Source organism: Mytilus trossulus, chromosome 5, assembly GCF_036588685.1.
Source record: "Mytilus trossulus isolate FHL-02 chromosome 5, PNRI_Mtr1.1.1.hap1, whole genome shotgun sequence".
Classification (NCBI taxonomy): Eukaryota; Metazoa; Mollusca; class Bivalvia; order Mytilida; family Mytilidae; genus Mytilus; species Mytilus trossulus.
In genome coordinates, this window is record NC_086377.1 from 30,071,022 (window position 1) to 30,131,969 (window position 60,948).

Here is a 60,948-nt window from a genome sequence, read left to right on the forward strand (position 1 = left end):
TATATTATAAATTTGCAAATATAAGCATACTATTATGTACACCACAAAGGTATATATAATTCAAATTGTTTGCATATACAAGTATTGCAATGAAATTATAACAAAGAAAATCTTACCTTATGAAAAGAGTAAACTATTCAGTCAGAATATAAAATATTTTTTCAGTTCTATTTTTCATAATAGAATAAAGAAGACAAAGATTTCAAAACAATATTTTTTCATTTATTTAGACATTTCATCATTTTGTTTCAGTGAAAGGACTTTATTCTTTGACTGTAAATATTATTATACATTCCAAAATAAGAATAATCTTTATTGTCATATAAACAAATAAAAAACATGTATGTGACAAAATTAAAAAAAAAAATATATATACAAAATATATATTAAAAAAAACTTGTATACATTTAAAACATTTTACTACCAAACAGCATTCATTGTAACATACACATAACTTTATATTTATATAGATATATATATTTATAATTTTAATCCCATAGGATTTTATTTTGTCCCATGGGATATTGAAAATCCCATGGGATAATAAAAATCCCATGGGATTTATTTTGTCCCATGGGACAACAAATATCCCATGGGACTACAATTATCCCATGGGACCAAAAAAAATCCCATGGGATTTAACCAAAATCCCATGGGATAATGGTCAATCCCATGGGATTTTGCCCTGTCCCATGGGATATTGAAAATCCCATGTTTTTATAATTCAAATTGCAAAATAAATATGAAAGAAACAGTAGAAAACCAATGAAATTATTGAATCCCATGTAATTCCGCACATTTTGGTTATATACATGATATTGTAGCTTTTGTTTGAGGCGGCGGCGGATTTGCAAATGAGTGTTTTGCAAATTAAAAGTGTCCAGTGTTTATACTTTGAAACACAATTACCTAACAACATCTTACCAAATATACTAGTATTAGCTTTGTTGGTGACCGAGGGAAAGCAAATCAAAATCAAAAGTCTGAGACATTTTTAATTTGAAAAAGAGGGACGAAAGATACCAAAGGGACAGTCAAACTCATAAATCTAAAACAAACTGACAACGCCATGGCTAGAAATGAAAAAGACAATCAGACAAACAATATTACGCATGAAACAACATAGAAAACCAAAGAATAAACAACACGAATCCCACCAAAAACTAGGGGTGATCTCAGGTGCTCCGGAAGGGTAAGCATTAGAGGGGCATTACAATTCCGTTAAGCTACTGGCACCTGATGTCCTTTTTTTTTGTTTTCAGTTGGAAAGGTTCACACGACTTTAGTTCACATAATAGTTTTATCCATTAGTTTGATGTGTTTGAGCTTTTGGTTTTGCCATTTGATTAATGAATTTCCTTTATAAATTTCAGCAGAGTTCATTTCTTTTGTTATTTTACATTTCCCACAAATTTGGTCCTATTCTTTTGAGAAAAAAATTTTGTGTTAAAAAAAGAAGTTTGAGATATGTCAAACATCAAAACAACGAGAATTCTAATTTTCACGGAATTTGATGTTTAAAGACTATGAAAAAATTGATTACGTCAAGGTCACATGAACAAACTATATATACATATATATATATAAACACCAATAACACAAAAAGGAACTATAAATGTAATTATTTATAAATGTTTCGGATAACAGATATCCTTCGTCAGTCAGATTCTGATGTTAAATGAATCATCTTTAAGTCTTCTTAGATTAAACTTTTACTAAATCTTGAAATTTATACAATAAAAAAGGCAAACCGAACATCAGTTAAGACGCTTGCACCATTCCAAAAATATGTTGAATATGAAATAGGTTATTAGACTAATTACATCAAAGAGTTCAAATAAATGTTTTAAATAAAAATAATAATGTGCGATATGAACTAGCACAATTCTAAAGCTTTAACAGTGTCGATAATTATGATGTTACAAGAAAGATTGCGTCAATAAGAATTCCAAATAAACAGCATTGAACGGTTATTTTCTAAATAAACAGCACTGAACGGTCTAAATTTCTAAATATTTCAGATTTGATAACTGTAGTGTAGTAACATTAGAGTCTGCGATGTTTAAAATAAACGGCCGTTTTAAAATAATAACAAATTTTGACTAAAGTAAAATAGTTGGACGTGGCTTGGTACTTATACATCCCTCAAAAAATTAAGCAATTTAGATTGTGATATTCAACAGATATATTTTATAGATGAGTAAGGTAAAGAAATAAAAACAGAGACTGTAATAATAAGTAATATAACCCAGATGTGAAGCACTGCATGGTGTCGAATTACATCTTTTCATTTATCCCATTTGGTGCCAAAGTTGTTAATTTTCTTATCCAAAATCTTTCCCGAGTAAGTCTATCCTCCCTAGACCAAGCAGAGTTGTGGTCAATGATAGTTATGGTCAGTCGATTGAGATCTGCCTTAGTGTGATATATATATATATATAAAACGAGTCTAAATTTATAACCACGGTTAAACCTATGATTGCGTTGGATAAAACCCGCATTGTTTATACGTGTGCAAGTAAAACAAATTTCGTTGTAGAAGGGTCTAAAAACGGCACAAACAACATTTTCCAAACGACCAAAAAAGTGAAAAAGTTTATTTAAACAAAAAGCATTTGACCAACAGGTCTAACAACTGATGTTCTTTAACCCTGCTGACTGCCATTGGCGATTGGCAAATAAAATTGATCACAAGATGTAACAAAATGGATCTTAATATAAATTTTATACTAAACAGAAAAAACAATTTAACTTGTGGCCACGATGTTATGCCACAAACATACGGTGTCAATACTTTTTAAGTGCACCAGATCCGGATTTCGACAATAAATGTCTCTTCAGTGATGTTAGGGATCGAAACGGTATTTGGAAGGCCATATACAAAGAACCCTCATATATAGATAAACACTTGAATTTTAAGAGTCAATATAGGATGAACGGATCATATAAACCGGAGGGAAAATATGATACAAGCCCAAACAAAAAAATATAAACGCGTCTAAATTGAAAACCACGTTCGAAACCTATGATTGCGTTGGATAAAAACCGCATTTTTTTACGTGTGCATGTAAAACTAATTTTGTTGTAGAAGGGTCTAAAAACAGCACAAACAACATTTTCCAAACGACCATAAAAGTGAAAAAGTATATTTAAACAAAAAGCATTTGACCAACAGGTCGAACAACTGATGTTCTTCAACCCTGCTGACTGCCATTGGCGATTGCCAAATAAAATTGATCACAAGATGTAACAAAATGTACTTAATATTAATTTAATACTAAACAGAAAAAACAATTTAACTTGTGGCCACGATGTTATGCCACAAACATACGGTGTCAATATTTTTTAAGTACACCAGATCCGGATTTCGACAATAAATGTCTCTTCAGTGATGTTAGTGATCGAAACGATATTTGGATGGCCATATACAAAGAACCTTCATTTTTAGATAAACACTTGAATTTTAAGAGACAATATAGGATGAATAGATCATATAACCCGGAGGGAAAATATGATACAAGCCCAAACAAAAAAATATAAACGAGTCTAAATTGAAAACCACGTTCAAACCTATGATTGCGTTGGATAAAAACCGCAATTTTTATACGTGTGCATGTACAACGTTGTAGAAGGCTCTAAAAACAGCACAAACAATATTTTCCAAAAGACCAAAAAAGTGAAAAAGTTTATTTAAACAAAACGCATTTGACCATATATATATACTATTGAAGTTATATTTTTATACAGCGGATGTGGTCGAGTGGTCTAGAGCGCTGGACATGAGGCTAAGCGATTGGTGCTGTAGTGTATCAAAGGTGTGAGTTCGTATCCCGCAGAGGGACGAACAAAAAATTGTTAGCAGAAAATCTAACTTTAACACTGTTTGGAGTAATTTTCAGACTTATATATATAGACTACCACTGTTCGTAAGTATGATTTAATTTTTGATATAACATCATCTGATTGACTGAAATTGGTGTTGTCTTATATATATATGCTGATAGACAACACCAATTTCAGTCAATCAGATGATGTTATATCAAAAATTAAATCATACTTACGAACAGTGGTAGTCTTTCGATAACGCATGTGTAACTTTCAAAAAGAAGTCACACAAACACATGACTTAGGTATGAAAAGTATGAAAAAAGAAAATGTGTAAAAGCTTCAACTTCCTCTAAACAATAATGTATACTAGTTCAACGAAATTACCGCCAGACTACCCCAAAATATACAATTGAACAAAAATTGTTAATAAGCAAAAGACTAACAAAGGCTCGAGGTTTATGATTGTTGACATATGAAAAATATGAGCAAGGAAAATCATGTTGCTTTACAATCGAAATTCTATATATTCGTAATATATAAATAAGGAAATAATGTTTGATTGCTAAGAATACAGCTATCCATCAGCTTTACAATGATTTAAAATATAACAAACTATATGTTTCACTTTTGTCGTCAACATCTGAAAACCCCATACTCAAAAGTTTCAATGCAATGAAAAATGTATAAGTTTTCTACGTGAAATAGCTACCTTTTGGTTTATACTATCATAGATATAAAGTTAGACATGGTAAATCTAAAAAATCCTCAACTTAGCAGTTAACAATTTGACTAGGGTAGTATAAAAGAGAGATGTGGTATGATTTTTAAGCAGACAACTCTGTATCAGAGACCAAAGGACATAGAAGTTAACAACTATAGTTCATAGTGTTGCCTTTAACAATGATCGAAACTCTTACCCCATAAATAAAGGCAACATTAGTATATTGATGTTCAATAATTAGTCAGCTAATAGAGACCTCACAATATCAAATGGAAAACAATTCAAACGAGAAAACATGTGTTTATGTAAAAAAAAACGAAAAGAACGAAAAACAGATATGGTTTACAGCAGAATACGACCACTTAAATTTGGGTTTCTGGCTTAGGACATGCCTTTACAGAATGCGGCTAGTTTAAAATAGTTTGCTAGCGCCAAACCCTTGTCATAAACATGGACGGTTGTCTAACAGTACAATAAAGGAACAAGTTTTACAACAATCAAAGTTTAAGATCACCCATGCATGTATTAAGTATACATTTCCTAATTGATGCGATATTCATAAGCTTGATGAAGACTTTGAAACATTTAACGGTATATAAGCGAAACATTAATAAGTCAGGGGGTTTTTTTCTGTATAAGTGCATCGTAAAGTAACTATAAGTTATCATGCTTTGACCCAACTAACATGGTTATTTAGACGGTGTCAAAAATTGTGGAACGGTGAGGGCGAATGCCCAAACCGTTCAACAATTTTCGACTCCTTCTAAATAATCATGCTAGTTGGGTCAAAGCATGATAACATTTTTGTGTGGTTATGCTAACCGTTCTAAGTATATAATTAATAAAACGTTTAATACACAAGTGTCCTAGATTTCACTACGCAATATTAACATGTTAACTCCGCCCACTGACCTCACTCTTAATGTGTATCGTGTAACCTGATGATCTATTGATTTTCCATGTAGTGCATAGTTCATGTGTTTTTATGCCAACTGAAGATGGAGTCTGGTAAAAGACGATTTGTTCATACTAGTGATGAAGAAATTGAACAAAAACGTTTGAAAATGAGTGCTGACAAAACAATAAAGCAGAATATAGCAGCAGCCACTATTTTCAGGGAGTATTTAAAAGTAAAGAAAATGGATCCTGGATTTGAACAGTATGACACCTTAAAACTAGATGAAGTGTTGGGTCATTTTTATATGGATGTGCATAAAGCTGACGGAAATCGTTATGAAACAAATCCACTGCAATGCTTGAGATACTCATTGAATAGATATTAGAAGGCTCCACCGTACAATAAAAAAATTGACATCGTGAATGATGAAAGTTTTAGCGCTTCCAGAGAAAATTTTAAAGCGGCAATGGCAGAACTTAAACGCATGGGATTAGGAGACGTCGAGCATTATCCGTCTATTGACGAAGCTGACAGAAGAAAAATGTATAATTCAATATATTTATCACCAAACACTCCATTTGGACTTCAAAATAATGTTCAGTTTGATATTCGCCTGTATTTTTGTAGACGGGGAATGGAAAATATGCCAGAAATGACAAAATCCACGTTTTCTGTAAAAAAAAAAAAAAGATCCGAAGATGGGGCTTAAATATGTGGTTAAAATTGTAGATGAGTTTACAAAAAACCATCGCAGCAGTGACAAAGAAAAAACTTCAGGGATAATGCCAGAAAATTCCGGTTCTGTATATTGCCCCGTGTCCTCCTTTGAAAAGTATGTAAATAAATTAAAATAAATAAATGGCAGAGACCAAAAGATCAGTTTTTGGAAGAGGAGCCTTCATGGTATTATAACATTCCTGTGGGCGAAAAAACGCTTGGCAATTTCATGTCATACCTGAGCAAGAAGTGCAACTTGACTGAAATTTACACTAACCATTCAATCCGTGCTACCGGGGCTACTGTTCTAGCTAAAAACTCATATTGCAATGTACAGATCATGGCCGTAACTGGACATAAGTCAGTAGCATCCCTTTCTATGTATCAGCGGGTTGATAATGATGATAAGATACGTATGGGACAGACGTTAACAGAAAGCATCACTGAACCTTCTAAAGCATTAGCTTTAACTGCTGGTGAAACATCATCAAATATTCGTGCTTTACCAAGCTCAGTGCCTCCTAAAACTTTAGCAATTGGCCCTTCTTCTACATTTCTTCCTCTAACGAATATTACAACAGCCAGCACCACACTTATGAGCACAGAACGTAGTTCCGTTACTTATAACGTTGGACAAAACACCCTGTATACACCTGCTAAGGAGCACAAAGCGCTGCCGTTGTCATTTAGTGGACCTTTGCCATGCAATACGTTTAAGCCAAAACATTTAAGTACAACCCAACAAGGAAACAGCACAGTCATTTAATGAATCATTGCAAGGTGTTAATCTAAATGAACTGTTTAACGATTTGACTGAAACTGCCGTAAACATAAATCGTACTACACTTTGTCCACAAGTTTTCAACAACTGTTCCGTTATTTTATTTGAATTTCGCTAGATTGATAAAGCCATTGATTGCGTCATGCATGTATAGATTTCAACCAGTGGAAAATTCCACAAGCGGACAGGCTAACAAGTCAACTGGCCTTATGTAGGGCAATACACGAAGGTTATCACAAGACAGCGTGTACCTTACTTTGTTCTTTTTATAGCACACATGATTTCAGGTCAATAGTTTAAGCACATTGGTTAAAGGTCAACATATTACAACGCGATTTCTGATTGTCTACAGGCACATGTTTTGTAAGAAGGTTTCTTCTATTGGCACAATTTGATTGGGTTGTGTACGGCGAACATGGTTATTTAGCAGATGGCAAGGAAGCCAGTAGAATTCAAGTTTACAACTGCATAACCACACAAAAGATATTATAGTTAAATATTCAGTGTTTGCTTCACATATAATACAAAATGGTCTTGAGATATATATCATGTGTGCTGAAGTTGTGTATCGTTTTATCTTCTTTATAGTTTTCCCTTAATTTGTGTTCGTATTGTTATCTTTCTTTCGATCGTATAACTTTTGGCGTGACTCGATATGAATGTGTTTCGCTATAACGTGGATATGGCTTTTAACTTAGGGTTTTCTTGTGCAGCTTGACAATGAAGTGCGATTTAGACAATTTTTGTTTTACAGTGTTGTTTCCATTTACCATTGTATTGATATTCTTCTTAGTTTGTACGTTATCGAGAAATTACAAACTACAATATGTAGTGTTGAATACAAAAAAAATGTACTAAAGTCTTTATAAATTTAAGGAAGTTCGCTTCACAGTTTCAGAATAACTAGCTATTCAAAACACTAGTTTATATTGATAGGGGATTAATAAAGGAACCAAAAGAGACAAAAACATATTTATGTCAATGTGTTTGTTTTAAAAGTATTAGCCATTGACATTTTGGCGGGAAAATATTCTCTCCTGACTTTTTGTAGCTTTATCATTGAAGTTCTCAAAAGAATTAAAAATAATTTTATTAGACTTTTACAGATGGCTTATCATTATAATTGTTAAGGATTTATAAAAAGAAAAATGTGGGTCAATGGGTATCTTTCATAGGGCAATCAAATGGATCAAACCAGAAGATTCCGAAAATCTGACAAATATCCCAAAACATTACAAACAAACTTCCCTGATACTAACTTCAAAAAATGTGTGACTTTTCAAATTTACTGAAACAACTTTTTAGTTAACGTCTTTATTTGAATGTTTTTTTGAATGTTTTAGTTCGCGATGTATGTTTACGCAAATTTTGCTCTTTGGTTTCAATAATTGTCACACTATCACTGTACACTGGTGTCTTTTTCGGGGGGGGGGGGGGGGGGGTGCTTATCAAGTTATGTCAATATAACGTGAATGGAACAACATGTATACATAACTGTCATAATAATGTAAGGTTTAGGTAGCTATAAAACCGGGTTCAACCTTCCTTCAAAATAGTTTGTACAATTCAACTATATGACAGTTTATTTTTACTTCGGTCTTTTCACTGACAACGCTTAATATAGTCAAATTCGGGAAATTTCCTTATTGAATTTATCTTGAGATTTCGGTATTTTTTATATAATATTTAATGTTTTATCTGATAAAATTAAACATTTAACGAAATTTCAAATGTTTCGTGCAAAACTTATTAGTCAATACTAATTGTGGCCACATAACTCCGCATGCTTACTCTTGTCGTCATAAAGAAAGACCATGAAGTTCTGAAGGAATACACTTTAATCTATTATCAATGATTATGGATAGAAATATTTTGCGAGATATACAAATATAAGAAGCATTATAAAATACAATTGTATTTATTATGCTTAGTACTATTTATAAAAAAACTTAATATTGCATTTGTAATTGATCTGTTAATAAGGGTTCATGCAGGGCACATGACGCCAGACTTGCAGAAGTGATGTCATCAGACCAGCAAGAATTTTTGCGTCAAACGGCACGCTTGTATGGACCTTCAACAGGTATTCCATAGCATAACTGTACAAATATATATATGGCATAAAATGGAATTTTGTAAAAGTAACATTTCAAAGAGCGACGTCCTGGTCTTGTTGTTAAATCATCTCGTGTTTCCATCTCTTAATATATATGTCAATTCTTTTATCTTCGGCAGCAGTGTTATGTGCGTTCATGTATGCAACAAAGTTGTCGGGGCCATATAGTTGTACCCTTGTCCCACATTCCTTCATTCTGTCATTCCGGCATTCCGTCATTCCGCTAAAAGCATTACACGCAATTGTTTTTCTAAATTGATGAAAATCAGAATTACACGGATTTTTTTCTACACGACTTCAGATATTGGTTTATATATGTATGTAAGTTAACCTTTATGAGTTACGGATAATGTTTTAGTTTCAGAAATTACGTGCTTTAAGTAGTTTAAAATTAAGTTAATATTGTGTTCCGCTTGCAAATATTTCACCGAACATTACAGGCTTTGGACTTTTCTGAATTGTAAAACATCACATTGTTTTGTTGAAACTGGAGATTTCAACTTTTAGAGATGATTAAGACGTGCCGTTTTGACACATCAAGTTGTATACTATATTTTGTTCATGATTTCAAACGTTATCCTGTTAATTTTATTCTTTTATAAAGTTATGTTTTGTTTTTTCGTATGTTTCGGTTTTCTCAAGCTCTTTTCGACTTATGTTTACAGTGGTGTTTCTATGTTGTTTTATTAAACTATTATCCAAGTGAGTTAGAGGGTTAAGCAGCTGCACACAAACATGCATAATGTCGCCACATTCTATGCGAAACTGCTCCTTTGACCTGTTATTCAGTGGATTTTGTTTATTGCTGTACACCATGTTTGTTTTTCATTTACTGTTTGAGCACAAATACGAATGTCTGTTTTCGCGTTTGTATTGTTTAACATTTTACATTGTCGGTGTCATTAATTAATAGTTTGCTATGCAGTTTGGGCTATGCTCATTGTTACATTAAAGGAAGATTCAATTACCTATACTAGTAGTTGCTAAATGTCAGGGAAAGAACATGTTGTTTGATTGTCAATGAGACAACTACCAACTAAAGAATATAGAAGAAAGATGTAAATAACCAAGGCCTTCAATAACATGAATGATGAGGTAAACCAAACACATATAGTCGCTGAGAAAAGAGAACACAAGCCGTTTGCTTAAGGATGTCTGGTTTTCATGTTTTGGATTTTTTGTCAGATTTTTATAATCCTCTGGTTTTATCCATTTGAATGCTTTGAAAATTTTTCCCATGAACCCCCATTTTTCTTTTTATAAATCTTTTACATGTATAATTATAAGTCATTTGTACAAGTCTTATAAAATTTTATTTTATTTTTAATAGTATTTGAGAACTTTAACTGGTCAATGATAAAGCTATGAAAAATCAAGAGAGAACATTTTCCCGCCAAAATACCAATGGCTAATATCTCGAAAACAAGCACATGGACCCCTACATTTTTTTTGCTATTTTGATTCCTCACTTTATTCCCCATGAATACATGCTAGTTTTATGAAAAGTTATTTATTCTGAAACTGAACAGCGAACATCCTTAAAGCTGAAAATATTTAGCACAAAAAATTAATGACAGACTACAACCACTATAACGCGTGCAATAACTTGAGATATTTTCACAAACAATGTGGCGTTGTCATAAAAAAAAATGAAAACTTTGTATATTAAAAATGACAATTTGTGAATGTAAAGAGTTTGTTAGCTCTTATTATATAGATCCGAGATACAGTATTACAACATTAAAACGACAAAAAGAGTAGAAAAGCATTTTTCATATTTTGGCCACGAGCATCACTGAAGAGACATGTTTTGTCGAAATGCGCAGCTGGTGCAAGAAAATTAGTACCAAATATGCCATAATCGGGAGAAAAAAATATGATCTTTTAAAGTGCCAAAACATTAGTAGTCCTTGGATCATAAAAATTTGAAAGCAATATATACCATTTAATGATAGTTGTCAAATTGGCACTCATACCACATCTTCTTAGATCTATAGTAAACAGAGGAAACGATACAAGGCGATTGCTCAAATGATTAAATATTTAAAGAGTGTTATTTTCTAATCAAAATCATTGATTTCAAGCAAATTCGCGAAACTTTTTAAAGCAAGATCTTTATTTTTCAATAGCTCTTTTGGTATGATATTGACCGAGTGTTATTTTCTAATCTTAACCATTGATTTCAAGCATATGCGCGAAACATTTTTTAACCAGATATTTCATTTCTCGTTTTTGCGTTTTTGTTTTTTTGCTTTTTCAATTTCTCGATTTCCCGATTTCTCAATTCCTCGAGTTCGTTTTCTCGATTTCTCGACTTCGTGTTTGTCAAGTAAAAGGAGAACACGAAAACGCGTAAACACGAAATGGCCGCATCCGGCCACCATACTATGCAGACATTTGAATGATTAATTCTTCTCTTCAAAATTATGTGCTGACTTTTGTTATGGTTTTCTGCAAAATTAATTTGACCTCTATATTAAATAACTCGGTATTTTCTTACTATCGCTTTCTGTTATTGACTAGTATATTTTATATAGTATTTTAGTAATACATGTTACAATGTGGTAACACAGCGTATTCATTAAATTAAATCGAATGAAATACATTTCATTAGATTTTTGGCTTGGTGGTAGGGATGATGTAGAAGAGGGGAAATGGCAGTGGTCATTCACAAAAACTTATTTTTCATACACCGATTGGGCGCAAAATGAACCAAGTGACGGAGTTGGCGGAAACTGCCTTCAAATGTGGAGTTCACATAGCTGGCAATGGGATGATATAGGTTGCTTAGCAGAAATAAGATTTGTTTGTGAATCTAAGTAAGTATTTCACACTTTGTCATGTATTTCACACTTTGTCATGTTAGATTCGAAAGCATTTCCTATAAGGCATTTACCAGTTTTAATCATTTGTTATACAGGATCGATGAAACTACATGTAATGCAGACTATTGATTTTAAACTCGATCTGTCTTTTAATTCGTCTTATAGTATTTAAAAACCTTTATTATATGAATTTGACAGGTTGACGGTATCGCCATCATATTTATACATGATTGACCAACTGTAAAGGGGCCTGTTTATTATATACTACACTATCATGTTCAATTTACAAAAAATTACCAAATTAATAAAAATTGTAAAAAATTGACTATAAAGAGCAATAACCCGTCGTGTTGAATTATTTGTAGAGCTTATATTGCTGAACATTATTGCTGATTACAGTTTATCTTTATCTACCATAGTATTCAAGATAACCAAAAATGGCAAAATTTCCCTAAAAATTACCTATTTGGGGCAGCAACCAAACAAACAGTTGTCCAATTCATCATTATAGGGTAGATATATATTGACTAGATAAACAATATAATCCCTTGTAAGATTTCCTCTAAATGTTTGGTTTCAGAGTTATAAGCCAAAATCTACATTTTGCCCCTATGTTCTATTTTTAGCCAAGGTGGCCATCTTGGTTGGTTTGGCAGGTCACCGCACACATTTTTAAAAACTAGACACCCCATGGATGATTGTGGCCAAGTATGGTTAAATTAAGCCCAGTAGTTTCAGAAGAGAAGATTTTTGTAAAAGATAACAAATTTTACAAAACAAATGGTAAAAAAATTACTATAGATGACAAAAACTCTGTAAGCAGTCAACTTACCATGTTGGTCATTATGACTTATTTGTAGATCCCACATTGCTGAACCTTATTGCTGTTTACAGTTTATCTCTATCTATAATAATATTCAAGATAATAACCGAACACAGCAATATTTCCTTAAAATTACCAATTTCAAAGGCAGCAACCCAACAACCGGTTGTCATATGCATCTAAAAATATCAGGAGAGATAGATTTTGACTTGAAACGGCCAGAATTCATCAAATTATCAGCATTATCGCTATGATAACTTTAAAGTATTCCATCATAATGTATGCTGTGATCAATCAGTTAAAAATATGGTGGAATTAAATTCTATAACATTAGGTTATTATAATACAGTTTTGTTTTGATTATTTCAATGTAAACACTAAGAAATATTTTTTGGTGTGTTTATTTTTCAGAATTCCAGAAACTGTTGTTGGATAAAACAGATTGGTTATTTCATAACGTATTAAATCAATCTAAAGATTTAGCTTTTGTAGTTCTGTAAGTTACATGTTTATCGCCTTATGAGATTTACATCATTACAGATTTTTGTATAGTTATTGAATTGCAAACCCATCAATTGACACCTGTGTAATAACAAATGGGCAGTGAAAATTAAATCACAAAAATTGTTTTTGACACTTTACTCGGCCTATAAAATAACACGACACAAAAGAGACACAGTTGTGAAATAATCGATCCTGGAAATTGCATATTAAATAGTTATCAAAGGTACCATGATTATAATTTAGTACGCCAGATGCGCGTTTCGTCTTCAAAAGACTCATTAGTGACGCTCATATATTTTAAAAGCCAAACAAGTACAAAGTTGAAGAGCTTATTATAAGTTATGTTGTGGTTTTTCTTGGGCAAATTGTTTTTCCCTAATCACCAGAAAGATATTCCAAAAATAAAAACCCTTCAATTAGCAATTATACAATGATATAAAAGTCAGTGAATTTGACACAGTTAAGCATGCATTTTTACACAGTCAACATAAAAAACATCAACAAAAGTAGACACAGTCGGTCGTAATTCTGAAAAATGATATGGTTCTTAAGTATACCTTACATGGACGAGTACATACCTTTCTTCGACAGGTATTTTTCAATTAAGTTTCACTAGAGATTACAGTAGTTCAGCTTGTACTTGACTGCTCCATTGGCTTACATGCAAAACAGTTGATCTTTGAATTTTTCAAAAATAAAATGCTACATAGGTATCTGCATTATATGTAGTAAATTGAAATTGTGATTGAATCGAACTAGAGGCTCTAAAGAGCCTGTGTCGCTCACTTTGGTCTATGTGAATATTAAAAAGAGGAAGCAGATAGATTCATGATAAATGTGTTTTGGTGATGGTGATGTGTTTGTACATCTTACTTTACTGAACATTCTTGCTGCTTACAATTATCTCTATCTTGACTATAAAGGGCAATAACTCCTTAGGGGGTCAATTGACTATTTCGGTCAGGTTGACTTATTTCTAAATCTTACTTTGCTGTACATTATTGGTGTTTACAGTTTATCTTTATTTATAATAATATTCAAGATAATAACCAAAAACGGCAAAATTTCTTTAAAATTACAAATTCAGGGGCAGCAATCCAACAAAGGGTTGTCTGATTCATCTGATAATTTCAGGGCAGATAGATCTTGACCTGATAAACAAATTTTGCCCGATCAGATTTGCTCTAAATGCTTTGGTTTTTGAGTTATAAGCCAAAAACTACATTTTACCCTTATGTTCTACTTTTAGCCGTAGCGGCCATCTTGGTTGAATGGCCGGGTCACCGGACACATTTTTTGAAACTAAATACCCCAAAGATGATTGTGGCCAAGTTTGGATTAATTCGGCCAAGTAGTTTTATAGGAGAAGATTTTTGTAAAAGATTACTAAGATTTACGAAAAATGGTTAAAAATTGACTGTATAGGGCAATTACTCCTAAAGGGATCAACTGACCATTTCAGTCATGTTGACTTATTTGTAAATCTTACTTTGCTGAACATTATTGCTGTTTACGGTTTATCTCTATCTACAATAATATTCAAGATAATAACCAAAAACAGTAAAATTACCTTAAAATTACCAATTATGGGGCAGCAACCCAACAACAGGTTGTTTGATTCACTTGAAAATGTCATGGCTGATAGATCTTGACCTGATCAACAATTTTACTTATTGTCAGATTTGCTTTATATGCTTTGGTTTTTGAGTTATAAGCCAAAAACTGCAATTTACCCATATGTTCTAATTTTAGCCATGGCGGCCATCTTGGTTGGATGGTCGGGTCACCGGACACATTTTTTAAACTAGATACTCCAAAGATGATTGTGGCCAAGTTTAGATTAATTTGGCCCGGTAGTTTCAGGGGAGAAGATTTTTGTAAAAGATAACGGAGATTTACGAAAAATGGTTAAAAATTGACTATAAAGGGCAATAACTCCTAAAGGGGTCAACTGACCATTTTAGTCAAGTTGACTTATTTCTAAATCTTACTTTGCTGAACATTATTGCTGTTTACAGTTTATCTCCATCTATAATAATATTCTAGATCATAACCAAAAACAGAAAAATTTCCTTAAAATTACCAATTTAGGGGCAGCAACCCAACAACGGGTTGTCCAATTCATCTGAAAATTTTAGGGCAGATAGATTTTGACCTGGTACACAAATTTTGCCCGATCAGATTTGCTCTAAATGCTTTGGTTTTTGAGTTTTAAGCCAAAAACTGCATTTTACCCCTATATTCTACTTTTAGCCGTAGCGGCCATTTTGGTTGAATGGCCGGGTCACCGGACACATTTTTTGAAACTAGATACCCCAAAGATGATTGTGGCCAAGTTTGGATTAATTCGGCCAAGTAGTTTTAGAGGAGAAGATTTTTGTAAAAGATTACTAAGATTTACGAAAAATTGTTAAAAATTGACTGTATAGGGCAATAACTCCCAAAGGGATCAATTGACCATTTCAGCCATGTTGACTTATTTGTAAATCTTACTTTGCTTAATATTATTGCTGTTTACGGTTTATCTCTATCTACAATAATATTCAAGATAATAACCAAAAACAGTAAAATTTCCTTAAAATTACCAATTTAGGGGCAGCAACCCAACAACAGGTTGTTTGATTCACTTGAAAATTTCATGGCTGATAGATCTTGACCTGATAAACAATTTTACTTATTGTCAGATTTGCTTTAAATGCTTTGGTTTTTGAGTTATAAGCCAAAAACTGCAATTTACCTATGTGTTCTACTTTTAGCCATGGCGGCCATCTTGGTTGGATGGTCGGGTCACCGGACACATTTTTTAAACTAGATACCCCAAAGATGATTGTGGCCAAGTTTAGATTAATTTGGCCCGGTAGTTTCAGGGGAGAAGATTTTTGTAAAGGATTACGGAGATTTACGAAAAATGGTTAAACATTGACTATAAAGGGCAATAACTCCTAAAAGTGTCAACTGACCATTTTAGTCAAGTTGACTTATTTCTAAATCTTACTTTGCTGAACATTATTGCTGTTTACAGTTTATCTCCATCTATAATAATATTCTAGATAATAACCGAAAACAGAAAAATTTCCTTAAAATTACCAATTTAGGGGCGGCAACCCAACAACGGGTTGTCCAATTCATCTGAAAATTTCAGGGCAGGTAGATCTTGACCTGTTTACAAACGATATCCCATGTCAGATTTGCTCTAAATGCTTTGGTTTTTGAGTTATAAGCCAAAAACTGCATGTTACCCCTATGTTCTATTTTTAGCCATGGCGGACATCATGGTCGGTTGGCGGGGTCAACGGACACATTTTTTTAAATTAGATACATTAATGATGATTGTAGCCAAGTTTGGTTTCATTTGGCCCTGTAGTTTCAGAGGCGAAGATTTTTGCAAAAGTTAACGACGACGACGACGGACGACGACGACGGACGACGGACGCCAAGTGATGACAAAAGCTCACTTGGCCTTTTAAGGCAGGTGAGCTAAAAAAAATATAAAGTTAAGTAACCCTGAAAATACAAACGAACTATTGGATAACAACTGCCATATTCCTGACATGACAGGACATTTTAGAAAAATTAGAGGATGGGGGTCACCGTATACCAACCATATCGGAAAATCAGAATTGTCTTGGGTATTAGCAATTTAATGTATTAAACAACTTTAGTGGATTTATTGCTTTATCTAATTAATATTAATTATTAATTTAATTGTTTTATATGGTATCATCCTGGCTTGTCCACTTTTAATTAAATGCATTTGTAAACATTAAGGAATTGTTGTTTAAACAATTAAAGTTTATTTCTGAATTATAGTCATATATTTTATCCTTTATTTTACCTGTTAATTTTTATAAAAGATACTATATCCAGCTATTACATCAAGTACCATACTCCAAAATATTTCATATTTGATGTATAGTTGTTTGCAGGAAAATGTTTTGAATTTGAAAAAAATAAACAATTATGTGTACGAAAATGATTATCATTTTTACAATTTTTACAATTTATCAAAAAATAGTTTAAATTGTTGGTACATTTTGACAAAAAGTAAAATAGTGAAACAAAAATAAGAATAAATAGCATTTTAATTTCTTTTCATCTATTAAACTTACAATGTATCTTCTTGTTTTTTAAATATACTATTTCTTAAATTCAATATAAAATATTTCCAATTAGTTCTTTCAAATAGAATATAAAAGCAACTGTTCAGTGCACAGCTTTTACATTTGGTACAATTAAAAGTAGGCAAACCATCTAGGTAAACCGTTTTACAAATGCATATATGTTTATGTTTGAATCATTGTCATCTCAATATATCTTATTTCATCACTTCTGGAACTACGCTTGTCAACGAGGACGTATATTTATTTTTTTTATTATTTAATGCGGTTGATGTAATTCGAAAAAAATATTAGATGTTTTGCAGTCCCGTTGTCAGTCTTACCAACTTAAAGGTAATTATTTTCACTTGCATGATCTAGTATTGCCTTCCATTTATAGTGTTTTGTTTTTCAGAAGCTCGTGGTAATTCAGACATCTTAGACTTACTGAACTTTATTAAAAGTAAAGATGCTTCTGATAAAAAAAAATTACTTGCAAATTTCAGTGTTGTTATTTTTGGTGTCGGAGTATATTATCTAACAATTTGCATAATATTTAAAGAATAAGCTAATGTTAGTCAGATGGTTTTATATATCTTAAATATTCCTGTTTCTAATATGTATGCTACTGTTTGGAGATAAAATGATGTGGATTTTATAAGTTATATGGCTTGGTACTAACCACATACGAATCATGAAAAAGTGAACCGTATAACAAATCTCGCATATGGGACTATTTGTGAGATGTTTTGTATAAAAATTAAAGGTTTAAATACAACAACATTAATGAACGACGTCATCATTATTAGCAGACGCGAGGTCACGACAACACTGTGAAATCTACTGAATCCATATAGGGTCAGCAATTAGAACGTCCCTTGTGTACATGATCGGAGCAATTCAAAAACAGTTGAGTCAACGACCGGTCTTTATTCATCAGAAAACTCTATACATTATAGTAAGCAATAAGAAGCCCCGACATAAAAACTGTGTAACAATTCAAACGAAAACTGAGGGCCTTATTTACAACATTCAATGAAAAACACATATTGCAGACATCAAGCAATAACAACCACAACATAATAGACTTCTCATTTTGAACTTAAAATAAAGAATATGGCGATGTTAATATAAATATTATAAAATGACGTGATAGTATTGCCAATTATTCGATATATATTCACTAAAATTCTAAGTAAGTGAGGTTCAGTATGAGTGCAATTACGGTCAATCTTATGTCCTTCAACAATGAGTTAATCCCATAGAGTATAGCCGACTATCACTTGCCTCGACATAATCGAAGTGAAACAATTAAAATGCGAAAAAGTAGCGGAATATACATGCAGACATTTATTTTTCTCATATCAACAAGGCATTAGACTTCTCAAAGTGGCCTTAAGTTTCAATTGTTATATTTCTCAAGTATATGTAGCTCTAGCTTATCTGCTATACCCCTGACAAGTCTGGTCAAATATGCTTGTGACCCTATATGATACGCTTATGACGCATTTAACTTGTTTTATCTTCAATCGACCTTTCTGCTTAACTAAAACAGGTTTACAGATCACACGATGCTATAACGTACATTATATGATTACAGCCTTCTTGTATCCTGCTTCTGTTGCGAGCAAACGGTTATGTTCAAACCACTGTTTACCCTACAGTTTAATTTCAAGTCCTCGTTGTCGTCAGCTTTTATGTATTGTCGATTAAATTAATGCAACGATTGGGATTGGAAACAACTCACAAATTCAGATGTAAAATTGCAGAATGAAAACGATTTTCGTATTGTATACAAACAAACTTAAATAAACTCTTTCCAAAATAGGAGCAAAACTCGACGAGCCTCGCTTTCTCAATGTTTATAAAGCCCTATAAATAAATCTTATGTTTTCCTTTCTTGTACGGTTTTGTTTATATATATGTGTATGGTCATAATCTGCTCTTCAAAGTTCCAATGTTAAGCTGTGTAGAAGTCGAATTATACTTCCTGAAAAAAGAATACAGTCAGGTTCTTAGTATATAACCATTCATTAATTGATAATTCTGCTGGAGATGAAACACGTTTTCTGATTGGTAGAAATTTTTTTTTTGGTATATTAGCTGAAAGTAAAATTTTGGCATTTGCCCGTGCAACATCGACGTTTTTTCACGATTTGCGTTCTTCTCCTTCTTTCCGCCGTGCAAAATATCTTATTTGTTTATTTGTTGCATTTTACTCAAAAACATGTACATAATATGTGATCCTGAACAAGTTAAACATGTTAAAGACAAATATCGTTGGTCATGTTGGTTTGCTCGAACTTTTTTTTCTATTTTCAAATTGCGATTTAAACTCGAATTCCGAGTCAATTTCATTTCAATTCCAAACATTGTCGTTTCATATGATGTATACATTGTACATGTATTAATGAGAAATATTAAGCGCTATTCTGATATTTGGTGTCTTTTTACTATGTACATACCTGATTGGTATTCCTGCTTTATCAAACATATACTGTGACGCCTTAGCCTCGTCTTTATGTCTATTTTTATCATCATAGTAAACCACGTGTTTAATACCAGATTGTATGATAATTTTTGCACAGTTATTACAAGGATAAAGCGTGACGTACATCTTACATCCCCGGATGTCTGCAGATATCTTGTTAACAATGGCGTTCATCTCCGCATGACACACTGTAGGCAGAAAAAAACAATTTATTATATTAGCTAATAATCACATTTGACCAAATTGAATGATGTTCAGCACTCAAACATTAGTGCAACATCAATGGGCATTGCTGATGCTGAGCGTATATCATGTTTAAAATAGTTTGTGTAAAAAACATTTCAATTTTGATACTGAAAGAACGATTTTATAGTTTTGTGATTCTGCCTTCAACATTGACGACATAAATTAAACTTAAACGGACACAACAAAAAGATTGGCAATTTATGTCAGTTACTGAATATCACAAATAAATATACGGTGAATGTAATTTGAATGCGGAAATAGTGCGTTTGCATTATCAGAAATAGCCATCCAAATTAGTTGAAACTGTCTGTGTATGACAAATCTGCATTAACATTTTCTTTTTACAACGGTCCATGTACATATAAATAGTAGTATTATAATTAATTAGGGAAAGATCTTATAATTTCAAAAAAGGTGAAGTATGGTTTTTTTTCGGAATAAATATTCCGATACCCAAAACGAATTTTGTCGTGAAGCAGATGACAAACAAAAAATATTTAGAATCCAGATTTTACCTATGCCTTATAATGTTTTGAATAAATATAATAATGAATTCATTGATGGCGTCGAAAAACTAAAATAAAATGTTTGACTCGACAAAAAAACATATCCCCCTTTTTTTTAAAGTTAAATGGTTGCTCCCTTTTATCTTCTTGACGTACAATTAGTAAAACCTGATAACATTGTAGTTTTTTTGGTTAACTCTTGTTTTGTGTTCTCTTACCGTATAATTTTTTCGTATTAAGAATGTTTTTTGAATTTTCCCCCCAAGGCATATCATCATCACTGCAACCATTAGGCATACCATTATATCCTATGCCAACTATCCTATTGTCTGTATTAACAATACAAGCTCCAACCTGAAACAAACTACTAGTATAAAACATTGCATCCATTTGGCACACAATATACACTAAACCTACAATTTTATTGTCTGTATTAACAATACAGGCACCAACCTGAAACAAACTACGCGTATAGAGCACGGTACCATAATCCCCTATACCTACAATCCTTTTGTCTGTATTAACAATACAGGCTCGAACCTGAAACACACTAAAAGAATTAAACACCATACCATTATATCCTATACCAACAATGTTACTGTCTGTATTTACAATACAGGCTTAAACCTGAAACAAGCTACAAGTATAGAAAACTGTATGCATTATGCATACCAATATGTCCTAGCCCTACAATCCTATTGTCTGTATTCACAATACAGACACTACCTGAAACAAACTACAAATATAAAACACTGCATCCATTAGGCATACCATTATACATAAAGGCAACAGTAGTATACCGCTGTTCCAAACTCGTATATCTATAGACAAAAAACTAAATCCGGGTAACAAACTAAAACTGAGGGAAACGCATTAAAGACAAGAGGAGAACAACGACACAACATTAAAATGTGACACACACAGAAACGGACTAAGCATTAGACAAAATCCGATGGGAATAAAAAATATAACATCAAAACCAAATACCTGAATTTAGGATAGAAACGTACCGAGACACGTCTTATAGTAATGTAAATTCACAATCAAATATAAGAGAAAACAAAGACACAACGGAAACACAAGGTTAAAATGTAACACACACAGACACGAACTATAATATAACAATGGCCATATTCCTGACTTGGTACAGGACATTTTTAAAGAACAAAATGGTGGGTTGAACCTGGTTTTGTGGCATGCCAAACCTCGCTTTTTAATGGCAATGTTAAATATAACATTAAAATGACAACATAATATTAAAGGACTCCATACAAATAAATAGGAGAACATATTAAACAAAGAAACACAAGAATAATAGTTAACAAAAGGCATCAGGTTTAAAATCCAATACGCCAGAAACGCGCCTCTTCTACACAAGACTCAACCGTGGCGCCCAGATAAAAAACTAACTGCATGTATAAAACACCATACCATTATAATAATTATCCTATACCGACTATCCTATTGTTTGTATTAACAATACAGGCTCCAACATGAAACAAGCTACAAGTATAAAACACTGCATCCATTAGTCATACCATTATAAACAATACCAAACATTATAGTGTATGTATATAACAATAAAGACTCCAACCTGAAACAAACTACAAGTATAAAACACTCCACCCATTAGTCATACCATTGTATCCTTTACCGACAATTCTGTAGTCTGTATTAACGATACAGGCTCCAATGTGAAACAAACGACAGGCATCAAAAGCCATGTCTTTTTTTATATTTTGTTTTGTACGAAAAAAAAGACCATTTGAGGTTTTTTTTTATACCTTTGAAAACGTTATAGAAATCGATCGTTGGTGAAGGTCATATAGTGCCAAATAGTTGCGTAGATCAACGTCCTTTGCTCTCAGGTAGAGAGTTATTTCCTAGGATACCACGTGATTTTTTTCTTTGCATTAATTTCAGGGTAATATGCATGATACTGGATAAATTTCAGATACCAACCTGCGTTACAGGATCTTTGCTTCTTTCTGCAGAAACCAAGGCAACTGCCATAAAATACTGGTCCCATGTTAAATATCGCTGTCTTTTTCCGTTGATATCTGAAATTAAGTGTAGATACCAGTGTATTCTACAATATGCTTACTCCGTGATACATATAACATAAATATCAAATAGATGAGGGGTATATATCAATCATAAAGCAAGCAAACGAATCACAAACAAACGCATCGAGAGGTCGACATATAGGTTTTGATCATAAAAGGAACTTTTTATTCAATATAATACGCTCTGAATCTTAGTACAAACATAAGCGTGATAAAAGGTATAAATTTACGTTATTTATTGAGTTAAGCCTGCCAATTGCTAATTTATCGTGTGTTTTTCTATGTTGTGATGGTATGCTATTGATTCAGAAAAAGGGAGAAGGTTTGGATTCATTTAAACGTTTAACCCCGCTGTAAATGTTTGCACCTGTCCTAAGTCAGGAATCTGATGTACAGTTGTTGTCGTTTGTTTATGTAATTAATACGTGTTACGTGTTTCTCGTTTCTCGTTTTTTAATATAGATTAGACCGTTGGTTTTCCCGTTTGAATGGTTTTACACTAGTAATTTTGGGCCCCTTTATAGCTTGTTGTTCGGTGTGAGCCAAGGCTCCGTGTTGATGGCCGTACGTTGACCTATATTGGTTTACTTTTTTTTAAATTGTTATTTAGATGGAGAGTTGTCTCATTGGCACTCACACCACATCTTTCTTCATCTATCTATAATGGTTTAATTAATTACCATTGATGTCTGATGACCACCTGAGACGAAATGCCTGTGCCAAATCATGAATATGACAGTTATTTCCATTCGTTTGATGTATTCGAGGTTTTAAAGATTGATTGATGTGTTTGTTGTTTAACGTATAGCGGCGAATGTTCATGCATGTTCAGGACAAGAACAAATTAGCAATGTATACAATAGGTACACCCTTTAAAGAGGTCGTTCAGGATTACGGTCGAGAACATTTTGACTACCACTGTAAAATGGGGGATATTAAATATCAAAATAACCAATGGTTTCAGTGAGTATTAAAACAATGTAAACGGAAATATCAATTCACATTCACATGACTCAGTCTTATATAGATATGGTTAGCGAAGTATTTTGATGAACGACCTCATCGAAAGCACGTGTACAGTTTTCATAAAAATATTAGTTTCATGATAAAATATTCGAAACGATAAATACATGATTATCAACATGATCAAAGCGCTTGTTTTTTTTTTATTTATTGATTATAAATTGTGTACGTACACTACATGTATTATACGATGTAGACTGACAAATGAATTATATTTAGTAGTTGGTCGATCTTATCAGTACTATTATTAAATATTATATACCATGTGACGTAGTGACGACCTTATGTGAACTCGTTACTTCAAATTTACAAATTTAGCGTCCATGGTTTATGATCAATGAAATATAGATTATTGCATCTACATTATCATTAGACAGCAGTAAGTTTATAATACATTTTACACACACATGTTTCGCATAATTATAACTTATAAGCTTTGACTAATCGGAGCAATATTGATTTCACTTTCGTTTTTGTAAACAACATTTTACAACCAAATGATGTGAAAATGTAAACAATGATGTAAAAATAGAAATTGAAAACACACGTACCTGTATCCATTGCTTGTTGATCGCAAGATCGATTTTATTCTGACATTTATTGATCGGAAATTGTACACAATAATTTAAACGTGTGTAAACAAGAAGTATTGTAAATACGGTAAATACACAAAATGCATAATCGACATGCTCAACAGGATCTGAAAGACAAATCTAAAGTTAATGTATTTTAAAGTTAAACATTTAAATTCATGCATATATTTATTATTTATGATATAATTTATCCGTGTATACAATGAATTTAATTTAATATAAGAAACTCAAATCCTAATGTTAAAAGAAAAATGTTGCAAATTAACCCAGTTCTATTATTGTATGGACACTGCAATCAATATGTATAATCGTGAACAATTTTTAATAATTTAATTTAAAAACGTTGAAAGTAAAAGTAATCATATCCGGCTAATTTGCTGTTAAACGTCCAGTAGCAAGTACCACAAGCTTGTCAGGACAAAAATATGTGTTTATGATATTTGAATGTGCTTCGCCGGGAATAAATCCACAGAAGGACCTATATCCGGTGTACTGATGATACACGGTGAGGACATATGATATCACCATAGCATGACATATTATTCTGACTCAAAGACGACTACTTCAGAATGACGCGTAGTTAGCGCAGACAAAGCTTAATATCAGATGTCGAATCATTTGAACCAGCATTAAATAAGCTTGGATCGAACCTATCACCTCTCGCACTCGAAGCCGAACATGCGGTAGTCTTCCTATAACAATATTGCATTGCATTGTTTGTATATATATCCTGAAAAAGTTAAATGATTATGATAATTATTTCTTTATTATAGTTGCTGAGAAGATTAACATTTGGACATGCAACGTACAACAAATGTGTGACATGTAGATATAGGTAGGAACATGTCGTCTCCGCTCAAAAAGAGTGTCGAACTTTTCTATGACGTGGTATCGCCATATTCTTGGGTAGCTTTTGAAGTACTTGTTCGATACAAAACAATTTGGACTAACATAGATTTAAAACTAAAACCTGTATTTCTCGGAGGTCTAATTCATGAATCGGGAAATAGATCACCGGTATATGTAGTGAATAAGGGTAAATATAATTTTAGAAAGGATATCCCACGATTAGCGAGGTATTACCAGATCCCAATCAGAATACCCAAGAATCCCTCTATTGTCATGTTTGAGAAGACTTCTCTGACCGCAATGAGATTTCTAACAGCTATTAACACTGAGCATCCAGAATACACAGAAAAACTTTCTAGAGAACTATGGGTGAGGGCTTGGAGTCGTGATGAAGGTATTTTTGACAAAAATGATCTGATGACAGCCGCTAAAATGGCCGGCATTGATGAGGTGATATCAGAAAGGGCCCTTGACAAAGTTACAGATGACGGTATCAAAAAGACGCTTAGAGCAGTGACAAATGACGCTTTGAATCATGGTGCATTTGGTGTTCCGACTATAGTGGTATACATTAACAATAAACCGGAAATAGTATTCGGCTCTGGCCGATTTCCAATACTTGCAACGTTACTAGAAGAAGAATGGAAAGGACCACAGAACCACATGTCATTTTTTAAACCAGATGAAAATTTAAATGTGTAGCATTTAACTAACACTTTTGTTGATCTATCCACAAACTAATTGACACAATAACTTTTAAACTTGCAGATAAGTTAGATACTCTTTATCTAAAATCTAAACTGGTTGGTACCAGTATGATAACGATATACCAATTTTATTTCGTTTGAAACGCTGTCCAGTGTTTAAGATTATTTGGCATAGTAAGCTGTCCTTCTTTTCTTTTTTTTTTTTTTGGTTGGTTGGTTAAAGTTTTCATGCGCAGTCTTTCCTTTATCATAAGGCCCATTACTCTCGGTTTTGTCGCTGTAGTTGCGTGTTTTACAGGGAAACTGTGGAACAAGAGATAAATTGTTTTGGCGAGTACTTCGCCGATTTAAAGACCAATCCTTCTATTCAGATCTACCAATAATATCTTATTTTTATTTTATTTTTATTTTAGGCTAGGTAAAAGCTTTAAAATAAGCAAATAAAAAAATGGGGTCACCGACCTCGTTTTCGATTTAAAACGTCATCTTTTTCACAAAATTTGGAAATTAGGACTTCTAGTCAATAGCAGTGTAATATTTTTTTTAAAGTCCGTATCCAATAAAAACTTGTCGGTTTTGTTAACCTAATTGTTAATACAAACTATTTTACTAATATCACCATTTTCTGAGTGGAAAATAATAACGATAAGTTGCTATAATAGTTTTCCCGCCTTTTTTTTATTGTAAAATACCTATAAAAAATCAAGTTTTAAAAAAATTGACCAATAATATCTCCACGAGTCTTTGATAGAATATGCGTTGTTTATATCTTAACAAAATAAGGAAATAAAAAGATGGGGTCACCGTAATGGAAAAAGAGATATTTCTAAAAAGGGGTAAACAAATTGAATTCAATGATTGGCGGGAACACATTGCGCCAATTCTAAAAACAACGTCGAAAGACGTTCGGCCGGTTTAGGCTAAATTCTTGCAAATTAGGGACAACCCAGTTCTTGTCAATTGCTGTTTTGTTGTTTGCTTGTTTTAATCTACGATAAATTCACATTAATCTACACATGATAGTACTTAGTTTTCAGTCGGTATCAAAGACACGTAATATAAATGCGGTGGTTGGAAAACAATGCGTTGTACAAATGTACAGACGAATGCTTCTATAAACATTTCATTTCAGGTTATTCATAGTGATTATGTGTTGAACAGAAATTCTTTTTAAAATAGTGAAGACATTTTTATATAATATCATTGTTCAATCAAAGTATATCTGAAAGACAAGACATAATTTTGCTTCCGGTATCATGAATTTTAATTTCGTTTAAGCATGTTGTTCTTTTTTATTTTGATGATAATTGCTTAAGATCATTAGAAATCTAAGACTCCGATTCCACTAACAATAAAGATCGATCATTTCTGAGATCGACGATCTTTAGTATTGCAAAAATAAGAAAGATCGATCTTCAATCGGACGTAAACATTCCATCTCTAGATGTAGTTTTAAAAGACCGATTTTTTTTATGAACCGATTGTTCTTCAAGTGAAAACGCTTTAGATACATCGAGATCGACTTTTCAATCAATCAATCGATATAACATTCCAAGTGTTTTATGAAGATGTGAAAATAAATCTGCGCATGGTCAGTTTAAAAATGTTCTTAAAAAAAACTGATTTCAGTGTTTATTCTCAAATGATTTGACAGAACGTGCCATGGAGATAACACAAACCAAATAAATATATTCGACGTTTTTGCGTCATTCTTCTCCAAATATATTAATTAAAAAAGAAGATGTGGTATGATTGCAAAAAACACAACTCTCCACAAATGACCAATTGACACAGGAAATAATTAACTATGGGTCACCGTACGGCCTACAACAATGAGCAAATCCCATACTGCATACACAACTATAAAAGGTCCCGAAAGGACAAATGTAACAAAATTCAAACTAGAAAATAACAAAAAACAAATTAAATGAAAAACAAATATGTAACTTTTTTTTATAAACAACAAGCTCTTAATTACAGACTCCTGAGTTGAGACAGGACCCGTTTCAGCGCTCGACTGATACCGTTACTTATTCGTTCCTTATTTGCTTATACGTTGAAATACATTGCATCTATAACGTTGTTTTCTTGTCTCTGGTGTTAGCTATGGGTTCATTAAAGTGAATCATACCTATTAGCGCGGATTATCCAGTTTAAGCGCTAGACCAATGACCTGCTACTTATTCGCTTACAATGTGTTTGTTATAGGTCGCACTTTTTTAGACATTTTTTTTTCATTTTTTTTTGTTCTTGCCTCTGATGCTATATAATGTATTGGTTCTAAGAGGTAAAATAACCCTCTACTAAGGCGTAAATACTCGTTGCAGTGCTCGACTGATGTCCTGCTACTTATTCGTTCCATATTCGCTTACTATACGTGTGTTATTCGGTGCACCTTTTAAAAAAAATCTTTTCAATTGTATTCATTATTTTATTTTTTTCCTGTAAATTACTTATCTTCAAACGAAATGACCGTTATAAGTATTTTTTCTGCCAATTCTTTGTTTTTAATTACTTATAACATGTTAATAAAAAAATAGAATTAATAAATGCAGAAGCATATAATTATCTAATGAACCAAATATTTCCTTATTCAATTTTCTACGATTTTTTGTTATCGAAATGGTTAGACCGATTATTTAGATCTGCAATAAAATTGAGAATTGAAATGGGGAATGTATAAAAGAGACAACAACCCGACTATAGAAAAAACAAGAGCAGAAGGTCACCAACAGGTCTTCAATGTAACGAGAAATTCCCGCAACCGGAGTCGTCCTTCAGAATGTATACTAAATGTAAACGCACAAGTTCTTTTAAGATCGAAAATGCGAGATGCTTTTCAGAGATCGATTTAATTTCAATTCTGTGCAAGTGTTAACGGGGTCTAATTAACATCATTTCTGTTTTGATCATTCATCCTTCGGCATCTAAGAATATCGAAATATTCCGTAATGTTGCTAGAAACTCAGTCTAAGTATAATCATACAGCTGTCATACCGTGAGTTTGAATTAAACCTAGTCCGACCTCTTGTCTCAATTTTTTTTTTAATTGATTTTTTTCCATATGCATTCCGACAACTTTTTAACACAGACACGATTATTTTGTTTTATACAAAACTTACGCAGCTTATACATAAATATCAAAGTTGGTAAATCGGAACAAACTCGGAATAGTCATAAAAAAAATATACAATGTTAGAAGGCATCGCTTATATGTTAAAATCTCTAGATGTACTTTGTTTTACATGTATACAACGTATGTTAACTGTTTTGCTGGTGTTTATGTGTTGATGTAAAAATGTAAGTGCCGTACACATTCAAAATATGTCAGTGCAATTTGCCATATCCATATATAGGTACGTAAAGTATGGATATAATTAAGAACCTACGAAAGTCGATACATGTAGAATATTCATGAAAAAAAGTATTACATTATAATTTGATTGGCTCATCTTGTTGTCGAGTATCCAGATTCTGTTTCGATTCTTTAGTCATTTTTGTGTTTTTGTTGTTGTTAGATTGCTGTATAGTTGACTCTCTTTTCATTTTTCATATTTTATCCAATTCTGGAACATGTCATATATATAAAAACGATTTTCATTTTCTTCTCGGCAAATTCACCTATCAAAGCGATTGTTACTCTCTCCATCGGCTCAAAGAGGAATAACTCTTATAAACGTTTCCAGTTCGCGGAAACCCCGACGTCATAAATCGCTGACGGCATAGTACTGTTGCGCTTGTATATATGCGCATAAACAATAGAGGGATTTGTCTTTAAAAAAAAAACATTGCAATTTTTGTTCACATCAAAAAACAAGAAATATCCATAAATATAAGTTGTATAATATCAATGCGTTACTATTATAAATCCTGTTCATACAAGCAGTATAAAAATCCTTTAAAAATTAAACTTTCCTACAAATGTTTTCATTGATTTTGTGATGCACCTGAATGTTTATCTTGCATTTTATCGAGACACTCTTGTCGTGTTCTAAGTTTCAGTATGTAAGACAAACAATTTATCAGTCAATGGTAAATTGCATTAACTCATTCTTACGTCTAAATTTAGAATAGTGTGACTCTCCTGTTATATTTATTCAAATAGCAATGGTAATTTCATACGGTTTGTTAAGTTTATGTTTAAATTTTGTTTTTTTAAGATTTTGATTAGTTGAGTTTATTTTAAAGACAAGCCATTCCATTGGTGACGCAGTGGTATGTGGGTGTGTTTAATGTGTTTAAATTTTTTGCTAATTTTTGGAAAACTCCTGAGACTAACGTAATCAACAATCAAATGTTCGGTGCTAAAATGTACACTTCGAATAGACAATCTGTAGATTCTTTGTGCAATTTTGGGGTTTCACCATTTGACGAGCAGGAGTTAAATTTGATACTAAATATCTTAAATGGAGATCGATTATAGGTCTGAATATACATTCAATGGTATTTTTAAGCACGTTGTAATAAACGATAACTCTCCTTTTTAGCTCACCTGGCCCGAAGGGCCAAGTGAGCTTTTCTCATCACTTGGCGTCCGTCGTCCGTCGTCGTCCGTCGTCGTTAACTTTTACAAAAATCTTCTCTTCTGAAACTACTGGGCGAAATCAAACCACACTTGGCCACAATCATCATTAGGGTATCTAGTTTAAAAAATGTGTGGCGTGACCCGGTCAACCAACCAAGATGGCCGCCACGGCTAAAAATAGAACATAGGGGTATTTGCCCTGAAATTTTCAGATGAATCGGTCAATCGGTTGTTGGGTTGCTGCCCCTGAATTGGTAAATTTGAAGAAATTTTGCTGTTTTTGGTTATTATCTTGAATATTATTATAGTTAGATATAAACTGTAAACAGCAATAATGTTCAGCAAAGAAAGATCTACAAATAAGTCAACATGACCAAAATGGTCAGTTGACCCGTTTAGGAGTTATTGCCCTGTATAGTCAATTTTTAACCATTTTTCGTTAATTAAAGTAATCTTTTACAAAAATCTTCTCCTCTGAAACTACTTGGCAAAATTAATCCAAACTTGGCCACAATCATCTTTTGGGTATCTAGTTTAAAAAATGTGTGGCGTGACCTGGTCAACCAACCAAGATGGCCGCCACGGCTAAAAATAGAACAAAGGGGTAAAATGCAGTTTTTGGCTTATAACTCAAAAACAAAAGCATTTTGAGGAAATCTGACATGGATAAAAATGTTTATCAGGTCAAGATCTATCTGCCCTGAAATTTTCAGATGAATCGGTCAATCGGTTGTTGGGTTGCTGCCCCTGAATTGGTAATTTTGAGGAAATTTTGCTGTTTTTGGTTATTATCTTGAATATTATTATAGATAGAGATAAACTGTAAACAGCAATAATGTTCAGCAAAGTAAGATCTACAAATAAGTCAACATGACCAAAATGGTCAGTTGACCCGTTTAGGAGTTATTGCCCTTTATAGTCAATTTTTAACCATTTTTCGTAAATTAAAGTAATCTTTTACAAAAATCTTCTCCTCTGAAACTACTTGGCAAAATTAATCCAAACTTGGCCACAATCATCTTTTGGGTATCTAGTTTAAAAAATGTGTGGCGTGACCTGGTCAACCAACCAAGATGGCCGCCACGGCTAAAAATAGAACAAAGGGGTAAAATGCAGTTTTTGGCTTATAACTCAAAAACAAAAGCATTTTGAGGAAATCTGACATGGATAAAAATGTTTATCAGGTCAAGATCTATCTGCCCTGAAATTTTCAGATGAATCGGTCAATCGGTTGTTGGGTTGCTGCCCCTGAATTGGTAATTTTGAGGAAATTTTGCTGTTTTTGGTTATTATCTTGAATATTATTATAGATAGAGATAAACTGTAAACAGCAATAATGTTCAGCAAAGTAAGATCTACAAATAAGTCAACATGACCAAAATGGTCAGTTGACCCGTTTAGGAGTTATTGCCCTTTATAGTCAATTTTTAACCATTTTTCGTAAATTAAAGTAATCTTTTACAAAAATCTTCTCCTCTGAAACTACTGGGCCAAATTATTCCAAACTTGGCCACAATCATCTTTGGGGTATCTAGTTTAAAAAATGTGTGGCGTGACCTGGTCAACCAACCCAGATGGCCGCCACCGCTAAAAATAGAACATAGGGGTAAAATGCAGTTTTTGACTTATAACTCAAAAACCAAAGCATTTTGAGGAAATCTGACATGGGATAAAAATGTTTATCAGGTCAAGATCTATCTGCCCTGAAATTTTCAGCTGAATCGGTCAATCGGTTGTTGGGTTGCTGCCCCTGAATTGGTAATTTTGAGGAAATTTTGCTGTTTTTGGTTATTATCTTGAATATTATTATAGATAGAGATAAATTGTAAACAGCAATAATGTTCAGCAAAGTAAGATCTACAAATAAGTCAACATGACCAAAATGGTCAGTTGACCCCATTAGGAGTTATTGCCCTTTATAGTCAATCTTTAACCATTTTTCATAAATCTAAGTAATCTTTTACAAAATCTCCACTGAAACTACTAGGCCACAATCATCTTTGGGGTATCTAGTTTGAAAAATGTGTCCGATGACCTGGCCATTCAACCAAGATGGCCGCCACGGTTAAAAATAGAACATAGGTGTAAAATGCAGTTTTTTGCTTATAACTATGAAACCAAAGCATATAGAGCAACTCTGACAAGAAGTTAAATTGTTAATCAAGTCAATATCTATCTGCCCTGAATTTTTCAGATGAATTTGACAACTGGTTGTTGGGTTGCTGCCCTCCAATTGGAAATTTTTAAAGAAATTTTGCCGTTTTTGGTTATCTTGAATACTATTATAGATAGCGATAAACTGTAAACAGCAATAATGTTCAGCAAAGTAAGATCTACAAATAAGTCAACATGACCTAAATGGTCAATTGACCCCTTAAGGAGTTATTGCCCTTTATAGTCAATTTTTAACAATTTTCATTAATTTGGTAAATTTATGTAAATTTTTACCAAATATAGTTCTCTGTTACTAATGGGCAAAGTTCATGATAGATATAATTGTAAGAAGCAAAATCGTTCAGTAAAGTAAGAACTTCAAACACATCACCATCACCAAAATACAATTTTGTCATGAATCCATTTGTGTCCTTTGTTTAATATGCACATAGACCAAGGTGAGCGACACAGGCTCTTTAGAGCCTCTAGTTATTTAACAAGATTGGTATTATTTTTTTTAAATTATTGCTTGTATGTTATTTAGTAATATTTACATTGTTTTAATGATATTTTGTCATACTGGTATCTATGTGTGCTGTTTTATTGTGAAAAAATACACCAATTAAAATACATTGTTGTGTTTAAATTCATTCTCTTTCATAAAACAATTTGGATTACACATTTAGTTGTCTGCAGTTTTGACGTTATATAATAACGCAAATTCGTCAATTCCACTACACACTAACAACGTGTTATTTGTAGGATTAAAACTTGTCCACATACCATTATTCTCATAATTTTTTACTCCGTCCACTATAACATTTTGTCTAATTCTTTGGTCAAAATTAAGGACAGCTAGATTGTTTTCACCAGTTAACAGAACGTATCCATTGCCTATTGCTACGACTGAAGTTATACATAAGCCGTTATCGAATTTATACAGATGTTTTAATGTGCCTTCTTTTCTAAAGCAGTTCAAGATGTTTCGCTTTTTATCGATCAAATAAATATTTGACTTGTCTGAACACATTTCAGTGAATAATCTATCCTTTCCTACCGGAAATGACGTAATAATTTCACCAGAAGGACGATAAACATCCATGAAAGAATTATCGGGTGAACTGAACCTTAAATCGTTTTTGAGGGACATGTGTCGTAATATCCTTGATTGGACACGATCAGGCTTGGAAAAGTCCAGGACCTCAAACCAATTCCAATCAATATAACGAACGATAATCTTGTTAATACCAACCGGAGTTACGTCCCATATTCGTCCATATATGGGGATAGATTGCATATACGAACCATATTCATCGTGAATAATCAGAGATTTACTACGACTCGATACAGATGTGACTAGAAATACCATTTTACCATCTGGCATAAACCAACACGAATTTATCAAAAAAATTCCTTCTCCTTTTGGTAAAATAACTTTCAATTTGAGTTCGAGCACCCATCTACCCGAATAATTGCTTACGGGTTGAGTTTTACTATAACTGCTGAAATTCACCAAACATGGGTTCTCTCTCATCTGTATATTGTGATGAAAGTTTGTAATAAGTTGTTGGGATGCTTTCAAAAGCGATGTACAACATTCGTTCTTATGAAAACACTTTTTTACATTTTGTAAAATATTGCCCAAAGTGAAAAGAAATCGGAACGTTGTAACAACGAAGCAGAATTGTTCATTTGTCATTTCGCAGCCTTTTAACTCGTTCATTCTAGAGACTATTGAAGTTTTAACCGAATCATATTGTTTACTACATTCAATCATGTGAGATTTGGTTTCCGAATTGTCACTTCTGGTCATGTGATTGGTTCCCGAATTGTCACTTCTGGTAATGTGATTGGTTCCCGAATTGTCACTTCTGCTTATGTGATTGGTTCCCGAACTGTCACTTCCGATGTTGTGATTAGTTTCCGTATAGACATTTCCAGCATTGTGATTGGTTTCCGAATTGCCCTTTCCAGCATTGTGATTGTTCTCCGAAATTATACTTACGGTATTGTGATTGACACTTTCGATATTGTGATTTTGCTTCATGTCATGAACTATTTGTTCGATATTCTCTAGACTGGCAGTGACTGATTCGTGCGCCTGTTTGACAAGTGGGTTAAAGTAAGTGATCGACATGAGCTCATCTATATAATAAAAATGACATGATCTGTGAACGTAGTTTACTGTACACTGTGAACACAGAATATCTATGTGTCTTGGGCAATAAAACGTGTATGGCTTTAGATGTTCAGTGCACACGATACTAGTTTCCATATTGAACCTGAAAAAAAAACCCAAAATAATCGTTTTAGGTCTGTTATAATAATTTACGAAAACATATCGATACGTCCAGTAACAAACCTATGACATTGGTAAAATCAGCTGGCATAGTTCCAAACAGTCCTCAAAAAAATCAAGAGACATATCAACTCAGGTAAGGGAGCTACCATTTGATTTTTATGGGGGGAGGGGGAGGGAGGTGCTAGTATGAAATTTGAAAAAAGGCAGGACAGGAGTTTTGAGTAAAAAAAAGGCAGGATGTGCAACTTGGCCACAAAAAAAACCCCGGCAGGATGACAATTTATATAAAAAAAAAGTCCCCTCATCAATACTCCAATTATTCATTTTCCGTAAACATATGCGACGTTTGTTCATATATTTTTTCTAGCATTAATGATTTAGTGCTATTATTTTCAAAGGATTGGTCAACTAGAAATCGATGTACAAATAAACAGCATTACATTCATACCATGACATTATACGACCTTATTTCAGTTGGTATCGACATACTACCTGAATTCCAATGTATTCGGACAATTTCTTGATAGAGGGTTGCTGCCCACAAGGAAGCTATTCAACCAAGAGTTCCAAATGGGGAAGTTGAATTCATCCCTTCGTAAATTTTACGGGCACCATCACGAGTTGGTTGACAGTTATTGAATAACCGTTTCACAAATGATATCGGATATGTTCCTTACGTCGTAACTAAAATCCCTTTCCCTTTCATGACTGTGACCTACCGAATTAGACTATTTACCGGATTTGTTATCACATAAGCGATACGACAGGTGCCACATGTGGACCAGGACCTGCTTACCCTTCTGGAGCACCTGAGATCACCCTTAGTTTTTTGGTGGGGTTCGTGTTGTTTATACTTTAGTTTTGTCATGTGTACTATTGTTTGTCTGTTTGTCTTTCTCATTTTTAGACATGACATTGTCAGTTTGTTTTAGATTTATGAGTTTGACTGTCCCTTTGGTATCTTCCGTCCCTCTTTTATCTATCTCAACCCTACTAAAACAAACAAATAAAATAATCCCAACATAAGAGAAATTCAAAGACTTGACGTGTATGTTTTTTCTTTTCATTAATTGATTTATTTCTATATTTATATAATACGTGTTAAGCTTTAAATACAGTTAATTATATAGTCATGCTAGTAGTCATACCACACAATTATGTAATTAAGTAAAATAATATGCAAACTTCGTATGCTAAATTTTATTTATATTTACCTGAATAACAAGAGAAGTTCCAACAAGATAGTTACACTATTTTAATGTAACATATATATCAAGCTATTTACAAATATTGCACAATCTCCTGATCATGTTTATATATCGTTTCTACTAGTTGCATCATTCTTCTAGAGTTGTCGTTCTTGTATTGATTAAAGTATTTAAAAAGCTCGAGTTTTATAAATAATTATTTCAATATATCAATACAGTTGTTTTGGGAAGGATTGTGCCTGATGTTCATATGATGAAATCATTATCTTTCAGTCAGTTGAATTGAAGTCTGGAGCTGGCATGTCAGCTAACTGCTAGTAGTCTGTTGTTATTTATGTATTATTGTCATTTTGTTTATTTTCTTTGGTTACATCTTCTGACATCAGACTCGGACTTCTCTTGAACTGAATTTTAATGTGCGTATTGTTATGCGTTTATTTTTCTGCATTGATTAGAGGTATAGGGGGAGGGTTGAGATCTCACAAACATGTTTAACCCCGCCGCATTTTTGCGCCTGTCCCAAGTCAGGAGCCTCTGGCCTTTGATAGTCTTGTATTTTTTTTATATTAGTTTCTTGTGTACAATTTGGAAATTAGTATGGCGTTCATTATCACTGAACTAGTATATGTTTGTTTAGGGGCCAGCTGAAGGACGCCTCCGGGTGCGGGAATTTCTCGCTACATTGAAGACCTGTTGGTGACCTTCTGCTGTTGTTTTTTATTTGGTCGGGTTGTTGTCTCTTTGACACATTCCCCATTTCCATTCTCAATTTTATAGTTTGTATTAATTATTCATACGTAAACCCAGGAACAGATATACTTTTTTTTAAAACCGAAGCATAATTATGATGGATATATTTTACGTACGTATGTATGTGCTATACAAAAGGACATTAACATATTACAATTGGGAATTGACAAGAGCGTCGATAAAGCATTGGCGGATCCAAGGGGGGTGCCGGGGGTTTTAACCCCCTTTTTTGGCCGATTAATGCATTTAAATGGGGACATGTAGCAGACACCCCTCCTCATTTAGCCTGGGTTAGGAACCCCCTTTTTAAAATGGCTGTATCCGCCTCTGTTAAGGTTACGAGATTACGTTTAATAAAGCCACATAGACGAAAAGTCTGTCGATCTTGTACGCACAGGGTCCGTTTTGAAATCATATGTATGAAAAGTTTAATTTAAGTAATAGTAAATTAGTTTAGCATCACAATAGAAACTGGAGTTTGACGAGTCAAATGTTTGCATGTTATCTTTGGAAAGGAATGAAAGGCGTCAAGGAAACTTCGAACAACAGTTTTATTTACTTTACGTATGTGTATTAAATACCTAAAGGAAATAACAAAAATACAAGCTGTGTGATTTATTAAGCGGTCACAAAAAGGTATAGTTAAGTCGAACACACAACAACCTTTCAAATACGATAAACCAATAGACCAACAATATTTGTCTGAGCGTAATGCAGAGAAGTAAAGGCTGATCACTATACACTATACTGAAATATGTGAAGCTCTGGATGAGTAGGCATAACCTGCTCCGTGATTGTCACCTTCTTAGTTGCCGATGCAAAGTGCATAAGATCCTATCTATCGAAAGAAGCAACTGAAACTTTGGTCTTATCTTTGGTTATTTCACATTTAGATTATTGCAATGTTATACTTTTTGGAGTTTCACAAACTGATTTATATAAATTGCAACGTATACAGAATATGTGTGCCAAACTTGTGTTAAACCGTTCTAAGTATGACAGTGCCAAGCAGGCATTGTTTGACTTACACTGGCTTCCGATCAAAGCCAGAATTACATTTAAAATCTTAACATATATGTACAACTGTCATGTAGGTAATGCACCGTCATATTTGATCAATTTGTTAAATCCTCAAGTGTCGAAACGTTCATTAAGGTCGTCAGAGTCATCTATTGGTTGTTATGCAGTCCCATATAACAAAAAGAAAACTTTTTCAGATAGAAGCTTTAGTACTATTGGGCCAAAATTGTGGAATGAACTAGGTACAAATGTAAGAAACTCTGAATCTTTGGATATTTTTAAATGTCGGTTGAAAACATTGTATTTCCAAAATTATTTTGAACTTTTCTGACTTTTTTCTTGTGTATCACAGTATAAATTTTCAATTTTTGATATTGTACATACATATTGTATTTTTGTATTTTATATGTCATTTATGTACAACGCCATTGAATACCTATTATATATGTAGAAATAGGCGTTTAATTAAGTTTTCATGTTTCATGTTTCATGATGACTAGTTAATTTTCCTTAAATGATTTATATTAGGTAATTTGATAATTCAATTATGAATAAGAGGATCAACAAATTATAAAATTGAGAATGGAAATGGGGAATGTGTCAAAGAGACAACCAGCCTTTAATAAATCGTTACATGTTTAAATCGATGAAAAGTAGGGTTGTTCAAAGCTTTGCAAAGGAATGGAACGTGGCCATGTTTGTGATGGATACAAATATTCCAAAAAATACCAATAATTCCATGTTAAATTTCAAATATTTGACCTCTACGAAAGATTTGAAATATCATGTCACCTTTCAGATATCAATCCCATAAAATTTGTATGAAGCAATGTAGGATCTATACTTACAGATACGTTGACTATAGACCTGTATCTTATCAATTTAAAATTCATTTCACCTGTTGTTGACCTGAAATAACTTTTCGTCTTTCGGTGTAGATGGGACGGAGATCGACCATATTCTTATAAAGGTTAAACAGCAAGCGTCTAACTAAATATGTTTGTTTTTCGATGTTTCGTTTTATATTGTATCACTGTTGTCGGTGAGTAAAATTTTTATAAAAAAAAATATTTGTATTTTTATCAGAGAAAAGGGGTCAAACAGGTTAATTCGAAAAAAAAAATGGCTTGACTTTTAGGTGTTTTCCTTGACGCCATAGGTCTCTCGTATCCTATCCTAATTTTTTATGAAGTTGTGATATCCGCAGGTATCATAATGTAAGTTGAACATGTTGTTAGACCCACCCCCCTTTTTACTCTGGCTTGGGACCCCCCCTTTTTTTTAAATGGCTTGATCCGCTCTTAAAGGCATTTAGGTGACCGATAGTTAACACTCTCTGTGTAATTAGGGCACTTGTAAAGAGTGATCTGATGGGCAATCAAACCACATCTCCTTATTTTCACACACAAAATGTTACAGTAGTTAGCCTATTGCTTATGCATGTAGTACTTGAAAAACATAATTTAAAACAGAAAAACTTAACATTGACCAATGAACCATTAAGTCAAGGTCAGATGATAACTGCCAAACAGACATGTACACCTTACAATAATTCCATACACCAAATACACCTATTGCTTAAAGTACTTGAAAAACATAATAATTGACCAAGGAGCCATGAAAATAAGGCATGTACCCATTACAGTCATTCCATACACCAAACAAAGTTGACTTCCTGCTTATAATATTTGAGAAATGGATCTATGCATGGCACTTTATTCTTCATTACATATACATAAAATGAGGTCGAAATCAGTTGAATACTGTCTGACGAACATTTTGACGTAACAAGGAATTCAAATATGGTTATTCTTTTACTAATAATAAGTGAGAAATTCCCATAACAAAAACAAAGAAAACGTCGCTACATTAGGTATCATAAAAAATATAGTTTATGTCGTCGCCGCCGCTGCAGCCGTCACCGGATAACAATGCGTATGTCTCGCATATTGTAACTTGTATCGAACCCGAGACAAAAAGAAAATTGGGCAAAGATAGAGATCACAGAAAAAAAATTTGCTTTGATACATATATAAGTTAAAAAAAAACAAAAAAACACACAACACAGTAATGGCCAAGACATAAAGGAATACAGGATGAATGAACCCTTTGCTCTTATATGGTTAATGTCAATTTAACTTAATGTTGTTTATTTCGAGAGGAAAGCAATTCACGTAGGGAAATTGTATACTTGCATATACCGTTATAAGTTAACTTACGTAAGGTATTAAATATATATCGGGAGGAAACTATGATAGATTGTTCAAATAAGATTTTCGTGCATATTCACGACAACACTGGGAAATAGATCGTCACGGTAGAAAAAGAGATGACCCTACAAACCTGAATGAGGAATAAAGAAAAGTTTAAGGTGAATAATTAGGTGTTCTTGCTTAACGTCCAGTGACAAATATTTAATATCAATTCAGGGAATTTTTATTGGGATTTGATATTTCTTTTCATAATAACATATTTAATTTTCGTACATCCCATATCTCCATTTTATTTTTGGATAAAAACAAAACTGAATGCACTTTAAAATGTTTGTTAAACTCTTCGTTTTATTCAAGAGATGTTGTTACACCTCTTCTGTTAGGTTGGACACGATTGTAGAGAATGTTCTTTTCTTAATATATATTCAATAGTGATTTAATAATTTACTTATTTTCTGATGAATTTTATGTTAAGAATAATGACCAATTTAAATAACAAAAATAAGTTGTTAGATGTGAATTGAAGGAACTGAGGTTCTGAAATAAAGATTAGAGTGCAATATTTTTTGTATCAATCTAACCAAGAACAATATTTCAGGTGCACAAACATATAGTTTCGGTAGTTTCCATCCGGGTGCTTTCGTTGGAAATATGCAATATCAAAATCCTAATCAAATTCCTCAGTTTGGATCTCAACAATCATCGGGAACACAACAATCTGGAACACAGTCTCCAAGTGCGTCACAACAGTCAGGTATTTAATTACAGCCGATTCCATTGAGTGTGTAGGGAAATGTAGAATCATTTGTTAGCTGGCTTGTTAGCTGAACCGTGAAATCCTTATTGGGTAAGGTAATCTATCCTTCTTTAAGAGTAGACTAGTCCGACAGATAACCAATCCATTGTAAGATTAGAATACTTCGAAATGAGGGTAGTATACCTTACCTAATAATGACTTCATGGTTCAGCTAACAAGCAAGCAAACAAAGGATTTCATCTTTCCCTACACACTCAATAAAATCGGCTGTAATACTAAATTCATATACATCAAGCAAAATCAAATGATCATAATGCTAGTCTCAAACTGGTCATTTTGATATTTATAGTAATTATTCATAAAGTTTAATCGAAACCATCCAGCTTTATTATATTAAGATTCAAAGAAGCTGTCAGGTGTGAATTTCGTACACTGTAATATTTTAGTGTTTGAACTGTAAGTAATTATAAGATAGAAACTTTGATCCAAGTCTTAAATTGTCCAGAACAAAATGCAACAAAATGCAAACCATAATAGTATAAGATAGAAACTTTGATTTAAGTCTTGAATTGTCCAGAACAAAATGTAAAACATGATAGTATTTCAGGTGGACAGCAGCAACCAAATACCTTTGTCCCAGGTGGTTTCGTTGGAAATTTAAAATATCTAAATGCCAATCAAAATCCTCAGACTGGTCCTCAACAGCCATCGGTAACGCAGTCACCAAGTGCTGCACAACAGCCTGTAACACAGTCCCCAGGTGCTACGCAACAGCCTGTAACACAGTCTCCAATTGCTACGCAGCAAGCAGTCACACCAAAAACATCAGGTTCCAACATCAGTTCGCCGCAGTCATCTTCTTCAGGGGATCGTATGTTTCTTTTAAATTTATTATGCTAAACAATATTAATTGTCATTCAAATTATTCAGTATGCATGTTTTGTTAAGTTGAAAGTCTGCACCGCGAAAACAATTTATGTAGATAAAAAATAACAGCAATACTTGTATAAATATTTTAGAACTGTTACAAAATAATATACATATGAAGCACTGACCGTGAAGTACAATTACATGTTACATATGCCCCCTTATACTTACTAATTGATTATGCATGTAATAAAATTCGAAATAAGCATCAATAGTTTGATAACAGAAGAGAATTAAAAAAAAATCCCTGTATTATTGACATTAACGACTAATGATTTTTAGTGTCATCAAAATAACTTCAAAATGTTAATTACGGATACGAATGTGCATCATTGCAAAATTAAAGCATGTTAAAATTAATTATTTATTTCTCCCACAGTATGTAATCCAGCTCCTGTTAACTGTGTGACCGGTATAACAGTTGATTCTCAGGGATGTCCTATATGCAATCCGAACGGAAATGGTCAAAACTCTCGTAAGTTCAAAAAGAATTAATTTGAAAAGAAACGTTTGACCTACGTACGTCCAGGCAAGAAAAACCAAACCACACAACAATACATGTCAGCAAAAAGTTTATTACAATCGTCATCTGTCTATACTATATCACAAGCTCCCCGTCGAGAAAGGTGTGTCACCATAGATTCTTAATTTTATTTCACGCCTTGTTTGTGTGACATAACAAAGGATGATAATTTTCTGAATGAGAAGAGTCTTTTTTGTATGAAGAGTAAGTGTTACAAAAGAGTATAATATCAAACCAATCATTTATCGTTTCTTGTAGTTTTTCCAGACATTAATACATTCATATTATGTTGTATTTATTCTTCATTCTATAATACACCTTATCGCTATTTGTCCGCCATTACTGGATGTCACACAGGTTCCCGTAAAATTTTGGCGTCATAAAACAAAATATCTGACGCCACAATGGAAAAGTGAGTGTTGCATGCGTCAAAATGTCAAGCGGCCGGGTAGGCTAATAGCGATGAGGTGTATGCATACACTAGAATAATTTGTGTGTTGTGTAACTTTAAGGCTAACAATGTTTCTGTTTACATTAAAAGCTTATACAGGAACTGGTCAAGGTGGAACTAACTGTCCAAAGCTTGATATGTCCAAGTGTCCAAATAATATGTGTGTGGATCCAACCAGTGGATGTCCAACTTGTGACTGTAATAAAGGTAAACATCAAGTAAAATACTAGTTAAAATTGAAAATGGAAATGGGGAAGGTGTCAAAGAGACAACAACCCGACCATAGAAAAGACAACGGCAGAAGGTCACCAACAGGTCTTCAATGTAGCGAGAAATTCCCGCACCCGGAGTCGTCCTTCAGCAGCTGGCCCCTAAACAAATATATAGTTGTTTGTGTTTTGTGCTTTCAAATAAGCTTGATGATTTCAGTTTGAGTATTTTGGTCGCATGGCATCTATAATTTATCATTTTCATCATGATTACTGATTATTCTAATAAACTGTATTTGCTGTATATTAACATTAAAAACGCATTTGTATTAACTTCCTTCGTGTAAAAAAAAACAACAACAACATTTAAGCACTTCATTTTCATCTCCTTTTTTGCAGCTAAAGTCCCATCCACACAGGCTCCAACTACAACCACACAGGCTCCAACTACTACCACAAAGGCTCCACATACAACCACACAGGCTCCGACTACTACCTCACAGGCTCAAACTACAACCACACAGGCTCAAACTACAACCACACAGGTTCAAACTACTACAACAAAGGCTCCGACTACTACAACAAAGGCTCCAACTACTACAACAAAGGCTCCAACTACTACAACACAAGCTCCAACTACTACCACACAGTCTTCAACTACTACCACACAGGCTCCAACTACTACCACACAGGCTCAAACTACTACCACACAGGCTCCGACTACTACCACACAAGCTCCAACTACTACAACAAAGGCTCCGACTACTACCACACAGGCTCCTACTACTACAACAAAGGCTCCAACTACTACAACAAAGGCTCCAACTACTACCACACAGGCTGCAACTACTACAACAAAGGCTCCAACTACAACCACACAGGCCCCAACTACTACAACAACACAGACTCCAACTACTACCACACAGGCTCCTATTACTACATCAAAGGCTCCAACTACTACCACAAAGGCCCCAACTACTACAACAAAGCCTCCAACTACTACTACAAAAGCACCAACTACAACCACACAGGCTTCTACTACTGCCACACAGGCACCAACTACTACCACACAGGCTCCAACTACTACCACACAGGCTCCAACTACTACCACACAGGCTCCAACTACAACCACACAGGCTCCAACTACTACCACAAAGGCTCCAACTACTACCACACAGGCACCAACTACTACCACAAAGGCTCCAACTACTACCACACAGGCACCAACTACTACAACAAAGGCTCCAACTACTACCACACATGCACCAACTACTACAACAAAGGCTCCAACTACTACCACACAGGCTCCCACTACTACCACACAGGCTCCAACTACTACAACACAAACTCCAACTACTGCAACAACACAGACTCCAACTACTACAACTACACAAGTTCCAACTACTACAACTACACAAGCTCCAACTACTACCACACAGATTACAACTTCTACGCAGGTTCCAGTGACAACAACTAAGACGATAGCTACAACTGTAGTACCGACTCAAAAGAAGACTACAGTTTTTCAAAAGAAATTCACTAGTATTAAACCAATAACAAAAGGGGCATCCTTACCTGCGTCTACTTCGATCACTACACATAATGTAACATCAACTTCATCATATAGTGTAGAAACAACTACAGAAAATGCAACAACGACTTCAATGACTACTTTAGCAACAACAACACCAACTACTATAATAACAACTACAACAGCTCTAGGTGGTAAGATTACAGTATGAAATCCTGCTATAAACAACACAAGATTTTAGTCACTTCTAGCTTGTACAAAAAATATTATACTAGTTTTATGCTAAAACACAATCGATTTCAATAAAGTAAAGTCTGTTTCATCACCAGCCTACATAAAAAAAAACGCACCAGTGTCACTTGGTTCAAAGGAAGAACGTATTTTATTAACTGCCATATTCATGATTAATAAACTCATCTTAAATAAAATGATTGAAATTGTGTACATGTACGACAAACGTCCGTTTCGTCTACGAAACATTCAATTATGACTCTCGAATCAAAAAGTAAAAAAAGCCAAATCAATGTACGAATTTGAAGACCAATGTGGACCGATTTTTTTCAAAAGGTCCAACCAAAACAATTCTATGTTAATCTATTCCCTGAGAAGAAATATCCAATGTATTTCAAAGTATTTTTGTTAACAGTTGACTTATAATTATGCCCATATCAAATTAAGAAAGTTAGACGTAAATGTTCTTTCTTTTTATATTTTAGGATGTCCACCATATCCAGCTAATTGTCCGAACGAGTGTAGTACATATGATTTTAATTTTTGTTTAGTTTGTGATTATTCTACTTGCTCTGGTAAGTCATGATCATGTGTTAAAATTGTGAGATGTATAATCACATCTGAAAAAAAACTTTTGAAGATTGCAAGTCAATCTATTATAAACGAAATAGACTTTTCAAAAGCTGTCATGATATAGTATATGTAAAGTGATAAAGAAACACTTTTGTCACTGTACGGTAAACTATTGTTGTTGGTCTCTCTGTCAGTTTGTCTCTGCTGGATCATGTAGAGTTGTCTCATTGACATTAATAAGTCGTTTCAGAATTTAGAGAATTGTGGGTATTTTCAATGTGTGTATCCTAAAATTAAATAGCGTCACGTCATTGGTTGAATTCCATTTTGTCGGTCGTTGTAAGCCTATTACAACCTTTTGGTTTAATCGGTATTAAATAGAGTTCATAAGATTTTGAAACGGTGAATTATTCGATATCTTCGCCTTTTAATGTAATAAATTATCACACATCATCCATATTCCTGCCTTGGTACAGGCATTTTCGAATTCTTGTGAAGGGAAAGAAATCAACAAAAAAATCGAACATTTGAAAACTAAAGTTTCACATTTAAAAAACATAATATCATAATACTGTTGAAGTGTACGGTCATACAAAATCATTTTACCACATCACTTTCTTTTGGAAATGTTGAGGGTGTCTATTCTAGTTACAACTTAAACAAAATAGACATGATAAAAATAACACGTTCTTGTACAGTGTATGCTTCCGAATCTCTTTATTTACTTTCATAAAGACCTGTTAAAATATTAGACAGCCATTGATGATTACGTACCGAAAGAAGCGAAGAGTTATATGTATATTCTTAAGTGACCTGAAAAAATAGCAAATCTAGCTATTAGTAAATTTAGCCATATAGTCATTCGTCATCCAGTTTATTTCTTATTTGAACGGAAGTGTTGACTATTGTTTCGAAATTAAAAAAATAGTTGTAAATACTTCGTACATATGAAAGCGTCAAATATTAACTGAAATATAATAAATTTATAAAAGCAGCACGAATTACAAACCATCATTTTGTACATGAAAATACTTCCTTAGCTTCAGGGCCGCCATGTCCTAATATGTTTTATACTATTTACCAGAGCTATAGGGCCGACATGTCCTTATATATGTTTTGTATATCATTTTCAACATCACCAGCTTCGAGAGCTACATGTCTTAATATGTTTTGTACATTATTTTTCAGTTACACCACCTCCTAGAGCTACAGGGCTGACATGCTCTAATATGTTTTGTATATTTTTTTCAGAGACACCACCTCCTAGAGCTACCAGACCGACATGCCCTAAAATGTTTTGTACACTATTTTTCAGTTACACCACCTCCTAGAGCTACCGGGCCGAAATGCCCTAATTTGTTTTGTACACTGTTTTTCAGTTACACCACCTCCTAGAGCTACCGGGCCGACATGTCCTAATATGTTTTGTATATTATTTATCAGTAATACCAACTCCTAGAGCTACCGGGCCGACATATCCTAATATGTTTTGTATACTATTTTTCAGTAACACCACCTCCTAGAGCTACCGGGCCGACATGTCCTAATATGTTTTGTATATTACCCTGTGGTGGACATTATAAGAAAGATGCAAATGGATGCGACAGGTGTGAATGCGCTAGTTAAATCATTGTTATTGAAAATAAAATGTTGTTACCATAGACATGTGTTGATTGCTTATTGCGTCAGGATGCAACATGTGGAGCGGGATCTGCTTATCCTTCCGGAGCATCAAAGCTCTCAAGATAATTATGTTGTGTAGCTCTTAAGCTCATTGTGTTGTGTAAATCTTAAGATCATTGAGTTGTGTAGCTCTTAAGATCATTGTGTTGCTTAGCTCTTAAGATCATGATGTTACGTAGCTCTTTATATCATTAAGTTGTGTATCTCTTAAGTTCATTCAGTTGTGTAGCTCTTTAGAACATTAAGTTGTGTAGCTCTTTAGACCATTAAGTTGTGTAGCTCTTTAGATAATTATGTTGCATAGCTCTTTAGATCATTGAGTTGTGTAGCTCTTTAGATCATTGTGTTGTGTAGCTCTTTAACCCATTGTGTTCTGTAGCTATTACGATCATTGGGTTGTGTAGCACTCTAGATCATAGTGTTATGTAGTTTTTTTTTAATTTTGTTACGTAGCTCTTAATATCATAGTGGTATGTAGCTCTTTAGATAATTGTGTTGTACAGCTCTCAAGATCATTGAGTTGTGTAGCTCTTAAGATCATTAAGTTGTGTAGCTCTTTAGATCATTGTGTTGTGAAGCTCTTTAGATCACTATGTTGTGTCGCTCTTACGATCATTGAGTTGTGTAGCTCTTACGATCATTGAGTTGTGTAGCTCCTTAGATCATTAATTTGTATAGATCTTTATGTCATTGTGCTGCGTAGTTCTTTAGATCATTGAGTTGTGTAGCTCTTGAGATAGTTTTGTTCCTTTAAATCAATATGGTGTGCAGCATTTTAGATCATTGTATTCAGTAGCTGCTGAGATTAAGATGTTGCGTAGCTCTGAAGATCATTGTGTTGTGCAGCCCTTTAGATCATTGTGTTTTACAGCTCGTTAGATCATTGTGTTGTGCAGCTCTTTAGATCATTGTGTTTTACAGCTCTTTAGATCATTGTGTTGTGCAGCTCTTTCGATCATTGTGTTGTGCAGCTCTTTAGATCATTGTGTTGTGCAGCTCTTTAGATCATTGTGTTGTGCAGCTCTTTAGATCATTGTGTTGTGCAACTCTTTAGATCATTGTGTTGTGCAGCTCGTTCGTTCATTGTGTTGTGCAGCTCTTTAAATCATTGTGTTGTGCAGCTCTTTAGATCATTGTGTTGTGCAGCTCTTTAGATCATTGTGTTGTGCAGCTCTTTAGATCATTGTGTTGTGCAGCTCTTTAGATCATTGTGTTTTACAGCTCTTTAGATCATTGTGTTGTGCAGCTCTTTCGATCATTGTGTTGTGCAGCTCTTTAGATCATTGTGTTGTGCAGCTCTTTAGATCATTGTGTTGTGCAGCTCTTTAGATCATTGTGTTGTGCAGCTCTTTAGATCATTGTGTTGTGCAGCTCTGAAGATCATTGTGTTGTGCAGCTCTTTAGATCATTGTGTTTTACAGCTCTTTAGATCATTGTGTTGTGCAGCTCTTTCGATCATTGTGTTGTGCAGCTCTTTAGATCATTGTGTTGTGCAGCTCTTTCGATCATTGTGTTGTGCAGCTCTTTAGATCATTGTGTTTTACAGCTCTTAAGATCATTGAGTTGTTTAGCTCTTTAGATCATTGTGTTGTGCAGCTCTTTCGATCATTGTGTTGTGCAGCTCTTTCGATCATTGTGTTGTGCAGCTCTTTAGATCATTGTGTTGTGCAGCTCTTTAGATCATTGTGTTGTGCAGCTCTTTCGATCATTGTGTTGTGCAGCTCTTTCGATCATTGTGTTGTGCAGCTCTTTCGATCATTGTGTTGTGCAGCTCTTTAGATCATTGTGTTGTGCAGCTCTTTCGATCATTGTGTTGTGCAGCTCTTTCGATCATTGTGTTGTGCAGCTCTTTCGATCATTGTGTTGTGCAGCTCTTTCGATCATTGTGTTGTGCAGCTCTTTCGATCATTGTGTTGTGCAGCTCTTTAGATCATTGTGTTGTGCAGCTCTTTAGATCATTGTGTTGTGCAGCTCTTTAGATCATTGTGTTGTCCAGCTCTTTCGATCATTGTGTTATGCAGCTCTTTATATCACTGTGTTGTGCAGCTCTTTAGATCATTGTGTTGTGCAGCTCTTTAGATCATCGTGGCTGTCCAGCCCAGTAGCCAGTACTTCGGTACTGGCAAGAAAATACGGATTTTTTGTGTTATTAAAATTTGCTGTTTCAAAATATTAGAAATTGGAATGTATCTCCCTCATGCAAAGCTCTGATTCCTTTCAGGGAGTTGGCTATACTTTTTGGACCTTTTTGATTATAGCTCTTCATCTTTTATTGTTACTCTTATGGAAAAACTGGGTTGTTATATTTGTGACTGTTTTGAGTTAAGGAGATCATGTATGAACACTGACACTAAGTCAAGTAAATAATTTGAGAATAAATACATATACATGTCTAATGTAATTTTATTATTCTTTTATTCCAAATATATATGTGGTTTTAGCTTGATTCCGACCAATGCTCATATTTCAAATATATATGTATATGCCTCTACTATTGTTGTTGTTACCAATTATGTAAATCAATTGTATCTGATTTTATGCCCTTTATGGGCCCTGTAATTTGGGTATTCTATTCTATTCTATTCTATTCTATTCTATTCTATTCTATTCTATTCTATTCTATTCTATTCTATATAAGCTTTGGATTTCAAATATTTTTGCCACGAGCATCACTGAAGAGACATGTATTGTCGAAATGCCCATCTGGTGCAAGAAAAATGGTACCGTTAATTTAATTAGCTCTTAATGATCTTAATGATCGGTTAAAAGCTCATTAGAGCTTATGTTTGTCTATGTTTTATATACCATGCCGACTCTAGATAAAGCTTATTTATTTATTATTATTTATAACAATACGGTGTGTTCTGATTATACAAGAAGATATTCACCTTATTTGGATCTCTCTTTACGAGAAAGGATTTTTTTTACCTGAATATGCGTTGATTAAGCAACAAATAAACATCAACTACCAGCAAAATTCTTATCTTTTTGTTTATTCGTTATTAAACTTTAAGTAAAATGTCCAACTAATTAGGCATAGTGTCGTAATCACTAGTTGCGGAACCGTAGCTCATAGGTCCTTATGTTATTTTTTGACTATTTGGGCCTATGAGGTACGGTTCCGCAGCTACATAATCACAGACATCGGATGCACACTAAAATTGACAGAAACACACATTAGAAGTGATCAAAGCCTTTCCAGTTGCATAGGAGTAAGCAGAAAAGAGTCTTTTTGTAGAGTGAACTTCTTTAAAAAATGACAAGCAAAACAAACAGTCTAAATATTAGCCAATTTCCTAATCAAAACGTTGACGGCAAAAATATTAGAATGGTTCTCACACCTTGTTTCTCTCCACGGACTCCCATTTCCCAGTTTGATTATTCTAGACCTAAAGCTTTTAACTGATTTTAGAAAAATAAGATAATTTAACAACGGCTGATAATTGCAGTTTCATGAATTTATAATGCGATATGTATGATAGCTGCTATCGACCTGACCGGACATCGTACGTAGATATCTACTATAATACTATCACAGCTTACAGAACATGACATCTTTGTGATAAAACAACAGGTGATTTGAAATATTTGTCTTATACAGTGATTAAATATGTTGCAATTTTATTCACGTAAAAAAGTAAACAGCATTTAACCTTTATTTCATCTAGGGTCACACTGTCATCATCATTTTAGGCTTTGTGATAAAATGGAGTATTTTCTTATATCGGTTTTACCATTTGTGACGGGAATAGTTGGTAAGTATTTTGTTTGTTTTGAAAAAATAAGATTTGTTGCGCAATCATTTGTTTCACAATCTCAAAAAGGTATGCAATATTGATAAAAGTACATGACTTGTTTTAGAAAAAAAATATAAAAATGTGCAAGAATTTTACTATTTTGTTTCATTTCTATAATTCGCTACTAGACACCGGAAAACATCGTGCCGTAATACGCAAAATTGATTACAATGAAGCCTGGCTGAACCGAACCTCTTCGGGACTTAATATTTTGTTCAGTTTTGGTCGATGTTCGTTTTATCAGGTTCACAACGCATTCAATTTAATATGATGGTGCTTAAGAATATGGTTGGGTGTTTTTTTTACAGGTTTTCGGTTTATGTAGGATTCGGTTTAGCCAGGTTTCACTGTATCTATTATCAAATATCAAGACACTCATATGTTTTACAATTTCATTAATCTGATATTTCAGGTTATTATCACGAGAGTTCCTTTTCCACGAGAGATATCTCCAAGTGTAAGACTATTTACATGTGTCCAACGTTTTGCTATAAACTAGTAAGGGGTTGTTTCACATGTAAATGTGATGGTAAGGAATTTTATGTCTCTTTGATTTACATTACATTACATTACAAAAAGTGTTGGTTTTACGTTACGTTACATTTATAAAATAGCGAACTTTCGCGTTTTCAGACAGATTCCTGCAATATTTTAGCTGATTTCATTAAGATTTTGTAGAAACAAACGGTTATTTGAATACCAATGCGGTACTAAATTATGATAATATTTCGTCCGCTTTTCGGCACACACTGAAACGCGTTTGTTTTAATTACAGTGCACTTAAAACCGGAGTGATCTTATGTATGCTCCGGAAGGGTAGGCAGACCCGTCGGGTTGTTCTTTAAAGTAAAACCCGTTGATAAATTTAATTCGGGAGGCCAAATCCGAGAGAAAAAAAAACCACATATACATGTATAAGTATAAAGATATAATGAGATTTGGTAGGGGTGCCAATTAGACAACTCTCCACCAAAGTCACTATTTGTAAAAGTAAATCGTTGTAGGCCAAAGTACGGTCTTCAACACGGAGCCTTGGTATATATCGAACAGCAAGATATAAAAGGCTCCAAAACAAGACTAGCGTAAAGCCATTCAAATGGGAGAACCAACGGTCTAATATATATAAAAAACAAGAAATGAGAAACACTTATTAACAACTGACAACAACTAAGGTACAAATGTAAATATAAAAAAAAAAGATGTGGTATGATTGCCAATGAGACAAATGTCCACAAGAGACCAAAATGACACTAACATTAACAACTATAGGTTACTTCAACAATGAGAAAAGTCCATACCACATAGTCGGCTATAAAAGGCCCCGAGAAGACAATGTAACACAATTCAAACGAGAAAACTAACGGCCTTATTTAGATAAAAAAATGAACGGAAAAAAATATGTAACACATAAACAAACGACAACCACTGAATTACAGGCTCCTGACTTGGGACAGGCACATACATACATAATGTGGCCAGGGGCTCAACATGTAAGCGGGATCCCAACCCCCCTAACATGGGACAGTGGTATAACAGTTCAACATAAGAACGAACTATAGCATGTAAAAATGAAAAATTACAATATGTTTGAATAGAATCGACAACGGAGTACATGGTAGGAGCTATGGCTAAGATGAAGGATGATTACAAACCCTTAAAGCAGACTGGAGGTGAATACTCACTTAAACAGATGACCAATGGCGGGACAGCATCAGGCACGTGGTCTAACAATAATATGATTACTGGAATGGGAAGCTTATCGGGGTTTTATTCTTTTGGTGGCAGAGGTGAAATGAAATCGCCCTCTTCAATGCTTCAAAACAGTGGTATGAACAATGCGAAGACGATGTCAAGTTTTAACGGCATCAGCCAACCTCAGCACTCTTGTAAGTAGCCAAGAAAAAGTCGACATGTACATATACCAGCATCTTGACCACACTCCTCCCCCAAAAAAGTTTTAGATTAAATTTCAAGGAAGATAACAATGGGGTCAAGTAAATTACAACCCTACCACTAGGACAAGAAACGAAAAGAGGCATTTTAATTTATTTAGATAATTAGCTTTGAATACACGTTGTGAATGAGTTTATATAAAATTTATAATTGTCTTGCTGAAACCTCGCTTGCTTTTCAAACGCAAACAATTCCAGCAAATAATTGGGCCATACATCCTACATCAGCATACTCTATGACATTCTTAACTTTCCATATGGGTTATATCTTGGAACACGGGCAGGGAATTAACACTGCGTGTTGAGCACATTTTTATTATGTTTTTCTTTTTTAAAGCCTTTTTCCAGCCATCACAGCAAATGTTGCCCGGTCAGTGCCCACTGATGGACTATTCGTGCCCGTCGGCGTGTTGGTTCACAGACACATCGTCTGGATGCATTACGTGTGCATGCAAAGGTAAAATTTTAGTCAGAATTATCACAAATGATTAATTAATTGTTTAAGGTGGTATGGATGTCTTCCTCCATCTTGGATGGTAAAAAACAGAAGACCAAAGGTACAGATTTTCTATCAAGCTAGCAAAATTTTAGACAGGAATGCAGATAATTAATGTGAATTTTCATTTAAAAGAACCAATATATAAGAATATAACTTATAAATATTAATAGTTTTGCAAATGTTGATTATTTTTGTGTGTTTAAAAAAAATTAATTGGCATTTTAAAGGGAGGTAACTCTAAAACAGTGCATTTTCTGAAGGATTCTACATGGAATTTTCCTATTTTGTATTTTAGCCGGAAAAACGTACGGTGACCCTATCTTTTCTTAAGATATTCTCAAAGCATTGTATGAAAGCTATCTTTTCCTTAATTATTTAACAATTCTATCATTTTGTTTAGTTTCTAATCACAAAATAGTGTTTTTTCCTGTATGGTCCATACACAATGTGTCATTTTGTCATGTCCTGTAGCTTGAGAAAATGCGCGGTGACCTATCATTTTTATTATATTTTTGAACATATATCAATATATACTACGTTATGGCAAAGTATGAACAAAATCATTTTTATTTTAGACTCCCATACCACCTTAAAACATACATACCCAGTGTATTACGTTTGCGTGCATTACCATTGCATTTAAGCGCAAAAATCATAATGTTTACGTGCAGCTTTTGATTACATTTGCGCGCAAAACTCCGGTAAACTCAGGTAAAATACAGGTAAAATACAGGTAATAATACTAACATTTGCGCGCATTTTGTTTGCCTGGTAAACTGAGGTAAACTCATGTAGAACACAGGTAATAATACTAAGTTATTTATTAATTTGTTTAATTATTTACAAGTATACACATAATAATCCCCCATCTGTTAGTATAATTCCCTGCCAACCTACGAGGAGGTGCAATTTGAATTATGAGCAGGATGCACATGACTACAGGAAAAGTCTAATATTTGATGTTTCTATTCGTTTAATATCCAATATTGCGTGCATATTAACTTTAAAAAAAAATGTGAAATAGACAAGAATAAAAGGCTGTTATTTTGAACAACTATTAGAAAAGTCCGTTATACGTAATAGGAATAGACATTTATCCTTGCAACTAGCTACAAACGGATCATTCAGTGTTGTTGCATGTGCAACGTTTAGAGAGCGTGACACTGACCCACCCTATACATGGCTTCGGATTAAACATCCCTTTACTAGATATGATTGAATTCATGCTATACAAATAAGTACACAAGCGTGATAATTATTTAAAAAATCGTTGTTAAAAAATTCTGATAAAAAGCATACTCTTCATTCTAAGTTGGACCACTGAAGGTAACAGAAAAACAAAAGAGTTTACCAACGACAAATGAACTAACAACGTTACCAACCACAAATGAACCAACAACGTTACCAACGACAAATTTAAATGGCAACCAACAAACACCCAATAAATGGATACTACCTACTGCTTCTCAACAGACATCGATAGAGACAACAGAACACCATACAACGTTACCTGTGAACAACAAAGCTACAGAACAAAATGGAATACTATCAAAAGGTCAAAATCGGAGAGGTATGTTTCAAAATACATCATTTCATGTTCAAGTCCTTTGCTGTTCGTTGCGAGCTAAGGCAAAGTACTAGTGTTGAAGGCAGTACTTTGACCTCTTAATAAATACAGTGGTTTACTTTTACATATATTGTGACTTGGATGGTGAGTTGTCTCATTGGCACTCATACACATCTTCTGACATCTATTGATACTTAAACGATATTCTGAATTCATAAACTTAGATACTGACAACACAATGTGTCCTCGGAATCGTCATTTTAAAATATCAAAATATTAACATATAATGTAGTCATATGCTGAACAGTGTTTTAAGTTTGTATTTGGTTTTATCTTCATTTTATCAGTATTGATCTCGATGAGCTTATTTTGATAACTTGGTGTACTTAGAAAACATGACACTGTTCTATGATATTCGTTGGTGTAACATTGAGAAAGGAAATGGGGAATGTGTCAAAGCGACAACAACCCGACAATAGAGCAGACAACAGTCGAAGGCCACTCAATGCGACAACAACTCGACCATAGAGCAGACAACAGTCGAAGGCCACTCAAAGCGACAACAACCATACCATAGAGCAGACAACAGACAAAGGCCACTCAAAGCGACAACAACCCGACCATAGAGCAGACAACAGCTGAAAGATGAATGAAATGAAAAACAGCAGAGGTGGTTTGAGTCTCTGCAAGCTGTTGATATAGAAAATTGTTTCATAATAAAAAAACAAAACCGATATTTTATCACACGTATCACTGACTAGTTTACGCATCTCATGATCACATTTGTAGTTTCACTTAAAATATGGGTGACACAGTTACACTGACAGTGAAATGTATGTCGACGAATCTTCGTCTTAAAAGTGGAACGAGCTACATTTAGATCTTTAACTTCTCTATATTAATCATTTAATCTTGACTAGTGTGTCTACCAATCGAAGATAGCTGTCCCCTACATTGTCTGAACTTTGACCGCCACACATTTTGTGCTTTGTGTGAATGTCCACAGACAACAACAACACCAACAACAGCAGTAGCAACAACATCGGCAACAACAACAAAAACAACACCATTGACAACAATATCGACAACAACTCATCCATCAACAACTGATTCGTCACAAAATAAGGCTCCCAGTAAGTAACTAGTTTATGATTTTTTTTTAGAGTGAAAAGTTATTAATTTATGAAACAACCGTTTAAAACACATTTATATAAGCTTTAGATTTCAAATATTTTGGCCACGAGCATCACTGAAGAGACATGTTTTGTCGAAATGCGCATCTGGTGCAAGAAAATTAGTACCGTTAATTTTATTACTACCACTGGGTCGATGCCTCTGCTGGTGGACTATTAGTCCCCGAGGGTATCACCAGCCCAGTAGCCAGTACTTCGGTACCGGCATGAAAATACGGATTTATTTGTGTTATTAAAATTTTCTGTTACAAAATATTAGAAATTATTATAAATTTAGGAATGTATCTCCCTCTTGCAAAGCTCTGACTTCTTTCACGGATTTGGCTATACTTTTTGGACCTTTTGGATTATAGCTCTTCATCTTTTATATAAGCTTTGGATTTCAAATATTTTGGCCACGAGCATCACTGAAGAGACATGTATTGTCGAAATGCGCATCTGGTGCAAGAAAATTGGTACAGTTAATTTTATTACTACCACTGGTTCGATGCCTCTGCTGGTGGACTATAAGTCCCCGAGGGTTTCACCAGCCCAGTAGCCAGTACTTCGGTACTGGCATGAAAATACGGATTTTTTGTGTAATTAAAATTTGCTGTTACAAAATATTAGAAATTATTATAAATAAAAGGAATGTATCTCCCTCATGCAAAGCTTTGATTCCTTTCACGGATTTTGTTATACTTTTTGGACCTTTTGGATTGGATTATAATAGCTCTTCATCTTTTATATAAGCTTTGGATTTCAAATATTTTGGCCACGAGCATCACTGAAGAGACATGTATTGTCGAAATGCGCATCTGGTGCAAGAAAATTAGTACCGTTAATTTTATTAACACAAAGCCTTCATTGCTGGAATTTGATATCTTCTGGGTTTTTAACTAATGATTATTGTTTCGACAAGTTGTTCAATATGCATTGTATGCAATCATCTAAATTTTGATATTATTGACAATTTGTCAATTTGATCAATATTTTAATCGTTTTCAAAGCAACGCATCCGTCTCATTTTTTCACTAACCTGTTACCGCCAAGAAGATAATGGATTATTTTTCAGCAAACTTACATGTATAAGCATTCAGATAATACTTCAAAATACTGATCTTCATCCATGCATGTTCAAAAATTATTAATTTAAGAGGAAAAAATACGTACTGTAGTTCATTCAGTTCGTCACTGACAAAGATCTTTGCTTGTGCCGATTATTGCAGAAAAAGAAGAAAAAAAACATAACACCGCAATATTCTCAGAAAAGGGGAATGCATATGAAAGAACACTACAAATAGCTAATGTTATAACCATCAAAATGTTTTTTTATCTTATTTTTCAGCATGTCAACCACTGCACAAGTCTTGTCCCACCGAGTGTAGAACATACGATACACAAACGTACTGTCCAGTCTGTAGATGTCAGATGACAACACCACCACCGGTACCAACAACTGACAGTAGGTACATATAATTCCTGGTATATGCATGACGGGTGATGTATGCAAAGCAACAGACGCTTACCATGTCGACGATCCTTTCGGACTTCATGTGATGCCCTCGTTATTTGTTTGTTTGATCTAAACATCGGTGACATATGGTCCGAGACAAATATAGTCCCAAGTGTTGGCAGTGGGTTACTTGCCATTAATTTTTATACCCCTTCCAAATTTATTTCTCCATGTTTAATGCCTCAAATTGCAAGAAGGGGGTGAAATTACACTAAACAAAATTGAGTCAAGAATTTTATAGGAATGTAGTGATTTGGTCCAGCTGAAAAAGGTTTAAAATTAGCACTTCGGAAGCTGTCAAAAGATTTCAAGACGCCCTAAACATAAAATTGTCCATATTTTGAGTTAGAGGCGATGAAGTTTTCTATAATTTTGATATAATTTGTCCCAAAAGTAGTACAACACACTGTAAAAGTTTCTTTGAGAAAGCGCAGGTGGGATCTTGTTTTTTTCATTTATGTTCTAAAAGAAATGCACTACGAAATTATTGTGGTCTCGGACCATATTATTGCTATTATCTGTATATGCTTTTTTCTGTCGTCATTTACTATATCATTAATAAGTAAGTAAGATAAGAGGTCCTTGGATATGCAGCCATGACCATGTCACGTATATTTAAGTGCGATACAGAGATATGTGTTTCATAAATGAAGCAGCAACCATGCAAAAGACAGAAATAACCAAAACTTAAACACAGCTACCACACTTGTTCCTATTTAGCTGACATTTCCTGATGGACGTGATCTTCTGAACAGAAAATTTAGAGCATAATATTAAGTTTGGTATATGATAATTATTGTTGGTCATCTCAGCGTGGGTGATTTTCTTGCTGGTGCAGCGATAGTGAGAAAAGCAATCGAGTTGAGATGACCAATGTTATGATAATCTGTTTATCGCTACTTTACCTAGCCCTATGACGACGTTGTCAATTTCATTAGCAACGCCACGTGCCACATTAGTTTCTAGCGATTATTTTCATATCACTCGACTAACTGAGAAAGGAAATTGTGTAGCTGTCGGCAAGATCAAAAGAAAATTTCGTAAAATAGCGATAATTATAAACTAAATATCTGAAACATTTTCTGTGTAGTTCAATAATTATAGATTATCGTTGATCATCTCAACTGAGCCGGGACGGTGAAAGCGAGAAAGGCAATCGAGTTGAGATGACCAATGATAATCTGTTTATCGCTATTTTACCTATGACGACGTTGTCAATTTCATGTCAATTTCGTTAGCAACACCACGTGCCTGCTTAGTTTCTAGTGATAATTTTCCATCTCAAGCGAGCAGCATGATATGAAACATTATCACATAAAAAGATCAAAGATAAAATGCACGAAATAGCGATATTTTTTTTATATCACTCTATTGTCATGCTGAGAAAGGATATCATCAGTCGGTAAGATAAAAGGAAAGTTTTGTAAAATAGCGATACCATAGTCTATACTACAAAACAGAAGTAGTTTAGTTTAACCCTATTTATTCATAGTGGATTGGAAAACAAGTTTTACAACTTATATTAATCCCTTTCCACAAAACAGATGTAGTCTTAGATATAAGATTTTTAATACTACAACAGGTACTGTTAAATTTTCAGGATGTGTTTCTCTGCCAGTGGATTGTAGAACCCAATGTGTGAAGCTAGGAGTAAATGGTTGTCCTGTTTGTCAGTGTCCTAACGTCACTATAGACTCAAACACTTCCGATGTTAATAACACAACAGGTATGAGTGTATCACAGACTTGACTCATGTATTGTTAAATTTTTAGATTGGCTGATAAAAAATCAGTCATCGAAAAATTGAGTATTTTCTATGTTTAACTCCGCCACTTTCAACACTATTTGTTGTTTTGTGACGGCCAGTTTTTATCGGATGTGAACGTTAACAACGGTTTAAAAACTTTGGTGGAATTAAATTAAAAAAAACTTTTAGATCAGAAGCCATTGTAGAAAAATGACCATAGTAATGTGATAATGTTTTTTATTACAGATTTGAAATGTCCACCTATAAACCGTAATTGTCAGAAGGAATGCATTACTTATGATCCCAATTCTTTCTGTCCACTTTGCCAATGCAACACAAAAGAGGTAAAGTTAATATAGTCAAACAAGTAATCATATTTGCTTGTATGATTTTGTGTGCACTGTCCTTAATATTATTCAGTGGCTGCTTATGACAAAATAATGTGTTTTTATGCCCCACCTACGATAGTGGAAGAGCATTATGTTTTCTGGTCTGTGGGTCTGTTCGTTTGTCCGTCTGTCCTGATTCGGGTTTAAGTTTTTGGTCAAGGTAGTTTTTGATGAAGTTGAAGTCCAATTATTTTGAAACTTAGTACAAATATTTACTATTAGATGATCTCTCTAATTTAAATGCCAAATTAGAGTATTTACTCATATTTCTCGGTCCACTGAACATAGAAAATGATAGCGCGAGTGGGCCATCCCTGTACTATAATATAAACATGGACAATCGTTTTTTGTATTTGTTTTGAAGAATTTAGTGCTGATATTAAACCTGTATTTTAATTATAACCCCCTTTTTAAAATGGCTGGATCCACCCCTGAAGCGCGATAAAGTATACAAACAAATCATGGAATGGATCATTTTGTATAAAGACCTTTTTGTTATGTTTGTCTGTGACATATAGGAAGAAATGGTATTAGAGCCAATAAGACAACTCTTCATCCCAGTAACAATTCTAGAATTGACGCATACTACTATATCTCCATTTGTTAACATTTTATTAATGATAAAAGAAACTCCAGGGAAAATTCTTATGTAGAAAATGGTGGATTGAACCTGGTTTTTAGCTACCTAAACCTCTCTTATCTCTCACTCAATACACTTTCTAGTACTTCCTTTTTTCTCTATATACTTGCAGGAGGACAAGACGCAGATCTGAGTTTTTTGAATTAGTACAATATACCTCGAGATTTAGATATCTCTTTTTATGTCAAATTGTACGGACGCTGTAGAGAGAAGACAGAAAAACAATAATATCATCAAATCTTCGTAAACAGTTAAATATATTAATAATAAAAGATTTAGAGTTGAATTTATTTCTCATTAAAATAAATATTGGTTAATAATTATTATGTGTTTACACATGTATGTGCAACATGTACAATCAATTTTGAAACTTAGTACAAATATTTACTATTAGATGATCTCTCTAATTTAAATGCCAAATTAGAGTATTTACTCATATTTCTCGGTCCACTGAACATAGAAAATGATAGCGCGAGTGGGCCATCCCTGTACTATAATATAAACATGGACAATCGTTTTTTGTATTTGTTTTGAAGAATTTAGTGCTGATATTAAACCTGTATTTTAATTATAACCCCCTTTTTAAAATGGCTGGATCCACCCCTGAAGCGCGATAAAGTATACAAACAAATCATGGAATGGATCATTTTGTATAAAGACCTTTTTGTTATGTTTGTCTGTGACATATAGGAAGAAATGGTATTAGAGCCAATAAGACAACTCTTCATCCCAGTAACAATTCTAGAATTGACGCATACTACTATATCTCCATTTGTTAACATTTTATTAATGATAAAAGAAACTCCAGGGAAAATTCTTAT

At 33.7% G+C, this 60,948-nt stretch overlaps 5 protein-coding genes across 5 annotated transcripts; 3 read left to right on the forward strand and 2 right to left on the reverse strand.

Annotated features, from left to right (window-relative positions):
* Positions 1 to 18,237: 18,237 nt before the first annotated feature.
* Positions 18,238 to 24,311, reverse strand: LOC134718748 (deoxycytidylate deaminase-like). Its single transcript, XM_063581433.1, has 5 exons — positions 24,194 to 24,311; positions 22,516 to 22,613; positions 20,772 to 20,907; positions 19,776 to 19,989; positions 18,238 to 19,300 (listed from the first exon to the last, which is right to left on the reverse strand). The coding sequence occupies exons 1-5, from the start codon at positions 24,201 to 24,203 to the stop codon at positions 19,243 to 19,245; spliced, it is 516 nt and encodes a 171-aa protein (XP_063437503.1). The 5' UTR covers positions 24,204 to 24,311; the 3' UTR covers positions 18,238 to 19,242.
* Positions 24,312 to 24,321: 10 nt separating this feature from the next.
* LOC134718747 (glutathione S-transferase kappa 1-like) lies at positions 24,322 to 25,878 on the forward strand. The gene is made up of 2 exons (XM_063581432.1): positions 24,322 to 24,360; positions 25,009 to 25,878. Exon 2 carries the CDS (start codon positions 25,079 to 25,081, stop codon positions 25,784 to 25,786), a length of 708 nt encoding a protein of 235 aa, XP_063437502.1. The 5' UTR covers positions 24,322 to 24,360; positions 25,009 to 25,078; the 3' UTR covers positions 25,787 to 25,878.
* Positions 25,879 to 33,023: 7,145 nt separating this feature from the next.
* LOC134718749 (uncharacterized) lies at positions 33,024 to 36,113 on the reverse strand. The gene is made up of 2 exons (XM_063581434.1): positions 35,987 to 36,113; positions 33,024 to 34,752 (listed from the first exon to the last, which is right to left on the reverse strand). The coding sequence occupies exon 2, from the start codon at positions 34,743 to 34,745 to the stop codon at positions 33,153 to 33,155; it is 1,593 nt and encodes a 530-aa protein (XP_063437504.1). The 5' UTR covers positions 34,746 to 34,752; positions 35,987 to 36,113; the 3' UTR covers positions 33,024 to 33,152.
* Positions 36,114 to 38,690: 2,577 nt separating this feature from the next.
* On the forward strand, positions 38,691 to 46,791 carry LOC134717845 (mucin-5AC-like). Its single transcript, XM_063580339.1, has 8 exons — positions 38,691 to 38,792; positions 40,562 to 40,717; positions 41,328 to 41,591; positions 42,027 to 42,122; positions 42,712 to 42,828; positions 43,230 to 44,555; positions 45,078 to 45,167; positions 46,673 to 46,791. Exons 1-8 carry the CDS (start codon positions 38,747 to 38,749, stop codon positions 46,789 to 46,791), a joined length of 2,214 nt encoding a protein of 737 aa, XP_063436409.1. The 5' UTR covers positions 38,691 to 38,746.
* Positions 46,792 to 50,411: 3,620 nt separating this feature from the next.
* LOC134719567 (mucin-5AC-like) lies at positions 50,412 to 60,340 on the forward strand. The gene is made up of 10 exons (XM_063582561.1): positions 50,412 to 50,603; positions 51,058 to 51,174; positions 52,241 to 52,531; positions 52,935 to 53,054; positions 54,409 to 54,666; positions 55,584 to 55,796; positions 57,184 to 57,300; positions 58,952 to 59,077; positions 59,345 to 59,442; positions 60,240 to 60,340. The coding sequence occupies exons 1-10, from the start codon at positions 50,555 to 50,557 to the stop codon at positions 60,258 to 60,260; spliced, it is 1,410 nt and encodes a 469-aa protein (XP_063438631.1). The 5' UTR covers positions 50,412 to 50,554; the 3' UTR covers positions 60,261 to 60,340.
* Positions 60,341 to 60,948: the final 608 nt, after the last annotated feature.

Excerpts from the sequence above, each read along its gene's own strand:
- LOC134717845 (XM_063580339.1), top strand. The coding sequence starts at position 38,747 with ATGTTTGTTTTTCGATGTTTCGTTTTATATTGTATCACTGTTGTCG. Across the intron at positions 42,123-42,711 it reads CGGAAATGGTCAAAACTCTC|CTTATACAGGAACTGGTCAA; the intron begins GTAAGTTCAAAA and ends TTACATTAAAAG. Across the intron at positions 42,829-43,229 it reads AACTTGTGACTGTAATAAAG|CTAAAGTCCCATCCACACAG; the intron begins GTAAACATCAAG and ends CCTTTTTTGCAG.
- LOC134718748 (XM_063581433.1), bottom strand. Across the intron at positions 20,908-22,515 it reads GCAAAGATCCTGTAACGCAG|GTTGGAGCTTGTATTGTTAA; the intron begins GTTGGTATCTGA and ends AGTTTGTTTCAG. Across the intron at positions 19,301-19,775 it reads AAAGCAGGAATACCAATCAG|GAAGTATAATTCGACTTCTA; the intron begins GTATGTACATAG and ends TTCTTTTTTCAG.
- LOC134718747 (XM_063581432.1), top strand. The coding sequence starts at position 25,079 with ATGTCGTCTCCGCTCAAAAAGAGTGTCGAACTTTTCTATGACGTGGTA.
- LOC134719567 (XM_063582561.1), top strand. The coding sequence starts at position 50,555 with ATGGAGTATTTTCTTATATCGGTTTTACCATTTGTGACGGGAATAGTT. Across the intron at positions 54,667-55,583 it reads AAAAGGTCAAAATCGGAGAG|TGTGTCTACCAATCGAAGAT; the intron begins GTATGTTTCAAA and ends AATCTTGACTAG. Across the intron at positions 59,443-60,239 it reads GCCAATGCAACACAAAAGAG|GAGGACAAGACGCAGATCTG; the intron begins GTAAAGTTAATA and ends ATATACTTGCAG.
- LOC134718749 (XM_063581434.1), bottom strand. The coding sequence starts at position 34,745 with ATGGAAACTAGTATCGTGTGCACTGAACATCTAAAGCCATACACGTTT.